General features: G+C 46.1%; 1 long non-coding RNA gene across 1 annotated transcript; it reads right to left on the bottom strand.

Moving 5' to 3' along the window:
* Positions 1-55,619: 55,619 nt before the first annotated feature.
* Positions 55,620-62,221, bottom strand: LOC308485507. Its single transcript, XR_013990581.1, has 2 exons — positions 62,178-62,221; positions 55,620-55,896 (listed from the first exon to the last, which is right to left on the bottom strand). It is a non-coding gene; the product is annotated as an uncharacterized lncRNA (long non-coding RNA).
* Between the last annotated feature and the right edge of the window lie 9,868 nt (positions 62,222-72,089).

The following is a 72,089-nucleotide window of genomic DNA, read 5'->3' as shown; positions in this document are numbered from 1 at the left end:
CGGCCGTGACTCAAGGCCCATTTCACTGGAGAGGAATGCCTGAATCAGGCCAGAAGGCTCTGTGACCTTCAAGAAACCATGGAGATGGCCTAACCTTTGGCGGAGAGTGGTCTTCTCCGGCCTTTTGAATCCCGGGCAACAGTTGCCTCCACCTCGCTCAATCCATTTGTAGGCAGACAATCGGGCTTTTGTCTTGGGGAAATGACAAATAGGATTTGTCAGGGTGTCTTGACCTAGCTATTGTGAGGACCCAGCAAGATGTTAAATAAATCCCCCTGATTCATCCAGAGGCTTGCCTTCCCTTTGCCACATTCTTTCATTTGCTACTTGCCTGACATGTGTTTGTGTGTGTGTATCTGTGTCCAACTCAGAGTAGGCTTCCTTTGGAGCCCACAAACACCACAAAATGGGGAGGGGGGTTATTGGAGGGTATGGAGTAGAACGCCCCCAGAGCTTTTTTTCAGTCAAAACTCACGGGAGCTCAGTTCTGGCACCTCTCAGGTAGGCACCATTGCCATTCTAAGAGAACAAGGGAGGCGTCCATGGTAAGTTCCAGCACCTCTTTTTCTAGAAAAATAGCACTGGATGTCCCTATTTTCATCAGAGAAATGATGGAGGACACAGAATAGGATGTCCCTATTTTCATTGGAGGAAAGATGGAGGGTATGAAACTTGATAAATAAAATAAATGTAGCCACCACAGAACCATGGAAAGACCAACATTGGCTCCCAGTACGTTTCCCAGCTTCTAATTTGATCTTGGAATGTTTCACTTCTCCCTAGGACGTCTCAATTTTCATCGGGAAAATGTTGAAGGGTGTGCGTTTGCTAATTGTGGCTTTTTACCCTATGTTTTTAGCTGTTCCTGTCTTAGCTGTAAGCCACCCCGAGTCCGCGTCAGGAAAAAAGCTGAGATATAAATAAATGCGATGATATTATTAGTATTAATAGGAGGCCCCTATTCCCCTCACAGAACTACAATTCTCACAGTTGTGAAGAGGGATTAGCTGTTAAGCACCTCTGAGAATTTCAGCTCTGTGAGGGAAATAAAGAGTCCTCCTAACAACTCTCAGCAGAATATCACATAGAATCAGAGTTGGAAGGCACCCTGAGGGTCATCTAGTCCAACCCCCTGCAAGGCAAACACCACGGCTGAAGAATCCCTAACAGATGCCCCCCCCAACTTCTGTTGAAAAAGTGCCAGCGGACCAAGATGGCTGCCGAGTGCTTGAAGCAATGGTTTTGAGCTCTAAGGCCAACTCTAAGGCTTCTGGGTTCTGGGGCATAACATTGATTTTGAGAGGTGGGAGGTAATGTGGAATAAAACAATCAAATTCACAGCGTGTGTGGCACTTAAAGAAAATCAATGAAGATGATGTATCGTTGGGACATCACACCATGTAAACTTGCCAAAATGTATAAAGGTCAGGATAAATCATGTTGGAAATGTAGGGAGAAGGAAAAAAACTTCCTACATATGTGGTGAACTTGCACTAAAGTTAAAACCTTCTGGGACCATATCTATAATGAATTAAAAAAGGTATTGAAATATAATTTCAGTAGAAAAAAAGAAATATTTTTATTAGGGTTAATTGATGAGGAAATCCACAAAAAAGATGTAAACCTATTCATGTACGCCACAACGGCAGCATTCCATCTCTGGCCCACAGATGGAGACAGCAAGAACTCCCCACACTAGATGACTGGCAGATAAAGATGGTAAAATTTGTGGAGTTGGCGAAGTTGCCGGAGAAAATTAAGAATCGACCTGATGAGAGATTTCAAAAGGATTGGAGCAAATTTATATATTATTTAAAAGAAAACTGTAAACACCTGAAGATGTTTGTAGCTTTAACATGAAACGTTTGGTAATGAGGAAAGAAAGAGCTAATTTTCAAATGAGAGTGTGATTTTTAAATGATTATATAAAGTAAAGAAGAGATTATGGAAATGTGATAAATATGTTAAAGGTATAGGAAAGTCAAACCTATCCATTCTGAAGGAAATCAGCCCAGAGTGCTCACTGGAAGGACAGATCCTGAAGCTGAGGCTCCAAGACTTTGGCTACCTCATGAGAAGAGAAGACTCCCTAGAAAAGACCCTGATGTTGGGAAAATGGAGGGCACAAGGAGAAGGGGACGACGGAGGATGAGATGGTTGGGCAGTGTTCTCGAAGCTACCAGCATGAGTTTGACCAAACTGCGGGAGGCAGTGGAAGACAGGAGTGCCTGGCGTGCTCTGATCCAGGGGGTCACGAAAAGTCAGAACATGACTAAACAACTAAACAACAACAACAACAACGGGGTTCATCCAAAAAGAGAAAAGCTCCAGTGAGCACTCAGGGAGTCCATTCTACAGGCCAGCGATCGTCCCCGAGACACAAGGGTCTTCAACAGATGCCCATCTGCTCTCTTTTGAAACGGCTGTGCAGACATTCCCGCAGAGATGCTGTTTGCTTGATGGAGCTGAGGCCAGCAAGAGTAGCTCTTGGTGTGTGTGTGTGTGTCTGTGTGTGTGTGTGTGTGTGTGTGTGTGTGTGTGTACACCATTTCTGTTATGTACAAGCCGATAACGTAATAGGGGTGGATGAGGGGAGAGAAAGAGAGAGCAGCCCGGCCTGCCTCGCCTGTGCATGTTGTGTGACCCAGCATTGTAAATTGTCCATAGATCAAAGATATTGCCTACATCCAGCATTTAATGCTATCGGTAAAAATATAAGAGGAGGCAAAGAGGTAATAGCTCACGGAGAAGAATGAATAATCTGTGTGAAATATTGAGCTTGTAAAAGCAGCATTTCTCCTCCTGACTGGAGTGCTGGTATTTCTTGCTGTTTAATTTACATAAATCAATTTTTGTCTCATTTTTTTTTGGTTTTGGTTTTTCAAAAGAAGTCATAATAACAAGAGCTGCCTCAGCAGGGCTACTCCCAGGTGGTAGAACAAAAGTTCCCCTAGTTGCAAAGCGGAGGTTGTTTTCTAGGCTGGAGGAATGCCATAAACATGACCTCAGAATCACTCCGAAGGGAAACCAAAGGTAAATAATAATAATAATAATAATAATAATAATAATAATAATAATTTATTATTTATACCCCACCCATCTGACTGGGTTTCCCCAGCCACTCTGGGCGGCTTCCAACAAAACACTAAAATACAATAACCTATTAAACATTAAAAGCTTCCCTAAATTGGGCTGCCTTCAGATGTCTTCTAAAAGTTTGGTAGTTATTTTTCTCTTTGACATCTGGTGGAAGGGCATTCCACAGGGCAGGTGCCACTACCGAGAAGGCCCTCTGCCTGGTTCCCTGTAACTTGGCTTCTCCCAGTGAGGGAAGAGCCAGAAGGCCCTCGGCGCTGGACCTCAGTGTTCCGGGCAGAACGATGGGGGTGGAGATGCTCCTTCAGGTATCCTGGGCCGAGGCCGTTTAGGGCTTTAAAGGTCAGCACCAACACTTTGAATTGTGCTCAGAAACTTACTGGGAGCCAGTGTAGGTCTTTCAAGAATGGTGTTACATGGTCTTGGCGGCTGCTCCCTGTCACCAGTCTAGCTCCTGCATTCTGGCTTAGTTGTAGTTTCTGGGTCACCTTCAAAGTTAGCCCCACATAGAGCGCATTGCAGTAGTCCAAGCGAGAGATAACTAGAGCATGCACAACTCTGGTAAGACAGTCTGCGAGCAGGGAGGGTCTCATCCTGTGTACCAGATGGAGCTGATAAACAGCTGCCCTGGACACAGAATTGACCTACGCCTCCATGGACAGCTGTGAGTCCAAAATGACTCCCAGGCTGTGCACCTGGTCCTTCAGGGGCACAGTTACCCCATTCAGGACCAGGGAGTCCTCCACACCCACCCGCCCCCTGTCCCCCCAAAACAGTACTTCTGTCTTGTGAGGATTCAACCTCAATCTGTTATCCGCCATCCATCCTCCAACCGGTTGAAGGCATTGCGTTAGCAGAGGAACCCTCCTTGTAGGATGAGTCAAGGATGTGTATCCAGGGGTACCCAATGTAGTTTTTAAAAGGAGGACTCAAACGTTGTTGAGCTTTTTTGTACAAAAACGCCCCCAAGCCCTTGATCTTTCGATTGACTTGACTAAGAACAAAGTGCCACCTTTCAGAAAGTCACCCAGACGTCAATTCCACCTTTGAAATCCTGGTAATATCCGGGAAAATCCAGACATATTCTGAAACATTTTATGATTCTCTGTGTTGTTGTTGTTTAGTAATTTAGTCATGTCCGACTCTTTGTGACCCCATGGACCAGAGCACGCCAGGCACTCCTGTCTTCCACTGCCTCCCTCAGTTTGGTCAAACTCATGCTGGTAGCTTCGAGAACACTGCCCAACCATCTCATCCTCCGTCCCCTTCTCCTTGTGCCCTCCATCTTTCCCAACATCAGGGTCTTTACTAGGGAGCCTTCTCTTCTCATGAGGTGGCCAAAGTGTTGGAGCCTCAGCTTCAGGATCTGTCCTTCCAGTGAGCACTCAGGGCTGATTTCCTTAAGAATGGATAGGTTTGATCTTCTTGCAGTCCATGGGGCTCTCACGAGTCTCCTCCAGCACCATAATTCAAAAGCATCAATTCTTTGGCGATCAGCCTTCTTTATGGTCCACCTCACACTTCCATACATCACTACTGGGAAGACCATAGCTTTAACTATACGGACCTTTGTTGGCAAGGTGATGTCTCTGCTTTTTAAGATGCTGTTTAGGTTTGTCATTGGTTTTCTCCCAAGAAGCAGGCATCTTTTAATATCGTGACTGCTGTCACCATCTGCAGTGATCGTGGAGCCCAAGAAAGTAAAGTTTCTGTGATTCTGTGTGGAGGCCACCAAATCTTGCTACTCCAGATCTAGCCTTGCCTTGTATTTCCTGCAGCAGTGTTCTTCAACTTTTGTTCTCCAATGCCGGACTACCAATCCCATCATACCTGTGTTGACATTTCCATTCCACCTTAAGGAACAGGCATGAGATTGTTGGATGTCACAGGTCTGTTTACACTCCAGCACAGCTTGCTGGGAACTTCCGTTTGTGTATAGCTTTTGCTTTTGCTGTTCTCTCCGAGACGACATGAGAGAGAGACGACATGTTTCTTTGTTCCGATTTATGTTTATTAAATCTGTGGCTGCAGCATGACTTCACACGTCTCACGCCTACTTCAGTGTGCGCAGTACACTCTGCTAATTGCGTGCCCAGGCTTTTGAAGTTCGGGTCACTGATTTACGTCGGAGCACGGGCCGATGGAAGGAGACGTCCGAGCTGGGGTTGCCAGCTGGCCTCCAGGCCCTTCTGCATGTCAACAACCTGACCACTGTCGAAGGCGACTTTGCATGATGGGAGCTGGAGTCCGACAACATCTGAGGCCCCAAAGTTGATGAACCCTGTCTCACAGCATGATCAGAAGTCCCCAGGAAGTTCCAAGCAGGGCATGAGAGTGATAGTGCCTCCCTTCTCAGTCTGTAACTAGAATCTGCTTCTCATAAGTATCCTTTGCATGTGGAAGGCCAGTTTAGCTGACATGCCCAATAGCCATCAACTTATATATATGTTATTTTCTTTACTGCCATCCAAAAAGCAAACTATGCAAAGTTTGAACATCAGCTAGACTGAAACAAACTTGCAAAAATGCTTGCAGTGTTTTATAATGGACTCTCCTTCATTGGAAAAATGTTAAACAGAGGTTGGGTGACTACCTGTCAGTGATTCATAAGCTGCCAGAGATTCATAAATTGGACTAGATGTTCCACCTATATTCAGCAAATGGTCTCCACCACATTAAATAATTTATTTTTGCTATTTGATGTCCCTCTTTTCTAACTAGGGAAGGATGAATTTGTCAATTTCGGTTTCTCTCCGTTTCTCATTTTTCCATTCTTAACTTCAGTTCTCTACATTGACACAAATCTTTGTTATTTTGTTTGTGTGTTTTTAAAAGCCATCATGAAGAGTCATCAGCATTCTAGTATGAATTTGTCCTAATATGTTTGGAAGCATTTTTTTTTCATGTATATATATATATATATATATATATATATATATATATATGCACAAAGCTGTTTGCCTGGTATAACACGTTGCATGTTATGCCCTCAAATGTGCGCATTTTAACGTGTACTTCACCCTAGTTTATGCATTCCTGTACGTATTATTTAGATGTGGAACTGCGTTGCAAAATTCAGGGCAGTGCAAATTTCAAAGAACGGTTGTGCAGTCATTCGTAAATCGTTTTCATAATGTGTGAATTCGGTAGGTGAATCTATAAATGCAAATGGAACAGAATTTCTCTACCTCTGGAACACAATTCAGACATAAATTCAAAGCCATATACTTTGTCCACCCAGTTCTCTGCCATAGTAGGAATTGGGCATAATAAATATTATCCACCCCAAACATCTGTCATGCATGAATTTCACACCCATATAAGCTTGCAGCCATCACCTGCAGTCAGCTATCAGATGACTGATTGATCTGACATTAAGTCAGCAATGGGGAACCTTTTTACAGCCTGAGGGACACATTCCATTCTGGGCAACCTTCCAGGGGCCACATACCAGTAGTGGGTGGGGCCAAATGAAAAAATGGGTGGAGCAATGCATGTAAATTTTTACCTTTGCACAGTAAACTATTTTATATATGCACTCGCAAATCACTCTCCACCCTGGCAAGCAAGATGAATAATCTGAATTCAAAGACACATTCCAACAAAAGTACTAAAGGAAGATGTGACTGGGGAAGGGATGTGTCCAGGGAATAGTTCTGAGGGCCAGATAGAGAGGCTTAGGGCCACATTATGTAGGAATGGATTTAGACACTAGGAGAGGATGTATTGTCTAGTCATTATCACATGAGTGAGACCAGCAGATTACCATCCTTTGCAGCTTAAATTTGGAAGCTAAAATAAGGACGGTTTAACCTTCTAGAAACAATAATCCAGGATGCTTTAAGGCAGACTGATTTCTTCCTGGTAGTACCCATTTTCTTCCCCTTCAAAACAAGAATCACACACACACACACACACACACACACGTTGCTTTGTGAAGAAATAAAAGTAGCATTTACTTACATAATCTAAGTCTTGAAGCAGCAGCTACAGTTGCCAAATTGAGCAGGTTTATCTAAGTTGCAAAACCTATCTAAGTTGCAAAAGTAAAAAATGTTAGTTCAAAAATGCTGTCTGAGCTGCAGAGCTCAGACTTGCACATCTGGCCAGATTTGAAGCTTGATGGAGAAAGTGGAGGCTGCCCTGGCAGGAAGGACGTGTGCAGTGTTAGAGCTTCCTGCCAAGGCAGACAAAGCAAGGGATCTCACAGAGTCCCTGCCAGCAAATTTTGCAGAAAAGCTCTGTGAGCCTCTGCCCTTTCATGTGCCCATCTGGCAAAGCATGAATTATTGGTTTGACTGCAATAACGCCCCACACATTTAACCCCTGAGCCAGAGTTTTCAAACTCCTGCATTAAGTATTTAACTGCTTCTGTATACAGAGGCTCTGTTATAATAGCTTTGGAATGAATTTGCTGGACGAACTCTCTCCTCCCTTCGCCAACCTTGGTATCACCGTTAGTTTGCATTGATTTTATCATTTTGACAAAAGTATATATATATATATATATATATATATATATGAATGAGAAAGTCAGCCCAAACTGCAATAACAACCACCACAAAAGCTAGATCAATTTTTATACAGAAAGAAAAATGAAACCTGTGCTTTAATTCTGCCTTCCTGCACTATCAATCGATTTGACAGCGTCTGGTGCTTTTGTATTACCAACTGCAGGAGTCCCAGTTAAAGGTTGCAGTTTAATTGTGCCGGGCTCTTAATTTAGACGGGGTTTGGAAAGCATGAACAACAAGTGCAATCTCTGTCTAAAAATAGGACTGGCGTTTTTGTGTTTTGCTAAGCACCTTTTATGATGCAGTTGATTTTAATTGACTTCCCATTTCCAGTTTTTAATTTTTTCCCCCCTCCACCGCCCGTCTGGTTATTTAAAGCCAGATGCTGAAAAGGGACAGGGATTTGGTTCTGGAAATGAATTGCTGAGAATCTGTACACTGGTTTGCAATCAGCCCGAAGCAGAGGATTGAATTAACCATTTTTAGTTTAAAGAAAAGGTGAGCAAAAGTCCACATGAGAAAGTTTGCAAACATTATGCATGTTTTTCTCCATCTCTTGTGGACATCCAAAGTAGCTGAATTTTGGGAGGTCCAATGCACATAAAAGAAAGTTCTTCATGCAACCTCAAGGACCATCTCTTTCCATATGAACCTACCCGGACTCACCTTCTGAGGCGCTTCTTCATGTGCCTCCTCCTTGAAAGGTCTGGAGAGTAGCAACACAAGAACAGGGCCTTTTCTGCAGTGGCTTCCCATCTGTGGGATGCTCTCTCCAGAGACACTCACCTGGTGCCTTCATTATACACCTTTAGGCACCAGTCAAAAACATTCTTTTTTAACCAGGCCTTTGATTAATCTGATTGACATCTTAAAGGTAAAAAAGGTAGAGGACCCCTGGATGGTTAATTCCAGTCAAAGGAGACTATGGGGTTGCGGCCCTTATCTCGCTTTCAGGCCGAGGGATCTGGTGTTTGTCCACCGACAGCTTTACGCATCATGTGTCGGCAGGACTAAACTGCTTCTGGCGCAACAGAACAATGTGACAGAAACCAGAGTGCACGGAAACGCCGTTTACCTTCCTGCCACATGGCTACCTATTTAACTACTTGCACTGGTGTGCTTTCGAAGTGCTAGGTTGGCAGGAGCTGGGACAGAGCAACGGGAGCTCACTTCATCGCGGGGATTCGAACCGCCAACCTTCTGATCTGCCAACCCAAGAGGCTCAGTGGTTCAGACCACAGCGCCACCTGCATCTCTAATGAAATATCCTTTTAAAATGTGGCTCTTTTGGGGGGATGTTATTGGGTTGTTGTTTTTATTTTGATTATATATATTGTGGTTTTTATGTTGATCTTTTCTGTGAACTGTCCTGAGACCCCGGGTATAGGGCAGTATATAAATTCAATTTACAACAACTGTTAGAATTCCTGCTCCATGACTGCAGTCATGGGATTTTTGTCTTTCACATGACGACGACAACAACAACACTTAAACTTGTTTCATAACTTAACTGTGTGCTTTGTAAATAAGAACTTTCTTTTCTCTGTCTTGAACCTTCCAACATTCAGCTTTATGTCCACAGCTTCAAGTGTCATGAGAAAGGAAGAAAATCCTTTCTCTATCAGCCTTTGCCATAATTTTTGCAAACCTCCATCATGTCGCCTTTCACTTGCTTTCCCTCTAAAGTAAAAGAGTCCCAAATGCTGTAATCCTTTCTCCATGGCAAGTTGCTCCATCCCCACGATTATTCTGGCGACCCTTTTCTGAACCTTTCCCAACTCTACAATATTCTTTCTTGAGATGAGACGACCAGAACTGTACACAATATTCCAAATGTGGCTGTGCCATAGACTTGTATAATTCCGGTTTCGTCCCCCATCCTTGTCTTTGCTGAGTTCTGCAAGGGGCAACACTGAGACGCAGGAGGAAGAAGCTGATAGGCAGTGCCCCCCCCCCCGGCCTTGTTGTAAGCAAGATGGCAGGCAGGTGGGTTTTTAAGTTCGGAATAGAGTAGTTGCTTTGGAAGACGATCATCAGGCATCCGCACAACATGACCAGTCCAACGAAGTTGATGTTGAAGAATCATTGCTTCAACGCTGGTGATCTTTGCTTCTTCCAGTACACTGATATGAGTTCACCTGTCTTCCCAAGTGATGTGCAAGATTTTTCGGAGACACCGTTGATGGAATCTTTCGAGAAGTTGGAGATGGCGTTTGTAAGTGGTCCATGTTTCACAAGCATACAGTAAGGTTGGTAGTACAATAGCTTTGTAAACAAGCATTATTTTTGTTTCCCTGGCACTAGGGCAGGTGGCTTCTGCTGGTGCGAGGAGACAGATGATAGGCGGCTCTTGTGACACGTACAAAAAAAGCTCAACAACTCTGTGCAACCCTCCTCCAAAAAAGCTCAACAACTCAGGGCAATCTCCCCCCATTTTCTTAATTTTGTGTCCTCAAAAATAGGGGGCGTCTTATACTCGGGGGGGGGTGTTATACACAGAAAAATACGGTACTCCTGACCTTAGGACTGGACTGGACCTTGTCTACGGACTCTGTCTCCAGGCAAGCACCCTCCTGAAACTTGGCTGGTTGGCTGCCTTCTCCCTCCACTGAGCTCTGCCATGGCTGGAAGAACAGGACTACGACAGCCATCTACCTCTGGCCCCTGCCCGTCTACGTGAGTCAAGGGGAAGAGAAGGGTCAGGGTAGTGAGGGACAGGAGAGGCCAAATGTGGGGAACTCAACTCTACAAAAGGTGGGGGGAAGATTTGGCGTCATGAGAGTATTTTTGTCCCCCATCTCCCTGACCTGTCCTTTATTTTGCCTGACCTGTCTCGTATTTTCCCCTGGCCAAAGGTGGCAACGCTAGCGGGCCGGTGCCCGATGCTTTCTAACATGCCAGTCTGGGTCCTTCTTGCAAGCTTTCCATTGGAATTGCCTCTCCCCCAGATGCCCGATTTCAAAGCAGAACAACAACAACAGAAAAGGCATCCTTTGTCCTCTAACTCAGCTTCTGAGCACCGTAAACACGGCTGCATTCAAATCGGCAAGTATTCTGTGCATTATTAACCGGGAAGACGAAATAATAATTTGTGTCATTTTATATGACAAAGCACAAACATTGAAAGCTCTGCTCCATCGCACCTCCATTTCAACATGCTCTGTAATTATAGGCAGTGTCTTCTTCAGGAAAGAGAAAACAAGGGATATTAAGGAGGGGGTGAGGTGTGGGAGGCAGGAGACGGCGAGAGAGAGATGGAGATGGAGTTTTCTTTGAACAGATGAAAGACGTGAGTCCACTCTCACGCTAGCCTTGGAAGCAAGGGGGAAACTGTAATGTGTGCTGTCTGGAACGGGCATTTTAGAAATCTGCCACTATTTCAAAATGTGAAACCTGCATTTGGATGTCAGCCATGATTCTGTAAAACAAGGATAGACAACAACAGGCCCAAATGCTTTATTAAGACTTCCAGATCTCTGTTTGGCCGACGGTGCTATTTTGGCTGAACCATGTTGTTGTTGTTTAGTTGTGTCCGACTCTTCGTGACCCCATGGACCAGAGTAGGCCAGGCACTCCTGTCTTCCACTGCCTCCCGCAGTTTGGTCAAACTCATGCTGGTAGCTTCGAGAACACTGTCCAACCATCTCTGTCGTCCCCTTCTCCTTGTGCCCTCCATCTTTCCCAACATCAGGGTCTTTTCCAGGGAGTCTTCTCTTCTCATGAGGTGGCCAAAGTCTTGGAGCCTCAGCTTCACGATCTGTCCTTCCAGTGAGCACTCAGGGCTGATTTCCTTCAGAATGGATCAATTTGATCTTCTTGCAGTCCATGGGACTCTCAAGAGTCTCCTCCAGCACCAGAATTCAAAAGCATCCATTCTCCGGCAATCAGCCTTCTTTATGGTCCAGCTCTCACTTCCATACATCACTACTGGGAAAACCATAGCTTTAACTATATGGACCTTTGTTGGCAAGGTGATGTCTCTGCTTTTTAAGATGCTGTCTAGGTTTGGCATTGCTTTTCTCCCAAGAAGCAGGCGTCTTTTAATTTCGTGACTGCTGTCACCATCTGCAGTGATCATGGAGCCCAAGAAAGTAAAATCTCTCACTGCCTCCATTTCTTCCCCTTCTATTTGCCAGGAGGTGATGGGCCCAGTGGCCATGATCTTTGTTTTTTCGTTTTTTGGCTGAACCATACCCACCTGTAAAACACCTGACATCGTATATGACATCAGTTGCAGTGCTTTTTGTCTGGGGGGTTGCAAGGGTATAGGGGTATAGTCCTAAACATTTTGTGGATTTAAGTTTGGCCTCATTGAGGGGCAGTATTCCAATATGAGTAGGAAAATGAGAGTACCCCAACATATTTCTTTTAGAAAGAAAAGCACTGATCAGTTGTATGGGAAGGTAATTGCAGGTGCAGCTGATTAGCCCTGAAAGCTTTGCACAGCCCTTCTCAAGCGCTATCTTAGTCTACCACAAGCTTCACGTGGGCAAATGGTGTGATGCAGCAGCAAAAGACGCTAATGCTATTCTAGGCTACATCAACAGAAATATAGTAGTTCCACTCTATTCTGCCTTGGTCAGAGTCCACCTGGAGTTCTGAGCACCACAATTCAAGAAAGATGTTGACAACTTGGAAGGTGTGCAGAAGATGGTGAAAAAGATGATCAAGGGTCTGGGAAGCAAAGCTTATGAGGAATGGTTGAGAGAGTTGGGTGCATTTAGCCTAGGGAAGAGAAGACTGAGAGGAGATACGACAGTCAACTTCAAATACCTGAAAGGCTGCCGTATGGAGGGTGGATCAAGCTTGTTTTCTGCTGCTCCAAACCCGTGAACTCAAATCAGGGCCGGATTTAGGTTTGATGAGGCCCTAAGCTACTGAAGGTAATGGGGCCCTTTATATGCCCAGCTGTCCTTTGTCAACAACAAATTGTCTCTGTTTTTTGTGTTGAATATTTTAGGGAGCAGGCGGGGCCCATGACTTACATCATAGGAGCCTACACAACACAAAACATTGTTGCTGTATGTAGGTTTTATTTTATTTGTTTTTTTATCTTATATTCTGGAAATGTACACCCAGGGTCTCTGGCAGAGACACACGCCCAACTGGCATATTCTCCCCCTCTTGGTTGATCATTCAGGAGCTTCATAAGCTTTCTTCAGCCTGAACATTACAGCGACCGATGCCAACCGACACCAGCACACTTAGGGTTCGGCAGAGTTTGCGCACCTTATGTTACAGACCTCAGCAACTCAGCATTTTGGCTAATCTACTTTATTTACATATAAACACACACGGAGTACTGCAACATGGCTCCCTCTCTTTCTAGCATCAGACAGCAAAGAGAAAAAGAACAAAGGACAATAGTCCCACTTCACGGAACACAGGAACACAAACATCCTGTCTCCGTCACTTCCCACTCTGTGGAGTCAAAACATATATCGTCGTGTGATAGACAACAATCCCATCACTGCAATCACGGAGTAGGAATTCTAACAGACCCCAGGGTCCCTTCCAGCTCCCCTGTTCTATGATTCTGTGAAATGTGGGTAACCGAATTTAAGATTGGAAAAACGAACTGCAAGAAACCAAAACTGATAGATTCACCCACCCTATACGGAACAAACCAACCAATGCCTCAATGTTTTAGGGTAATTTTTGTAAGCTAATTGTTTACCATTTGAACATTTTTGGGGGCACGCTCTTTTGCTTGGCGGTCTGCATTGCAAAAGTGAGAGGAATGTGAATTTTGAAAGATTGCTGTGTTTCAGTTTCCGTGTTGCATTAAAAGTACAATTTTTTGCCTATAAATGAGACCTGAATTGGATATCTCCTCGCTCTCTAGTCTCAACATATGGCAGGCCCTATGCCTTTTAACGAGGACACCTCTGTCATCCCAGAAATAGGCATGCATGCACACACCTTGTCCGATTTATTGCTGAGACAGACCAGAGCAGCCCTCTGGGGTTCTCCTTTTCCATGCACAAACTAGCTTTCCTTTTTGAGTTTCCAAAAAGTTGCCAGGCGCCCAATGCAAACTTTGGCTGAGGTCCTGCCAACCTGCAGATGAGCCTTGTATGTCTATCCATCGCGGTTTTGTCATCCGTGGGGAATTGTGACATTTGCAGGGCTGTCTATGCCTCCACATTTCATGGTGATCAGATGAGGCTGCCAAGCCGCTCTTGAAAAAATGCCCCAGGGAAGAATGGACTCAGATCACCCAGGTTTTCCCCAGGAATTTAAACCTGATTTCTTCATAGCAAGCACTCCTGGCATTGGCTTATCTTGGTCTTTCCATACGCTTTAACCCTCTCAAAACCTTCAAGAATACGAGGAGTGAATTCTTTGTTCATCAGCAAAGAGGTGCCCCTGCTAACAAGCACCGAAATTAGGGAATTGCGAATCAGTCAGTTTCAGTTTTTGTCATTTTCCCTGTCTTAAAGCTCAGCTCTCCATATTCCCACACCAGTTTGCAATTTTTTTGGGGGGGGGGAAATCATACTGAAGATTGCTCAACATTTTTGTGTGCATTTTTTCTACCGTACACATATTTGTAAACAATTTTGTCTAATATACTTCTTTTTAACAAAACGATTTCACCAAATATGGAGCAAGCTTGTTTTCTCCTCTTCTGGTGGGTAGGACTCGAACTCATGGCTTCAAGTTACAAGAAGGGGGATTTCGACTCAACCTCAGGAAGAACTTTCTGACAGTAAGAGCTGTTTGACTGTGGAACGCTCTCCCTCCGGAGGTTGTGAACTCTCCTTCCTTGGAGGCTTTTAAACAGAGTTTGGATGGCCATCTGTCTCGGATGCTTTAGCTGAGATTCCTGAATTCCATGGGGTTGGACTAGAGGACCCTTGGGGTTCCCTTCCAATTCTACAACTCTTTGATTTTTATGATTCTGTATGCATATTTCTTTTATATGCCTGTTGTCTTTGTCCATGGAGTTTTCTTGGCAGGGATACTGGAGTGGCTTGCCGGTTCCTGCTAGCCAGCACCTTAAAAAGCAGAGACATCACCTTGCCCACAAAAGTCCGTATAGTTAAAGCTATGGTTTTCTCAGTAGTGATGTACGGAAGTGAGAGCTGGACCATAAAGAAGGCTGATCACCGAAGAATCGATGCTTTTGAATTCTGGTGCTGGAGGAGACTCTTGAGAGTCCCATGGACTGCAAGAAGATCCAACCTATCCATTCTGAAGGAAATCAGCCCTGAGTGCTCACTGGAATGACAGATCCTGAAGCTGAGACTCCAAGACTTTGGCCACCTCATGAGAAGAGAAGACTCCCTGGAAAAGACCCTGATGTTGGGAAAGATGGAGGGCACAAGGAGAAGGGGACGACAGAGGACGAGATGGTTGGGCAGTGTTCTCGAAGCTACCAGCATGAGTTTGACCAAACTGCGGGAGGCAGTGGAAGACAGGAGTGCCTGGCGTGCTCTGGTCCAGGGGGTCATGAAGAGTCGGACACAACTAAACAACTAAACAACAACAACATGCATCTTTCTTAGTTATTTTCACCCATAATTATTTTCACTAATATTTTCCAGCAACTGGTTTTCAGAGGCTTAACAGTGGGAAAAGGGTTGCTCTTAGCTCTGCCTTTCTGCATATATTGAAAGCCCAAGTCTGAGCATCGTTCCAAAACTTTGTGGTTATGACAACACCTTAGCTGGCTGCTTATACGGAATATTGCTTGGTGAAATTGTTGCATCTGTAGGCTCCAGTTGAACACCATTTAGCAATCTTAAACTATGAGCGTAGATCTTACTTGCCCTGAGACAGGCCCACCCGCTGAGATTATCTGTCAATTATTGTTCAGGGCTGGTCTACCTGTTGGAAAAAGCCAAGCCTGGGGGGAGTGACTCAATTAGAGACACACCAGGCAACCTCCTTTGACACAGGACATTTCTGCTGCACCTCCAAGTTGGCCTGTAGGCTCCAATGATATCCAGTGCAGAGAGGGGCTGGCATTTAACTCCCTAGGTGAAGACCGACTAGGAGGAAGTGAGGCCAGAACAATGGATGATGCAGAGACATAGTGGGCACCCTCCTCAGTCCCTGGGTACCTTGGTGTCTGGGAGGGATTAGATTACTTGTTATGGGGTTGTGGCAGGCCTATCATGGCACACAGATCTGGGAGCCTTAACTCAGCCAGATACCCACAAATCATTTATGGAGGAATAAGATGCTTCCGTGGTTGCAACAAGTTGGTTTTAGTAATGTGTTTCATCTGCTCTCGTTTTATATTATTGTGCTGAGTTCTCATACCTCACCCTGGGAATGTTTGTGATGAAAAAAAATAGTTTCAATCAATCAATAAAAAGAGAGCAGGCAAAAGTGGGGAGTAGGTGTGTCTCTGGAGACCCAGCGCTGAAATTCGCAAGCTGTAGATTCTAAATCCTGCAAGAATTTGCTGCTTCCTGGCTTATCCAAACCTGAAAAGGCTTTTTTTGTTTTGTTTTTAAAAGGAAAGGCACAGAAACTCCCACCAGCGTTTTTGGCTGTCGCAGAGGTCCAGCGGTGGCAGAAGCCGATCCTATTTTCTGCTTCACTGAGATGTTTTTTCTCTCCCCTGGCCGTGGCGCACTCATGCTCCCAGCTGGTGCAGCAGATACCCACTGCCTTTGCATTAAGCCTCCTTGGCTTCCCGAGGAAAGGGAGGACTTGCTGGTCCTTTTTATTCCGGGAGATAAAGCCTTTGGGAATGCCTCCGGATCCAGATGTACACTGTCTGAGACAAAGATGGGCCGGCGGCAAGGCGAGCAAGGGGCACTTTCTGTTTTCCATGCGTGGCACGATTCTCCGCAGGAAAGCCAGAGCTGTCCAGCAACCTGGCTTTACTGCCAGCTGCATGCAAGTATAGGTATTCAAGGGTATCTTCACAGCACCACTCCCAGGCAGGCATCACCCTCTATCTCCCTCCCTTCCCTCCTTTCTTTCTCCTTCTGTCTGCTAGAAACATTGCACTGTCCCCAAAGCGAGCCGGAAAGATAGGCTGGTTAATCGAGTCCTATTGTTTGCATTATGCAGAAGTAGGGAGTCTTTGCGGCCCGGGGGCCACAGTTCCTCATACTCAGCCGCCTGAGGGCCACATAGCAGTGGTGGGAGGGTTCAAAAGTGGGCAGGGTAATGCCTGTGTCTGCAATAGGCATGCGAAAGTCATGGGTCTCTACCGAGACACACAAACTGTTAGAATTCCTGCTCCATGATTGCAGTCATGGGATTGTTGTCTTTCACATGACGGTATATGTTTTGACTCCACAGAGTGGGAAGTGACGGAGAGAGGATGTTTGTGTTACTATGTTCCGTGAAGTGGGACTATTGTCCTTTGTTTTTTCTCTTTGCTGTCTGATGCTAGAGAGAGAGGGAGACATGTTGCAGTGCTCCATGTGTGTTTATATGTATATTTACATATAAATCTACTTTATTAAGTAGATTAGCCAAAATGCTGAGTTGCTGAGGTCTGTTACACAAGCTGTGAAGACTCTGTGGATCCCTAACTGTGCCGGTGTCTGTTGGCATCAGTCGCTGTGATGTTTGGGCTGAAGAAAGTTTTTGAAGCTCCCGAACAATCGACCAGGAGGAGGAGAACATGCCAGTCGGGCATGTGTCTCTGCCAGGGTCCTACTCGAGTGCAGGCTGAACTCCTGACACAAACACCACAGATCTTTCCCTCCTCCTTCCAGGAAAGTGTGAGGCGTGAAGAGCATAAGAGCACTGCTGGATCAGACCTGTGGTCTATTCAGCCTAGCATCCTGTTCTCACTGTGGCCAACCAGATGTCTGTGGGAAATGCACAAGCAGGATTCGAACACAAAAGCAGCCCTCTTTCCTCCTGTGGCTTCCAGTAATGGGTATTCAGCAGCCTTGCTGCCTCTAGCTGAGCAATAGTCCTCTCCTCCCTGAATTGTCTAATCCTCTTTAAAGATATCTAGCTTGGTGGCCACCACTGCCTCCTGTGGAACGCCCTCCCAGCAGATGTCAAGGCAATAAACAACTACTTTGCTTTTAAAAGACAACTGAAGGTGGCCCTGTTTAGAGAAGTTATTAATATCTGATACTGTATTGTTTTTAATATTTGGTGGAAGCCACCCAGAGTGGCTGGGGAAACCCAGCCAGATGGGCGGGGTATAAATAAATTATTATTATTATTATTATTATTATTAACCTTGTACAAACACAAGTATATAAGGTCCATATAGTTAAAGCCATGGTTTTTCCAGTAGTGATGTATGGAAGTAAGAGCTGGACCATAAAGAAGGCTGATCGCCAAAGAATTGATTCTGTTGAATTATGGTGCTGGAGGAGACTCTTGAGAGTCCCATGGACTGCAAGAAGATCAAACCTCTCCATTCTGAAGGAAATCAGCCCTGAGTGCTCACTGGAAGGACAGATCCTGAAGCAGAGGCTCCAAGACTTTGGCCACCTCATGAGAAGAGAAGACTCCCTGGAAAAGACCCTGATGTTGGGAAAGATGGAGGGCACAAGGAGAAGGGGACGACAGAGGACGAGATGGTTGGACAGTGTTCTTGAAGCTACAAACATGAATCTGATCAAACTGCGGGAGGCAGTGGAAGACAGGGGTGCCTGGCGTGCTCTGGTCCAGGGGGTCACGAAGAGTCGGACACGACTAAGCAACTAAACAACAACACTTGCACTTGACCATGCTAGCTCCATACTATTCTGAACCATACAGCATGTAACCTCCAGCTTCTCCACTGATAGCTTGCACTGAGCAAAACACTTGTTCCAAGGCTGCTGAATACAGCTTTGGTATAATACCTCTACACATGCACACATGCCTTAAAGAAAGGGAAGGGAGTGAGTCCTGCTCCAGGCATTTAGCCTTGGACTGTGCAGCTGGTGTGCTAACTCAAAACAGAATCCAGATGTTGTGGAGGGCTGCTGAAGACATGGACCAAGCGCTTAGTGTAATTTCACCCATTTTCCCAAATTGCACCAACAGCCAATACTCCTAGCACATATTAACATGCAGCTCTAAGGTCAGGAAATGCAAATTCTTCCCTCCACCCATCCACATCAAGAAATTTGGTTGTTGCTTATTAAACCTCTGGGGCATCCCTCGAAACACCTTGACTGCTCTACCCGGGCAGGATCCTTCAAAGTTACCGGGACATTTTACTTTAAGCAAAACCCAAGGTGTGGAAGAATTGCTGGCATCCGTTCAAGCAGCCCATCTCATGTCCCCATTTCACGGGCTTTCAAATTGGGGGGCAAAGAACCCTCCGCCCATCATGGCTTTGCTTGGGATTCTAATATTGATGCCTCGCTAATCCCTCTCAGTTCAGTGAGTTTCTGAATTTGAATTTGAGATCAGAAACAGGTAGGAAATTAGCTATTCATGAGAGGTCTTTTCTTTTCTTTCTAAGAAGTAAAGAACATGTGAGCTTGCAGGTACCTCCTAGCCAAGCGGAATGGAAATGCGGCCTATTCTTAGCTACAGAAAGAGCAATGATGGTTGCAGAGAAAAAGAGTTTCAGCTACTTTCACAGAGTCACAAAACATTTAGCATATTTGGCAACAAGCGCTGATTAGCATGGAGCAACACACTGGGATACCTAACCGCTAACATGCAAGGTGGCCAACAATCCATCTGTTGTTGGTGAACAGCTCCTGCACTATTCTGATGTGATGGAATGTTCATAAACATTCATAAAAGGGTTTTGGGTTTTTTTAAGTGCAAGGTGTGTGTCAACAATGTGATTTACAGCAGTACCTCGGTTTAAGAACAGTCCGGCTTCAGAACGATTCGGTTTACAACTCTGCAAAACCGGAAGTAGTGTCCCGGTTTGAGAACTTTACCTCAGTCTAAGAACAGAATCTGAATAGTGGAAGGGCACCGGCAGTGGGAGACCTCATTAGGGAAAGTGCACCTCAGTTTAAGAACAGTTTTGGTTTAAGAACGGACTTCTGGAACAGATTAAGTTTGTAGACCGAGGTACCACTGTATTTACTTACTTGTTGAATTTCCATGCACCCTCCATTCAAGGCGCAGAGGGTGTTTTACAGTATGTTGTTGTTTAGTCATTTAGTCGTGTCCGACTCTTCGTGACCCCATGGACCAGAGCACGCCAGGCACTCCTGTCTTCCACTGCCTCCCACAGTTTGGTCAAACTCATGCTGGTAGCTTCGAGAACACTGTCCCACCATCTCGTCCTCTGTCGTCCCCTTCTCCTTGTGCCCTCCACCTTTCCCAACATGAGGGTCTTTTCCAGGGAGTCTTCTCTTTTACAGTATACAAATGCGAAAACACACAACGTAACAACAAATGAAACAATGGCCCCCAATTACATACACAGCTTAAAAGGCCAAAGCTTGTTCAATCAGCTGAAGGCCTAGGAGAAGATGAACACTGTCACCAGATGCCTAAAGTTATGTAATGAAGGCACCAGGTGAGCCTCTCTGGGGAGAGCACCCAAACAAATGGGGAGCCACCACAGAAAAAGGCCATTATTGTATTGCTGTCCTCTGGGTCTCATGGAGGAGACACATGAAGAAGGGCCTTTGAGGATGATCACATGGGGAGAGGCAGACCTTGAGATATTGCAATAGAATGTTGACATTGCAGGTTCCGTCAGGGAAGTGAAAGTCCACAACATCTTATTCACAACATCTTAGAGAGCCAGTGTGGTGCAGTGGTTAAGAGCGGTAGACTCGTAATCTGGTGAACCGGGTTCGCTTCCCCGCTCCTCCACATGCAGCTGCTGGGTGACCTTGGGCTAGTCACACTTCTTTGAAGTCTCTCAGCCCCACTCACCTCACAGAGTGTTTCTTGTGGGGGAGGAAGGGAAAGGAGAATGTTAGCTGCTTTGAGACTCCTTCAGGTAGTGATAAAGCAGGATACCAAATCCAAACTCCTCTTCTTCTTCTTCTTCTTCTTCTTCTTCTTCTTCTTCTTCTCCTTCTCCTTCTCCTCCTCCTCCTCCTCCTCCTCCTCCTCCTCCCTGGGGCAACCTGCATGCTATGGGAGTAGTTGGAGGCCACCAGAGTGCAAAGGTGGTTATAGATGTACATGGTTCTCCCCTCTCCTCGTTTCATCCCCCCAACAACTCGGAAAGGCAGGTTAGGCTGAGATGTAGCAACTGGTCCACGGTCACCCAGTGAAAGCTTCATGGCCAAGTGGGGATCTGAATCCTGAACTCTCCCAGGTTCCAGTCGGACATTGTCACCACGACACCACCCTGCCTCCATCACCCTGGCTTCTAGATGAAATGGATGTCGCCCAGGAAGCGCCAACCTTGTGAAGAATATTCAGCATGCCAGCAATGTCTGGAGGAGAATTAGACATTGACATTTGTAGAGGAGGGTTTTGGGTAGCCGTTCCTTTTGGCTCTCGGCATACATCTGCAGGCAGGCCAGGCTACAAGTCAGTCAAGGAGAAGAAGGCAAGATGGGGAGGGAGAGAGGTGGAAGAAGGTGTGAATCAAAACAGTGGGGAAGACACTCCACAAAGAGAGAGAGAGAGAGAGAATTAAACGAAATTTCTCACCACTCAGAATATATTATCCCTGCAGCACATCCTTGAAATTGCGCGATGAATTGCCCGGGTAATTTGCTCTCCACCTACAATGCCTTCCTTTCCCCCTCAGCCCATCCTATTCTCAACAGCGATCATTTGGGAGTACGTTTCCTGCGCATTTCAATCCCGAAAGAAATATTTGGCAGAGCGGGACAAAAGGCAGGCCTCCGCCATGCCGTCACGGGTCACCCGCTCGATGCGGCTAATGTTCCCACGTCTCAATTGCCTGCTCCACTTCTGCGCCCACCTCCCTTTCCAGCAGTACTAAGCGGCTGTCAACAGACAGACGGGGGGGGGGCAGGCAGGGAGAGATGGAGGTCTCTTCTTTATCTCCCATTTAACCCTTGCTTGGAGTGTGGTTGACGTGACCAGCTTCAAATACAGCTCCACTCTCCTTCAAGAGATGCAGCTGGGCTTGAGGACAGCTGCATTGGGTCCTAGACCAGGGAACCCGCCTGAAGTGTGAAGGCTCACCAATGCTAGTCCACTTCTGAACAATAAATGTCCTGTTGTGGTACAAATTAAGAGAATAAGAAGAGTCTTGCTGGATCAGGCCACAATATGATTCTAGACTGCATCAACAGAAGTACCACTCTATTCTGCCTTGGTCAGATCCTGGAATCCTGTGTCCAGTTCTGGACACCACAGTTTAAGGAGGATATTGACAAGCTGACAGGTGTGCAGAGGAGGGCAACCAAGATGATCAAGGGTCTAGAAGCCAAGCCTTATGAGGAACGGTTGAAGGAGCTGGGTATGTTTAGCCGGGAGAAGAGGAGACTTAAATATCTGGAGGGCTGTCACATGGGGAAATGCAGCAAGCTTATTTTCTTCTGCTCCAGGAGGGAAGACCTGAAGCAATGGATTCAAATTATTAAAAAGGAGATTCCGACTTAGGAAGACCTTTCTGATGGTAAGAGCTGTTCGATGGTGTAAGGGACTCTCGATGGTGTAAGATTGTGGACTCTCCTTCATTTGAGGTTTTTATGAAGAGTTTGGATGGCCATCTGTCTGTTGGGATGTGTCCAGGGAGACGGGGGCAATTAGCAGGCCCCCAGATGGCTTCAGCCCACCGGCCGGCGGCCGGGCAAATTCGGAACAGCATCAAAACTGTGACTCAGTCCTCAGAGACCTTTAGAGACTGAGCACGCAAGCCAGCAGAGATAAGAACTCTTTGCAACAGAAGTAGCGGACAGATGCATATGTAAGCATATTTACAAGCATTTAGTCAGCATTAGAACAAAGGAAAAACATGTCTGCTTCCCTTCGTGTCCAAGCAAAAAGCATAGGCAAAAGCTATATACAACGGAAGTTCCCAGCAGACTGTGCTGGAAGTAAACAGACATGTGACATACAACAACTCCACATGCCTCTTCTAAAGGTGGAACGGAACTATATCCTAACATCGTCATGGATTCTTTAGCTGAGATTCCTGCATTGCAGAGCCTTGGCCTAAGATGACTTTTGGGACCCCTTCCAAAGCCGCAGGTCTATGATTCTATGATAGTCTAGCATCCTGTCCTCATCGTGGCCAACCGGATGCCCACAGGAAACCTAGAAGCTGAACCTAGGTGCAATAATGCTCCTCTCCAACCGTGATTCCCAGAAACAGGTACTCAGAGGCTGATTATTCCATCAGACTTCTTTCCCCCCCAATTGTCACCAGCAGGCAGCTATTCCAACTTCATCAGTGGGAGAGAGATGAGAAGCAAAAGGATTGATTTCATAAGCTTTGCTGGAGGTTCAGCAACACCAGGCAACTCCTAGTCAATCTAGGAACAACGGTCAGTAGAGCATGAGACTTTGAATTTCAGGGCCATGGGTTCAAGCCCCATGTTGGGCAAAATATTCCTGCAGTACAAAAGGTTGGACTAGATGACTCTCGGGTCCCTTCCATTTCTACGGTTCTGTGATTCTCTAAGTGCTCAGAAATTGTCCAGTATGCGGGACCACCTCTCCTGGTCTGCCCCGCAGAGGACCTTAAGGTCCATGAATAACCATAGTTTAGAGGTCCCGGGCCCTAAGGAAGTCAGACTATCCTCCACCAGGGCCAGGGCCTTCTCAGTGATGGCTCCGACCTGGTGGAATGCTCTGTCCCAGGAGACCAGGGCCCTGCAGGATTTAACCTCCTTCCGCAGGGCCTGTAAGACAGAGCTATTCTGCCTGGCTTTCAATTTGAACTTAGCCTGATCTTTTATTCCCCTTCCTTCCCTCCCCCTCCCCTTTTTATGAAGATGACCCGCTCTGGGATCCCACAGCTAATTCTCCCCTGGTCTCCTCGCTGGCCCAAATGGGACTAATTTAGCCAGCTAGCCCTGGGGATCATCTAATGTTTATTAGATGGATTTTCCCCCTAAATTGATTTTTGATTTTATTGTTATTCACGTTTTATACCGTATTTTATGCTGTTTTTTGTAGCATCAATTAAGTGTTTTAAATTTGTTGCTAGCCGCCCTGAGCCTGGTTTTCTGAACTGGGAAAGGTGGGGTAAAAATTAATAATAATAATAATAATAATAATAATAATAATAATAATAATAATTCTATCAACAGCAAACCACAACTGTCACCCCAAATCTTATGTAGAAGCTCTATTTTTTTAATATACCCAAAAGGCAATAAGAGGCTACCCCATAAGGAACAGTGGCTTGGATATTGTGATAATTTTGGAGGCGCTGAGTTAATTGATCTGTCCCCCATTTCACTCGTTCACTGGTGGATTCTGTCCTTGTCGTTCCTTCTCAATGACATCCCCGCCTGCCCCCTCCTCTTCCTTTCAACTTGCCAATCGCATGAAAAAATTACTGGGTGTTCACTAAAAATAAAAGTGCCATCCAAAAATTGATGGAGTACAAGTTATTAAGATGTATGTGTCTGTAAATGGGGAAGAAGGGATGGAGGAGTGTCGGAGAATAAAGTAGACCGGTAATTCGGAAACTCTGGTTTACACTATGACATAAATTGTAGGACCCAAATTATCTTTTGTCGTTGATACCAGCCGTACCTTCGTGAAGCCCAGAGTTCCTTTATTTCCACTACGGTAGTGCTGCATCTGTGTCTTAGAGATGTTGTCAAAGTTTTGTTGAGAAACAGAAGCTCCCTTAGATATATGGGGCTACTATACGGGGCTCAGATTTGGACTGGTAACCACCTTGGCACTTTGGATGCTGTTCAATCAAAGTTTCTAAGGCAGATTTTTTCTGTACCACCATACATCCCAAACCCATCATTGAGACTGGAGGCAGGTCTCCCTTCAGTAGAAGTACGGACTTGGCAAAGAACTTTTTAACTTCTGGCTCTGCCTAAACTCAAACCCTCCCGGTTTACTATCCCTAGTACTTCAAGACTCCCATAAAAGTGCCTGGCTTAAAACTGTCTATCAAAAACTTCTCTCTAGTGGCCTATCCCCACAACACCTACTCACTATGGCCCCTACTAAAGCAAACAATTGGTCAATGTCTAAAAGATATTGAGCATCAGAACAACCTGGCCACTATAAGGAAATTCTGCCCTTGGTATGTTCATTTTCCACCTCTCCATTTTGATTCTCTGGCCCCATATCCGCACAAACATGATCCCAAAATACAGACGTGCTTTTACACTTGCAAGACTGGATGCTTTGCCATCTGCGGTACTTGAGGGTCGATTCCTGAAAAACGTCTTTGCCCCTGTGGAGATGGCAGCACCGAAACAGCGGCACACGTCCTCCTGTCTTGCACTCTCTACAAAGACCTGAGGAACGAGATCATCACCCCACTCGTACTAACCATCCCAGGGCACTCAACCACTGCCACAATGTCCATTTTTCTATCAGATCAAAATGAGCAGATAACAGCAAAGGTTGCTGGGTTCATAGAAGGGGCAATCAGAATAAGGGCCACTAACTGATGGCTGATTCAGGACTTTAAATTGTGCTCTTATATCAAATTTCCTTTTCTGTGTATACTGTAATGTTTTACTGTTGCTATGGCCATTGGCTAATGCGAATAAAGTTCTATCTCTATCTCTATCTATCTATCTATCTATCTATCTACCCCTTAGATATTCATTGAAACCCCGTCTTCACAAAATGCTTTTGTTTTTTCCAAAAATCAACTTCCATTTTTTTAAAAGAAGTATTTACGTGGTCAATCTCTGAATAGCAAGAGACTTCAGGGATTCTGGGCTTTTACTGAGGGTCCAGTCAGTGGAAACTGTGATTTATGGATTTATTGGGACATCCACTGTACGATTGTATCTTACGCACATTTAACTTGTTTGATTTCAGCCTTGCCTGGCTGAAGGCGGGCTGGTTGGAATTGCACAAATTAAATGCAGACAATTTTTCCCCAAGGCAAAACGAGCTTTTGAGCTCTCTGCCCTGATTACCAGGCAAAACCCTCTCTGTGAGCCAGCTCTGGAAGCAACTGGGGACAGCTCTGCGGGATCGCACAAGAATTCAGACAGCCCCGCAAGATCTTGTGAGAGCGTCCCAGAGCCAGCACACTGAATGAGCTGTCCCCAGTGAGCAAGGCAGAGAGCTTAAAAGCACGGCAGTTGCAAAGGAGTCTTTCAAGTATAGGTGTTTTTGTGGATATCTGCCTTTGGAAACGAACCCCTGCAATCGTGCTGCAGACCGTACGGTTGATGCAAACTGAGCACAGGTTGAAAGGGCTGCAGATACAAACTGAGCACAGAATGAAAGGACTCACAGCATGAACAATCCATCTGGCTTCCCCATCAGGCTTGCAGGGAATACCTCAAATCAAAGCTTCAGACACAACCAAGAGCATTAACCATCTTCCAGCGTCAGCTGACTCCCTGCTCTCTCCCTACCAGCCAGGTGAGGTTGGGAGGGGAAAGGCCCACCCATTGGTTTCTATGGCAACAGAGCTCACTTTTTAAAGTTGCAGGTGTGGTTTCCCCCAAAAATTTTGTTATTAATTTTCCAAAGATTTTTTAAACAAACACACAAATAGACAAACAAACATAAATCTCAACCGTATTTAAACCAAACTTGGAAACATTGTTGAGGAGGATTACCAGGTAGAAAGGACGAAATTTAAAGACTGTTTAGTAAAGTATGTTTAGTTAAATTAATTGGAGAAGCTTGCAAATAACAGATAGGCTTAGGACATAATCAGGTAATAGGATGAATTAATATGTTTAATACAGAATCGGAAAGGGGAAAAAAAGATGTTAAGTGACTACGTTAATTTTATAAGAATGGTGGTTTTGGAAAACCGTTAAAATGATATACAGTGGTCCCTCAGGTTACATACGCTTCAGGTTACATACGCTTCAGGCTACAGACTCTGCTAACCCAGAAATAGTGCTTCAGGTTAAGAACTTTGCTTCAGGATGAGAACAGAAATTGTGCTCCGGCGGCGCGGCAGCAGCAGGAGGCCCCATTAGCTAAAGTGGTGCTTCAGGTTAAGAACAGGTTCAGGTTAAGTACGGACCTCCGGAAAGAATTAAGTACTTAACCCAAGGTACCACTGTACACTGAAATTCAACCAGGGGGATATGAGGAAGTCACTAAAGTTGCAGGTGTTGGTACTTAGCTGAGCGGCTATGGGACTTGCCTGACCTGCTCAACAGGTTCCAGGTCATATATTTCAGCCTCGCAGGTCCCACATCACAGCTTTGCAAGGGGCCCAGGGTTTCGTACACACTGACACACACACACCATACTCATAACTGCATTATATCAGGGACTCAAAGAAAAAGCTCTAGGCTTTGGTGCATAAGGCTAAGCCTTGGGTTCACCACTGAAATTGTTTGGCAGATGTTTCAGGCAGACAGAAAAAGAATATGTGCATATTTGGGGGGGGTTTGGGGGGGAGATGGTTGTCTTTACTAATTTACAGCTCCACGTGGCTGCCTTGAAGACCAGGAAAGTGGGGGTGGGTGTTTAAATCTCTCTTTTAGTGACATTTCCTGGATTCCCCCACCTCGTTTCCCCAAAAGCTGCTATTAGCTCTGCAGGGGGAAACACGTCTCTACCCAAAAAAAGCAGTTTGGCCTTTAGAGATCTTGCAGAGATGCCGCAGTCAGGGTGAGTTGTAGCAAAAAAGAGCAAAGGGTTTTGTGACACCTTAAAAGATTAATGCAGTGGTTCCCCAAATTTCCAAGCCACTTGATTCCATAAACTCATCCCCAGCACACACACAGACACACCCTACGATAAAGAAAGCATTATTCAGAAGAGTGGTTTGCCTGACCTGCTAAGGAAGACAATCACACAATGAAATTCAATTAATTGTACCAATTAACTGCAAATTTATTCAAAATCCAGTTACAGCACCAATTAATTGCAACTTTATTCAAAATCCAGTTAAAGCACCAATTAATTGCAAATTTATTCAAAATCCAGTTAAAGCAGTTTAGTTAATTCAACAAAACTGATGAACTTGTTACAGTGATACCAGCTTTTCAAAGTCTGATGGTCATTTACACTTCTGGCACACACAGCCCCCTAAATAATCCCCTCTGTCAATGGCATTACCACCCAGTTTGGGAACCACTGACATAAAGTAGCCAAGAAAATCAAACCCAGCAAGAGAGACTTCTCAATTTCACCATGCATGTATAAAAAGGTTTACTCACACATCATTCGGTTCACAATAGGATCCCAGAAGGCAGACTTAGCTTAGAAAAGTAACATATACCTAGAAACTATCTCATTAGAAGACAGTCCCTTTGTCCTCTCTTGGCTGGAAGCCAAGAGGGCATTTCTGGCTAAGCAGATGTTGCTTCTTCAATGCATGTAGTCACAGAGAGCGAGATGGCTGCCCTGCCCTGTGCTTTTGTTGTTACCTGCACAGGTGAGGACACGCCCACCTCTAGTTACATGCTGAGGAAGTCTGTCCCAGCCCAGAAGGAAACAGGAAGTTGACCTGCTGGCTGGACAAACATTCCTCCCCATGTGTAAACATGTTCACTCTAGGAATGTTGTACTTGACTGCTCTTGTGTTTCACATCCCACATTTCCCAAAGGCCAGCACAAACACACACTCAGCCACCGCCTGCCCTGAGTCTGCCTTCAGCCACCTATTAGACATTCTCCGGTTACTGGGATGATCTTGCATTACGGACCAATTGAATTTGCTCTCAATTCCTTGGCTGTCAAGAGTGCAGCTTCCTCTGCCCCCCCCCCCCGTCACCGCCCAATTTACCAGTCTACAGAAACTGAGGCTGGCATCTCATGTGATGACAGAGAAAGGCAAGTCCCAGATATATTGACTCCACATAAATTGTGAATCACCTTGCCGACAAAGGTCCCTATAGTTAAAGCTATGGTTTTTCCCAGCAGTGATGTATGGAAGTGAGAGCTGGACCATAAAGAAGGCTGATCCCCAAAGAATTGATACTTTTGAATTATGGGGCTGGAGGAGACTCTTGAGAGCCCCATGGACTGCAAGAAGATCAAACCTCTCCATTCTGAAGGAAATCAGCCCTGAGTGCTCACTGGAAGGACAGATCCTGAAGCTGAGGCTCCAAGACTTTAGGCACCTCATGAGAAGAGAAGACTCCCTGGAAAAGACCCTGATGTTCGGAAAGATGGAGGGCACAAGGAGAAGGGGACGACAGAGGACAAGATGGTTGGACAGTGTTCTCGAAGCTACCAGCATGAGTTTGACCAAACTGCGGGAGGCAGTGGAAGACAGGAGTGCCTGGCGTGATCTGGTCCAGGGGGTCACGAAGAGTCGGACACGACTAAACGACTAAACAACAACAAAAATGCTGATGACAACGTAGTGTGTGCAGACTCAGAAGATGACCTCCAAACCATCCTAAATATCTATGCAGAAGCTTACAGAAAGCTTGGCTTATCTCTCAATATCTAAAAAACCAAAGCGCTGCACTAACAAGCACAAAACAACCCCTTTGGTCCATGGGGTCATGAAGAGTCAGACACGACTAAACAAATAAACAAACAAAAATTGTGAATGGAAAACGTATCTAAAACTCTCTGTGTTATCTCTGCCTCTTTATAATAAATGGGAGTAGTTTCTGGGAAAGGGCCACGGTCCTACATTTTTGCATCCTAAAGGGATAAGCAGGAAATAATAGCCAGCCAACTAGCTTTTTGAACCAGGGCCAGAGGCACTTAGGAAAGTGGAGATTCAAATGCTCTGGAGTACTGGGGGCTTCTCCAGACAGGTAGTTTCTTTTGCAGGTGTTCTCAGAAAGATGCTGCCTGAGTGAAAGACAATATCACTGCGTGGCAGCCTAGCGTGGTTAGCTATAAATAGCTTGCAGTCCATTTGGAAGTACTGCATGTGTGTGTTTAATTATACCCATGGGCCTGTTACAGAAATATACAAAGATTCACATAACCCTGACTCCAGTCTGCTTATATTGTTGTCATTAGCAGCACTAGTATTAGTATTTGGGAAATTAATATACGCCTTCTGTTTTAGCAAATCTCTAAGCAGTTTAAGGATCCTAAATACAAGACATATGCCAAATAAAAAATAAAAATTCCACATTTTGTGAAAATGCAAATAACAATTCAACAGATCATCCTCTTTAGCATCAAAATAAATGCTGCATGCAAAAATCGGCTGCAGAAATACAAAGGGAATCCCACGATGTAAAACACAGGGAGCAGCTAAGCAAAATATCCTCTTAACCTCGGTAGATCAAATATGACAAATTGAAGGCAACTCAAAAGGAGACATGTAGAAATCAGATGACTGACAACTGTCTGTAGCCTGTCAGCTTCGACTTCTGTGCCTCTGAGGCTCCTGTCCATCCTCGCTCTGAGCCCATGACAAATGATGGGATGGAGAGGCTCTGCAAAATCAGAACCTCCCTTGTCCCCCTGTCTTGGCCACATAATGCTGGGTCTTTCAAATGATGTGGCAGTGCCACGGGGCAAAGCCACGGTCAAACAGCTCCCACGCCGCTTCCCATAATGTATAAGAGTAAACAAAGATCTGCGGGACAAGTCCTTCAAAGCAGCTTCTCCAGACCCCACCCCCTTCCCTCCCCCCACACCAGTAAAATTTAGGGAAGGAATAATAGCAATAGGTCATTATGACATTTTAGTGTGTGTTTTATAGGACATCGTGAGTCACTGATTCAGGAAAGAGCTTTCAGCTCCAGCTGAAATTGCCTCTTTCGATCAAGCAAGCCAGGTGGACTCTACAGAGGAATTTTATGTCCTGTAACAGATAGGGGGACCCTCGTTACCTATGCCGTCTATCAAAGAAAAAGGGCAGTAGTCGAAGGAAAGATTTCCAAATGAAAATATGGAAGGTTCGCTTTCCTCAGTCATCCTCTGCAGCCATTTTAGGTTTCTAGTCCTCAACATTGTCTCTTTGACTATGTTCTACACCTCCCTTTCCCTGATAATGGGCAGGGGAGAGGGCTGAAGCAAATTTGCTCCCAAGAGATCTAAGTTCAGTTTTTGATTTCCATATTAGATGAATGGCGTTCTGTGGAATTTAGACAATAGTGGTATCTCTGCCTGCCTAGACAATCATGCTATTTCAACACGGTTAAAGCACTTGAAATTTAACTTTGGAGCTGATAATGTTAGGTGCATTATCAGTGAGGTCAGCATCACATTTGCAAGAATACATCCTGACCACAAAGGTAGTAGGAGCCAGTTAAGGAGGAGCCTCACAGCTGAATGTTAAAGTGAAAATCCAGGAGGGCTCTGTGCACACAGATAGAAAATTAGGTTGAGTGTTTCCAAGGACTTTGGTTGAATGAGAGATGGTGGGGCGATGGGATGAGAGAAGATGGTTGAGAGGATGGAACATCCAAGATGGCATGTATTTTGTCTATATAGTATATGTCCTAATGCAAAGCTCTTGCAGACTCTCTAGACTCTGTCCTGTAATGCATTACTGAATAAAGTCTGACTGTTTGAGAAGCACATGATAATTCATGGAGCTCCAATGAAGCTGAATGTTGGAAGATTCAGGACAGATAAAAGAAGGAACTTCTTAACACAGCACCCTCCCACAGGGGGCAGTGATACCCAACAACCTAGATAGCTTTAGAAGAGGAGCAGACAAATTCATGGAGTAGACCTGAAGGAGCGTCTCCATGACCATCGTTCAGCCCGGACACTGAGGTCCACCTCCGAGGGTCTTCTGGTGGTTCCTTCGCTACAAGAAGCCAAGTTACAGCGAACCAGGCAGAGGGCCTTCTCAGTCATGGTGCCCGCCCTGTGGAACGCCCTCCCGTCAGTTGTCAAGGAAATAAACAACTATCTGACTTTTAGAAGACATCTGAAGGCAGCCCTGTTTAGGGAAGTTTTTAATGTTTGATGCTGTGAGAAGTGAGATTGCAGGGAACCAGGCAGAGGGCCTTATCGGTGGTGGCTCCTGCCCTGTGGAACACCTTCCCATCAGATGTCAAGGAAATAAACACCTATCTGACTTTTAAGGTAAAGGGGACCCCTGACCATTAGGTCCAGTCATGACCGACTCTGGGGTTGTAGCGCTCATCTCGCTTTATTGGCCGAGGGAGCCAGCGTACAGGTTCCGGGTCATGTGGCCAGCATGACTAAGCCGCTTCTGGCAAACCAGAGCAGCGCATGGAAATGCCGTTTACCTTCCCGCCGGAGCGGTACCTATTTATCTCCTTGCACTCTGACGTGCTTTCGAACTGCTAGGCTGGCAGGAGCAGGGACCGAGAAACGGGAGCTCACCCCATTGCGGGGATTCGAACTGCCGACCTTACGATCGGCAAGCCCTAGTCTCAGTCGTTTAGACCACAGCGCCACCCGCGTCCTGCAGGGTGTCTTTTAGAAGACATCTAAAGGCAGCTCTGTTTAGGAAGGTTTTTAATGTTTGATGTGTTATCATGATTTTAATTCTGTTGGGAGCCACCCAGAGTGGCTGGGGAAACCCAGCCAGATGGACAGGGTATAAATAAATTGTTGTTGTTGTTATTTATGGAGACTATCAATGACTACTAGTCTTGATGGCTATAAAGAAGGCTGATCGCTGAAGAATTGATGCTTTTGAATTACGGTGCTGGAGGAGACTCTTGAGAGTCCCATGGACTGCAAGAAGATCAAACCTATCCATTCTTAGGGAAATCAGCCCTGAGTGCTCACTGGAAGGACAGATCCTGAAGCTGAGGCTCCAAGACTTTGGCCACCTCATGAGAAGAGAAGACTCCCTGGAAAAGACCCTGATGTTGGGAAAGATGGAGGGCACAAGGAGAAGGGGACGACAGAGGACAAGATGGTTGGACAGTGTCAAAGCTGCTAACATGAGTTTGACCAAATTGTGGGAGGCAGTAGAAGACAGGAGTGCCTGGCGTGCTCTGGTCCAGGGGGTCACAAAGAGTCAGACATGACTAAACAACAATATCTGCAGAGGCTGCTAGGAGGCCACCTGTCAAGGCTGCTGTAGTGGAAAGATTTCTGCACTGAGTGGGGAGGGGTGTCAAGCTAGGTGGCCTGGAAGATCCCTTCCAACTCTAAAACAACTAGTTTATTTTTTGAGATTTATAGGGGGTGCAGTGGTATAGCATGGGTTGCCAGTTCCCGGGGCCATGCAGATTGGGGATGGGAGGAAAACGGACAGAGTACGCCTGCACATTCAACTGCCTATCAGGATACGTGTCGCCTAGGAGATTGCAGCCACAGAGATAAGAAAAGAAGAGTCATTCCATTGTCTGGATAGGTCACTTCTTGCATGGAGAAGACCTTTTCAACGGACCACAGCAACAGAAGTGCACAGCTGTATTGAGGCAGCACCGAGTGTTGAAATTTTGCACCCCTGACGATTTTGAACCCAGAACAACTCCACCTGTGCCCCCCCCATGGTACGCCACTTGGGGGGAGCAGTCTGTAAGTGGTTTAATTAAATGTACTGAGTCTATAATCAAATGAGGGTGAGGCCCACCCTTGCACTCTGCTGCCCAGATGGGCAAAAACAGACCCTCAGGGGGCCTTATCTGTTTGCAGGATGATGCCTGGCTCATGCAGCAACAGGAGAGGGAGGTGGGGTGGGGGAATGAATCTCCATTACCCTTCCGCGGAAAGCATTTAACAAAACAAAATGAGAATAACAGAAACCAGCTTAGCAAGGCACCCTGTTCTGGAGAGAACGCCTTTGGTATGCTGCCTTTTGACATTTAAATGTTAATTCATAGCAATTTTGCTTGTGATTAGACTGCACTGTACGTTTAGGGAAACGAGATGATCTGCCAAATATTTGCCTGAAATGCACCTCACGTGGAGATCTCCTTCTCTCTGTGTGTGTCTCAATTTAACTCTCACACACCAAAGGCCCAGGTATCCCTGCAAATGTACCTGGGCTGAATACTTTCAGGATAAAATTGTAGCTCCGGGCTCTTAAAGAGACAAGCACTGGGCAATTCTGCCTTCTCACAGTCAGACAGAAAGGGCTGAACTCACCAAAGGGAGAGGGAGACATCCCAGGTTAAGCTCCACAAAGGAATATAGAAAGATGCCTTCTACTGAGTCAAAGCCTTAGTCCATCTAACTCAGGGGTGTTTTTTTAGCATGTTTATTATTTTACATTGATTTACATTCAGATCACACAACATACAATTTACATCAAAATCTATTTATCTTGGCGACTTCTCATCCTTACATCAATAATAATAATAATAATAATAATAATTTATTTATACCCTGCCCATCTGGCTGGCTTTCCCCAGCCACTCTGGGCAGCTCCCAACAAAATATTTTAAATACAATAAAACATCAGACATTAAAAACTTCCCTAAACAAGGCTGCCTTCAAATGTCTTCTAAAAGTTAGATAGTTATTTATTTCCTTGACATCTGATGGGAGGGCGTTCTACAGGGCAGGCACAACCACTGAGAAGGCCCTCTGCCTGGTTCCCTGTAACCTCACTTCTCGCAGGGAGGGAACTGCTAGAAGGCCCTCAGAGCTGGACCTCAGTGTCTGGGCTGAAGGTTGGGGGTGGAGATGCTCCTTCAGGTATTCTGGGCTGAGGCCATTTAGGGCTTTAAAGGCGCACCAACACTTTGAATTGTGCTTGGAAATGTACTGGGAGCCAATGCAGATCTTTCAAGACCAGTGTTATGTAATCTCAGTGGCCGCATCCAGTCACCCAGCCACATTCTGGATTAGTTGTAGTTTCCGGGTCAGCCTCAAAGGTAGCCCCACATAGAGCACATTGCAGTAGTCCAAGCGGGAGATAACCAGAGCATGCATCACTCTGTCCAGACAGTCTGCGGGCAGGGAGGGTCTCAGCCTGCGTACCAGATGGAGCTGGTAAACAGCTGCCCGTGATGGTCTCATTCTCTTCCCTGTTGCCCGTCCAATATTTTAACCTTATCTATTTTCCTAAATCCTATATTACACTCTTTCCTATTTTCTTTTTATTGCTCATAAGTCAAAACCTGTTGGAAATTTTATTTGACTGTGTTGTGTTCTTATATAGACCGAAAAGGGTCTCCATTCTGTCACACATATTTCAGCTTTCTGGTTCCTTATTTTAGAACAAAAATGAAAAACACCAGAAATCCCAATAAAGGTGGAACGGGTACTCAAGCTACTGGAGCACTCAGAAATGGCACAACTCACAGCTCAGTATTGTCTACACAGACTGTCAGCAGCTTTTACATGGCTTAGTCCCCAAACGTCTGGGAGACCAAGAGTCTCCTGCTTCCCCCTGCCCTCAGAAATTCAGAGTGGTGGCAACCAGGGAGAGGGCATGAAATATACTCGGAGTCGAGTGTGAATTTCATGCTCTTTATTCAGCTCATAGTAGGAATGAATGAAACTTTCCCCAAAACATCTAGCTATATATACATTATTTACACAATGGGCTCCGCATGATTGGCTAATTCTGGGCTGCTCCTGTAGGCCAATCAGGTTGTGGATTCGCTTCCTCCAGAAGCCTGATTGGCTGCTCCTGCAGGCCAATCAGGTTGCTGATTCACTTCCACCTGGAGCTGGATTGGGTGGCTCCTGTGGACCAATCAGACTGCTGCATTCTGGATCCTATTGTTCTAGGATTCACCTCTGTACATAACAGGGCATTTGCTGTGGCAGCTGCTCGGTTTTGGAATTCTCTCCAGAGGTGCTTCTGGAACCCTGCCTGGGAGCAGGATTTCAATTTTTGTTTCAGCACAGAGTGCGTAGCGCTGCTTACACTGACCTGCAAATGTGTAGCATAACTGCCTGGGAAAATATGAAACCGTTTTCCTGCCCTGCCTTGCCAGAGGTAAACATCTGGGCTCTTGGGGCGAGTGGGTGAGAGCAGGTGAAGGACAAGGTAGCCGCTTTCACTTCCCAAGCATCATCAAGCTCCCCCACCATGGCACCAATGTGTGTGTGTGTGTGTGTGTGTGTGTGTGTGTGTGTGTGTGTGTTCACAGTGAATGTAAAACAAAACAAAACAATTTGTGCTTTTTGCAAGGCGTCTATTTGACCCCTTGCAGAAGCTCAGCCTTTTGTTGAGTGAGTAGCAAGATGCGTGTGGACAGCTAGGCTTCACAGGAGCAAACACTGAGAGAAGAAGCACAAATATATATTTTTAATGTTGGGTGTGAGAACCGCCAATAAGCCCTAAGAACTGCAAACAAATCTGTGAATGAATCACCATCTTTCAGCATGTGTGTGATTGCACACACGCAGGGAACTGTTCCCGGAAGCAATGCAGTTTTAAGCATCGCAGCTCCTCCGTGTTCACAGAGGAGTAGCCAGAGACCCAGAAATGCTTTCTCCATCTTCGTAGGATTCCCAGAATATCCAGCATTGTGCATTCATCTCCTTGAACCATGCTGGTGCAGCCTGCAACATCTCCTTGCTGCGTTCCCTGAGAGCTCTTTCCCCGCCTTTCCAATTGAGGAAAACGTGTCCAAAGTGCTATATCGCTCCTCCTCCTCCTCCTCCATCCCCACTTCCAGCCAGACGGAAACCTCCTACCAGCCTTCTGTCAAAAAGCCTCTGCTGCATGCTGATGGGCTGAAAGGGGTCCGGCCGCATGGCAACCTTGGCTGTGACATTTTGCAAACAAAGACGATTGCGAGAGCCCCAAAGTAGACTTTGTTTGTGCTGCGATCCTGCTCTGAGTCACTCAAGGCTTCCTTCAGCTGCCTTGGCAGACAGCACAAGACTCGCCAGGGATTTTGCCCGCTCACTTGCCGGCTGCTCGTCGAGCAAATCTCTGCTCCGGGAAGATATTTACCAGCTCCCGTCTGCTGCCGATGTTACATCTGCTTATGCGGTCCCAGTTCTTGGATCAGTTTCTCGCATCAGTGTTCTGGAACATGGATACAACTACCTGAGGGCAAAATGGAACATTTGCCAGATCACTTGTGAAATGTGCATGCCTGGATTAAGGGCACATGCACAGCATTATTATTATTATTATTATTATTATTATTATTATTATTATTTACTAAATTTGTCTATCGCTCTTCATCCACGAATCTCAGGGCAGTTCGCCACACAAAACTACAATATACAAACCGCAAGATTCATAGTTCATATAAAAGGAGTAACAAACCAATAATCCCCCCTCCCTTAACAACAACAACAATTTATGATTTATACCCCACCCATCTGGCTGGGTTTCCCCAGTCACTCTGTGCGGCTCCCAACAGAATATTAAAAACATGAGACAACATCAAAAATTAAAAGCTTCCCTAAACAGGGCTGCCTTCAGATGTCATCTAGAAGTCAGATACTTGTTTATTTCTTTGACATCTGATGGGAAGGCATTCCACAGGGCGGGTGCCACCACCGAGAAGGCCCTCTGCCTGTTTCCCTGTAACCTCACTTCTTGCAGTGAGGGAACCACCAGAAGGCCCTCTGTGCTGGACCTCAGTGTCCGGGCTGGACGATGTACAGGCACCAGATGTCAGTCAGCCAATGTCAATCAGCCATGCATTTAATGCACATCGCTTCACCCAAAGAATCCTTGGAACTATGGTTTACCCCTCACATAGCTACAATTCCCAGTGCCCTTAACAAACTACAGGATTCTTCTTTTGTGGGGGCAGTTATGTGCTTTAAATGCATTGTTACATGCCACTCCTATCTTTTAACAGTGACAGACTTCTCCGGGGTTCAGTTTCCTTGGGATAAAGGTCAGCAGAGACTATGGTGTCTTTAGACTATCTGGTTTTATCTACACATATATGCAACCTGAGCATAGGTTGAAGGGGCTCACAGCATTAACACACCCAGACAGATCTTGCTTCTCCGTTCGTCACAGCTTTGGATCCAGCACAGAGCAAGCAGGTCTCTGTGTTGCCATCTTCCAGCTGGTTTCCAACTCTTTCTTTTTTATATATGCATTTTTATTAATTTTTTAACATATTATTTCCAGCATTCATACCGCATAACTTCTCATCCTATACAATATTTTTGGACTTCCGTCAACGCCTCTGATGATTTTTCCATTATTTATCACATATTATGCATTTCTTAATTTCATGTTACCTTTAATATCCTTAACTAATAATTCTCCTCATTGTCTTTTTTGCAATATTTCAGATAATTCACCTTACAAACTTCTTGCAAACCTACTAGCATGATCTGTTCATCACAATTACTTTTGAAATAGACTGTAAATTTACTCCAGTCTTCTGAGAATCTCTGGTCCCGCAGGTTTCGAATTCTTCCTGTTAGTTTATCTAATTCTGCATAGTCCATCAATTTCATCCTCCATTCTTCTTTCGTCGGGCTGGTTTCCAACTCTCAACTGCCTCTCTGACCATTGTTCTCTAACCTAGCAGCTAGGGAGCGGAGGAAAATCCCACACATTAACCTGGAGGGCACCGTTACTTAGAGAGCCAGTGTGCTATAGTGGTGTAAAGAGTATGGGTTGCTCGTGCGTAAGTTGCCGCCTCTCCTGGCTTTGTTGCCTTGTTAAACCTTTCAGTCTGGACAGCCCTTCACTCCGTGGCTGCCTCAGTCGCTAGCAGAATCCGTCAGTGGGCGTTTCTTAAACCTTTTCCAACATAAAAGTTGTTTGACGCCCAATCTCCTCCTACTCTCCCTGCGCGGAAGTCTTCTGCGCAGGGAGGGCGTGGGTAGCGGAGGACCCGTGCTCTCCCCGCTGGTGTCGGGTGAAGAGTCCTGGAGCCCTCTCGCCGATTCCCCCATCTGCCCCCCTTTATCCCTGGTGTTGCACTGATTTGCTTCCCCATCTGCTGAGCTGCCTCTCTCCCTGCTGGGCCCTTCTCCAGCATCATTAGAGAGCCTCCCCTCCGCCTCTAGCTCTGAAGTAAGTTCCCTGACAAGTGGTTAAGAGTGGTAGACTCCTAATCTGGTGAACTGGGTTTGCTTCCCCGCTCCTCCACATGCAGCTGCTGGGTGACCTTGGGCTAGTCACACTTCTCTGAAGTCTCTCAGCCCCACTCACCTCACAGAGTGTTTGTTGTGGGGGAGGAAGGGAAAGGAGAATGTTAGCCGTTTTTGAGACTCCTTAGGGTAGTGATAAATAATAATAATAATTTTTTTTATTTATACCCTGCCCTTCCCGGTTCAGAAAACCAGGCTCAGGGCGGCTAACAACAAATTTAAAACACTTAGTTGATGCAACAAAAAAAAGCATAAAATAAAGTATAAAACGTGAATAACAATAAATTGAGAATTCAAAAATCAATTTAGGGGGAAAATCCACCCAAAAAACATTAGATGATCACCAGGGCTAGCTGGCTAAATTAGTCCCATTTGGGCCAGCAAGGAGACCAGGGGAGAATTAGCTGTGGAATCCCAGAGCGGGTAATCTTCATAAAAAAAGGGGGAGGGGGAGGGAAGGAAGGGGAATAAAAGATCAGGCTAAGTTCAGATTGAAAGCCAGGCGGAATAGCTCTGTCTTACAGGTCCTGCGGAAGGAGGTTAAATCCTGCAGAGCCCTGGTCTCATGGGACAGAGCATCCCACCAGGTCGGAGCCATCACTGAGAAGCCCCTGGCCCTGGTGGAGGATAGTTTGACTTCCTTAGGGCCCGGGACCTCTAAACTATGGTTATTCATGGACCTTAAGGTCCTCTGCAGGGCATACCAGGAGAGGCGGTCCCGTAAATACAAGGACCTTAAACCACAAAGCAGGATATCAAATCCAAACTCTTCTTCTTCTTTGTAGCTCTTGCAGCCTAGCTGATTCTTTTGGGATGCTAATGAGGACGCAAATGGCCAGCTTAGGTCATACAAAGGAACTTCCCCCAAAGGTTGGGACTTTTGTGATAAGGAAAGTTGTGGGGAAGTTCGGGGTGGGGGGTGGTGATCCTCTTAGTAGGAAGAGGTGGAAAAATTGTTGCATGTAGCAAAACTACCTAATTTGCACCTTCTGAAACAATACATTAACTGAAACACAGACATCCTTTGAAATTTGCACATCTCTGAATTTTATAGTGTGGTTCTCCAGCCAAATAGTGTGTACAAAAATGGATATACAGTCGTACCTTGGTTCTTGAATGCCTTGTGGTTCGAATGGTTTGGCTCATGAACGCCACAAACCCAAAAGTGAGTGTTCTGGTTTGTAAATGTTTTTTGGAAGCCGAATGTCCGACGTGGCTTCCGTGGCTTCTGATTGGGCACGGGAAGCTCCTGCAGCCAATCGGAAGCCACGCCTTGGTTTCTGAACATTTTCAGAAGTCGAACAGACTTCTGTGACTGATTCTGTTCGAGAACCAAGGTACGACTGCATTGGGTTAAAGTGTGCATATATTCATAAAAATGACATATAAAAACGCATGGTAATTGAAGGGATTTGCTTTTCAAAAAGGGGCATTGTACGTTACACAAAATTGCATGCAAAATTTTGTATATTGGGAGAAATTTGCACTAAAATGCCAATGAATTTTCATGAGGACTTTCTTTTTAAAAAAAGAAATGGAAATTGATGTGGAAATGTGTGGAACTGAATTTAAGACCGGAATAATGAGAAAAGGAGAGAAACCAAAAGGGACCGATTCACCCACCCCTTCCTCTTTTTTCCACCAGCCAACCCTTTTTAGTTTGGGGGTAAAGATGCAAGGAATACTCAGCCTGAAGGAGAGAGCTTCCTGGTGTCCACATAACAGGCTTAAATGGATGACAGCAGTGGATGAGACCCGCTTTGCACAGGCCGCTTGGACCTTTTGCCGGAGCAAAGCGTCAGCCGGCGCGAGGCCTTGGCACCCGCGTTGGTGATAAGGGGGAAAACGCCATACCTGATAAGAGGCCGAAGGGATCGTCAGCAGGTGTCAGAACAGATGGTGGAATCATAACATTTCGAAGAAGGTGCTGATATGAAATGTGTCAAAGTAACGGTGTGTGGAGGGTGACGGCAGATAGCGTGGATGTCAGTCGCATTTTCCCCTGGAAAGATTCTCTGCACGTAGGAAAGGTGGAATTGTCCTCAATGGCCATCTTGATGCAAAGGAGGCAAAGATCTGGTCCTAGGACTGATCAATTTGGAAGGAGATGTCCAGATGTTCAAAGTCCCTTCCTCTCTGACACTTTAACTTTTCTCTGCTCTCCTTCCTTTTTTGATTTTCCTTTCTCCTCTTTCACTTTCCACCTCCCTTTCTGTTCTAAAGACGAAAGGATCTTTCAGCCAGATGCAACCCGCTGGCTAGCTACGCTCTTTATTTGAGAATGCTAGACTATTTTACAAGGATTCCAGGATGCTATGTGATGCTTTAAAGGAGAGGGGGTTTTTCTTCTTCTTTCCCAGGGAGATGAAGGCTTAGGATTCATATTCAAATTGCTTGTCATAATTGCTCCGTCAATGCCGTTATTATAGCATTCTTTAGCTATTATTTCCTCATCTCTGTACTATTCCCTCCTGGGCTGCTTGAGTGGATGTTTTTGCTGTCCATGTATTGTAGACCAACAATATTAATCCTCGTCTGTTCTTGAGTTGAGCATTGTGTGTCTATAAACTGTTTCATTCATTCCTGAGTCTGTGGTCCTTGGTTCAGTTTTACTTACTTATCAGGGCATATTCAAGCCCAGATCTGCAGAAGCTGCTGGTGCAACAACTCCGTGGGCCTGTCCCTTGCTCTAACAGCCTCCAGAACACCTCTGCTGCTAAGCACTTGCCCCTCTGGTTTTCTGCTAACATTGCTGAAAGTGCTGGACAGCTCCCCTATGCATAAGGACTTAACCTGTCTGGGCTTTACCTGGCATCTCAAGGTAGAGAAGGAAAAGACTCCTGCCTGAAACCTTGGAGAGCTACTGCCAGTCAGTGTAGAGTGCAATTAATCCAGAATGCGGCAGCTAGACTGGTGACTGGGAGTGGCTGCCGGGACCACATAACACTGGTCCTGAGAGATCTGCATTGGCTCCCAGTACGTTTCCGTGCACAATTCAAAGTGTTGGTGCTGACCTTTAAAGTCCTAAACGGCCTCAGTCCTGTATACCTGAAGGAGCGTCTCCACCCCCATCATTCTGCCCGGACGCTGAGGTCCAGCACTGAGGGCCTTCTGGTGGTTCCCTCACTGTGAGAAGCAAAGCCACAGGGAACCAGGCAGAGGGCCTTCTCAGAGGTGGTGCCCGCCCTGTGGAATGCCCTCCCTTTAGATGTTAAGGAAATAAGCAGCTATCTTATCTTTAAAAGACATCTGAAGGCAGCCCTGCTTAGGGAAGTTTTTAATATTTAATGCTGTATTGTTTTTTAACACTCGATTGGGAGCTGCCCAGAGTGGCTGGGGAAACTCAGCCAGATGGGCGGGGTATAAATAATATATTGTTGTTGTTGTTGTTGTTGTTGTTGTTATTCGGCTACGAGTGATGACCAAAAAAGAAGAAGACCATCAGTAAGTTATTCCTAATGTTTAGTCAGAATCTGCTTTCTTGCAACTTGAAGCTATTGGTTTGGGGCTTCACCACTGGAACTAAACATGCCCAGCTCTCTTAACTATTCCTCATAACGCTTGGTCATTTTGGTCACCATCCACTGCACACCTTCCAGCTTGTCAGCATCCTTCTTAAACTATGGTACCCAAAACTGGACTTGGGGTGGGGTGCTCCCAAGGCAGAATCAAGCACCACTATTCCTTCCCTTGATCTGGACACTATACCCCTGTTTTTGAAGCCTAGAATTGCATTAGCGTTTTTTGCTTAGCAAGGAAGCTCTTTATACTGAATAAGCTTGGAGTTGAAGATGCTGATTTGCTTAACCTCTTATCATTACTAGGAGATGTCTCATAACCCCAAGAAAGAAGAAGGTCTTGCAATCACACACACACACACACACACACACACATATGCAAAGAAAGAAAAAATGGAGTCAAGTAAAAAAAAGAAAAAAGGATGCCAAAAAATATCCATTTCATTTTATAACCTCTCCTAGTCTGGTAGATTGCCCCAGTGTGGCTATAAGTTACTGGTGCCTGAGGAAAGCTACATGACACGCCATCTAACAAATTAAATGTTTCCATGCAATTAAAATGAAGCATTCAGGCTTGGCGTAATAAACTTTAGGCGATTAGTATTCCCGGCACTGCCGCCTTCATTGTGCTTTACAGTGCCATAAATATGGTCTCTCAGTGTGATGGCTCAGCAGGCAACGGGCATGAGGAAAGATATCTTGTAATATTTGTTATTAAAACATTAAAAAGTCCTTTACACCAGCACACATGCACTCAAGCTATAGACTCAGTCTCCACCATCTCAATGGCATAGGTGATGGTGATGGTGGGGTGGCTGGGACAGGCCCAAGTTTGCCCGATGGCTTTCCTATTATTATTTTCAGTAAATAAACAAAGGCTTATTACGCACTTGTTGCAAGGGATTCAGACAGGTTCTCTCTCAAGGCAGATTTTCCATAGCAGGAGCACCATGCTCTGTTACTAGGAATTGGGGAGCGATTCAGCACAGTTCATATTTAAATTCAAGCTCGTTTGTGCCTTCCGAACGATGCACAGACCAAAATCCTTTACGAATGTGCGCTACTCCGAATTTTGCAGTGCCAGGCGAGGAGCGAGTACTTAAATGCATGGGCCGAAGTGTCCATAAAAATACATGTATTAGTGACTGTAATGTACAATAACGTATTTCATTAGAGGAAATTGCTTGGCAAAAGTGTGTGTGTTGGTGGAAACAGCATGCAAACACGAGTTCGTTAGGAGAAGCTCACATTAAAACACTGGTGAATTTTCATTTTTGAAAAAAATCACAAACTGACGTGAAAATGTTGCAAACTGGATTTAAGACCGGATGAATTGAGTCATAAACTGAGAGCCAGTGTGGTGTGGTGATTAGAGCGGGAGAAAGGGCCTAGGAGACCAGGGTTCAAATCATCACTGAGCCACGGGGGACCTTGGGTCAGTCACTCGCAGCCTAACCTACCTCAAAGGGTTGTTAAGGGGATTAAATGAGGAAGGGTCAAACCATGGATGACCCTTTGAACTTCTTGGAGGAATTTTGCATGCACACATCCAGCTTCTTTTTGTCCTATAGAGAGGGGAAATTATTGTTGTTGGTATTGTTATTATTTATTTATACTCCACCTTTTTCCCTGGTGGAATTCAAGGCAGCTTACAGATAAAAATAAGAATCGCTAAAACCATAGAAAAAACAATAGTTTAAAAACAATTAAACATTGGTAGGATCAAAACTATATACATATATAAAATCTAATCTAAAATGATGGTAACAGTCTATTTTCTCCTGGGCGATGTGGACAGTGGGAGATTTTGAGTGGGAAAATGGCCAGGGATAAAAGGGTTAAGAGATCCTTGCTTCAGATCCTTCCTTCCAATGCGTGTGGTTCCAGCTGACTATTGAAGATCACAGCCTCTACTGCTGGCTTTTTAATTGTAATATGAGAAGCTAAGGTCGTGTCAGCAATGGCAAATGGGAAGTCATTTAATTAAAATTGTATTACAGTCATACCTTGGGTTACAGACGCTTCAGGTTGCGTTTTTTCAGGTTGCGGACCAACAAAACCCGGAAGAACCTGAACGGGTTACTTCCGGGTTTCAGCATTGTGCAGGCGCAGAAGCGCTAAATCGCGCTTTGCGCATGTGCAGAAGCGCCAAATCGCAACACGTGTGTGCGCAGACGCGCCACTGTAGGTTGCGGACGCTGCGGGTTGCGAATGTGCATCCCGCACAGATCACGTTCGCAACCCGAGCGTCCACTGTAATTTGGTACTTATTTGTAATAATTTGTGGAGAATTGCATTGTAATTTGGAAAATCAATGAAAATAATTGGTAAAATCTACTGCTGGCTTTTATAAACAAACAAGTATGTAAGTAAATCAGCGTGTGGGGGGGGGAATGCATAAGGTTGAGCATGGTGTGTTGCTTTGGGTTTATTCTCAGCATTCGACTAGACCAGAGCTGGCAAACTTTGGGAATTTTGCGTGGTGTAAACACAGGAAGATACAAGCATATGATTCAGCGACACACACAGACACGGACTCACAACCTAATGAACAAAGCACTTTCCCTTAACATGGCACATAAATCTAAAGAGGATCTTTTCTTTCTTTCTTTCTTTCGTGCTGGCTGCCATAAAACAAAGAAGTAATAGAGGTCACGGCGCTTCTGTGGAAGCCGTAAAACATAACAACAGTTTGCCTCACAAATCCTCTCACTGCCTGGACTAATGTCCTCCATCATTAACAAATAAAAGGGATGACACGCCGTACCTAGATGGGCAGAAGAGGAAAAGCAAACAGCCGCTCGCATTAGGCGGAGGTGGCAGCCATTAAATGGAGGGAACGTCCGGAGGACGGGCCGGCCGATTGGTTGGCTGGCTTTGTCCTGGACCTGACAAGCGATATCCCTCATCATGGGGTGCTTGTATAACTGCCCCACCATCAAGGCTGGCCTTAGAAAACAGGGACGTCCTAAGGAAAAACAGGACAGAATCGGAAACCGGGACGGCTTCTGTAAATCTGGGGCTGTCCCTGGAAAATAGAGACACTGGGAGGGTCTGCTCAGCTCTTGCTTGCGGGCTTCCCACTGGCATACAGAACAAGATCCTGGATGAGCTTTGGGCCTGCTCCTGCTCCAGGGCTCTGCATGTGTTTTTACGTTATGTTGTCAGGCTTCAGGGAATCCGATCTCCCTCCCTCACGGCTGGCAGCCAGAAATGGGAAAACAAGAAGTTCTTACCAAGGTATTTTACTCAATATTCACAGAGAGTGATGGATGATGCTGATTGCGTGGCAGGTTCCCGCCCCCGCCCCCCGTGGAAATAAAGACACATGACACAATTATTAAGGTTAATGGGCTAAATAAGGCCACAACTTTATGGTTACAGGTGATGAGCGGAATTGGCTTAGGCATTGGTCCTAACCGACCATATCCGTCTTCAGTCCGTCTGCTTGAAGTCCAGGAAGGGTTAACCACCATTGGGTGAGTCCTGCTGATGCACATCAACGAGGAACTCCCCCAGGGTCACCGATAGGGGGCGTGCCTTAGGCCCTCACCTTCCCAGGCTTCAGACAGGGCCATGCCCCCCAGAATCCTTTATCAGACCACCCTTCAATATGTGGGGCAGATGATGGCGCTACCTCCCCTCTTCCATCTACAGAGCAATACCAATGCCTAACCGCCAATACCCAGAAAGCTGTGACGATTTGCTACGAGGTAGGCGAAAACCAAGTGGCTGGTGCCAATTTGCCAAGTGGAAAAATTCCTACCAGGCCCCTCAACGGCGACCAACCGAGGTGCATAGCAAGGTCAAGGAACGAAAACCTTATAGGGCGGGAGGGTGGGAAACTCGAACAGCTGGAGGCAGCAAAAGAGGGAGATCCCTGGCCGCGCCTGCCTTAAATAGAGCAGACCACGCCCCAGAGCCAGTTGATTGGCTGGCCAGGGGGTGACGCGGCTGGGAATTCCTCCAATCACGCAGGGGCTGGGCTCCATCCGCCGTGTGCATGGTGGGGGCTTGAAGCCCGCAACCCCACCTCCTCTGTAGGGCGGAAGTGGCTCTGTCAGATAATGGTGTTGCTCTGAGTAAAGTCCCACTCCCTCTGTCTCTTCTATTGTATGTCATCCCTGTGCTGGCTGGTCTGTGCTTTCTGCCTCTGAGCTTTCTGATCTACTACCCTCAATGCACGCCTGGTCCTGGGAGGGGGGGGCGATCAGCAGCGGCAGAGCAAACCAATCAGGCATTTGGGGCGCATTCCCTGCACCCAGGGGTGGGGCCAGCTGCCTGTGGGGCGGAATGAGCCAGGGCAGGACGCTCCATGGGGCCTCCGAGGAGTCTGCCTGCCTCCTTCCACTCAGCCGCCCTACAGGCTAAGGGGGAGGCGGCGGGAGGACCATTTGGGGCAGCGCGGAGCCTGTGGGCGCCCAAGCCACCATGTCACTCCCAGGAGAGACGTGTGGCTCTGGTGGCTTGCAGGCCCCGCAGTGAGTGCCGCCTGGTATTTTGTCACCTTCCTCAGTGGTGACACCCAGGGCAGACCACAGCCCCTTCCTCCACCTCTGGCGGTCACTAAATCTGTCAGCTGTCTCTCCCCTGGTGCATCTTCCTTCTGCTCCTCTCCCAATATTTCCCAGCTTCTCCCTTCTGCAGCCTCTGAACTAGAAGAAGAAGAAGAAGAAGAAGAAGAAGAAGAAGAAGAAGAAGAAGAAGAAGAAGAATTTATTGTTTATACCCCACCCATCTGGCTGAGTTTCCCCAGCCACTCTGGGCAGCACCCAATCGAGTGTTAAAAACAATACAGCATTAAATATTAAAAACTTCCCTTGCAGGATTGCCTTCAGATGTCTTTTAAAGATAAGATAGCTGCTTATTTCCTTGACATCTGATGGGAGGGCATTCCACAGGGTGGGCACCGCCACCAAGAAGGCCCTCTGTCTGGTTCCCTGTAACCTCACTTCTCACAATGAGGGAACCGCCAGAAGGCCCTCGGCACTGGACCTCAGTGTCCGGGCAGAACGATGGAGGTGGAGATGCTCCTTCAGGTATACAGGACCGAGGCCGTTTAGGGCTTTCAAGGTCAGCACCAACACTTTGAATTGTGCTCGGAAACATACTGGGAGCCAGTGTAGGTCTTTCAAGACTGGGGTTATATGGTCCCAGCGGCCACTCCCAGTCAGCAGTCTAGCTGCTGCGTTCTAGATTAATTGCAGTTTCCGGGTCACCTTCAAAGGTGGCCCCACGTAGAGCACATTGCAGTAGTCCAAGCCAGAGATAACTAGAGCATGCACCACTCTGGAGAAACAGTCTGCAGGCAGATAGGGTCTCAGCCTGTGTACCAGATGGAGCTGGTAGACAGCTGCCCGGGACACAGAATTGACCTGCGCCTCCATGGATAGCTGTGAGTCCCAAATGACTCCCAGGCTGCACACCTGGTCCTTCAGGGGCACAGTTACCCCATTTAGTACCAGGGAGTCCCCCACACCTGCCCTATGACCTTCTGCAAACCATTGTTCTAAATCTATACTCTCCTCTTCTTGGGAGGTTCAGAAAGACTCCTCAGTCCAGTCCCTGACATACGTTGAGTTTGTCTGATGTGGCACAAGGGAGGTTCTCGTGTTCCTCGCTGGAGATTATCCTGGGCCCTTCTGCATGCCAAGCATGCGCTTTGCCCCTGAGCTGCCACACCTCCCTAAAGGCAGGCCAATAAGGAGACAGCTCTGGCTTCAAGCAATCTCCCTTCGACTTTCTAAAGCGTCAGTCCACCGAGTATCCAGCCCAATGCTGTCTGCTCTTGATTAACAGCTATTCGTTCTCCAGCACTGGGACTCAAGGTCCTTTCACTGGCATTGAACCTGGCGCCTTCTGCAATCCAAGCACGTGCTCTGCTGCTGTGCTGTGGTCCCCTCTGTGGATATGAAAGCCGCCGAACCGACTACAATGCTGGAATCTATTCAGCACTTAATTATCGTTAATTAAGAGTTATTCTTTCCTCGTCTCTCAGTGCTTGTAGATAACTATCACAAGAGTTGAGATGGAGGCTGTCACTCATTGGAAGAGATAAGTCAGGGGTGGAAGACCTCTTGCAGCTCGAGGGCCAGTTTCCCATTTAGGCAACCTTCCAGGGGCCACATTCCAGGGGTCGGTGGAGCCAAAGGCAAAAAAGGATGCAGCAACTAATAAGAATTTTCTCCTTGTACAATAGGCTGGTTTCTACAGACTCTCACACACCATTCTCTATCTTCAATCCAGGCAAGCAAGAAGCGCTGTAAGGCTTCAAGGACATGTTCCAGACAGATGGAAACTCAGGATCATAGAATCATAGAATCATAGAGTTGGAAGAGACCACAAGGGCCATCGAGTCCAACCCCCTGCCAAGCAGGAAACACCATCAGAGCACTCCTGACATATGGTTGTCAAGCCTCTGCTTAAAGACCTCCAAAGAAGGAGACTCCACCACACTCCTTGGCAGCAAATTCCACTGTCAAACAGCTCTTACTGTCAGGAAGTTCTTCCTAATGTTTAGGTGGAATCTTCTTTCTTGTAGTTTGGATCCATTGCTCCGTGTCCGCTTCTCCGGAGCAGCAGAAAACAACCTTTCTCCCTCCTCTATGTGACATCCTTTTATATATTTGAACATGGCTATCATATCACCCCTTAACCTCCTCTTCTCCAGGCTAAACATGCCCAGCTCTCTTAGCCGTTCCTCATAAGGCATCGTTTCCAGGCCTTTGACCATTTTGGTTGCCCTCCTCTGGCAACCAAACAAGGTCAGCAAGGGAAGGGGTGTCTGGGGAGAGTCCGAGGGGCCAGACTGAAAGGACTGGAGGGCCAGAAGTTCCCCATCCCCCAAGCTAGTTCTTCAGCTGACTGCCAGGTAGGGTGGTTTTTCTGATTGATTTTTTAAAAAATAATTTTTATTAGTTTTTATTAAATATTACAAGAAAATAATAAAAAAAGAAATAGAAACAAAAATCAATACAAAGCACTGTAAACACATTTGTCTAACTATTTTCCAACATGCAGACTAGAAAAGAAAAGAGACGAAAGATAAAAGAAAAGGAAAAAGGGGGGGATACTTTACATAATCAATAATACCAAATTTATACTTCAAACATTACAATATATAAATCCTACTTAAAATATTCTAAAAGACTTCCACTGCATTCACCACATGTCTCTTAGTTTCTGGTTCACCTTTAGATCTGTTCTTCAGTCACTTCCTTTCCTTGAGTTCTTTCATAGTCCATCAAATCTTTTCATTCTCTGTAGTCTTCACAAGGTTAGTCTAAGCACAACCAAACTTTCATGTTTGATCCCTGTTTGTGTAAATATTCATTTAAGCATTCCCATTGTTTCTGTACCATAGTTTTGGATTTGTGTCTCATTAAATCCATCAATTTGGCTAACTCCAGATACTCACATAATTTACTTAACCATTCCCTTTTTGTTGGGATATTATTTCCTTTCCAATAACTGGCTACCAATATTGTTGCGTATAGAAATATGTTAATTTTGTCTTTGGGGATATCCATACTCAAAATTCCTAATAAATATGCTTCTGCCCTTTTGTTATATGAAACCTCTATCAATTTTTTAATCTCTTCATGAATCATTTCCCAAAAAATTTTGATCTCTGAACATTCCATCACATGATTGATTGATTGATTGATTGATTGATTGATTGCATTTACACCCACCTTTTTCCTCCTGGGACATGATGTACATGACTCTCCCCCTCCTCATTCCATCCTCGTTACAACCCTGTGAGGTAGGCCAGGTTGAGAGGCAATGACTAGCCCCAAATCACCCAGTGAGCTTCATAGTGAGTAGGGATTCGAAACCTGGGCTGGATCTACACTGACCTGTTTTAACGTTATTTCCCCCTATACAAACGATATGTTGTTTGAAAATGTCACGGGGCACGCTTGTTTATTAAAATGTTTTTGTTGTTTTTGTTGTTGTTGTTGTTGTTTAGTCATTTAGTCGTGTCCGACTCTTCGTGACCCCATGGACCAGAGCACGCCAGGCACTCCTTCCTTCCACTGCCTCCCGCAGTTTCGTCAAACTCATGCTGGTAGCTTCGAGAACACTGTCCAACCATCTCGTCCTCTGTCGTCCCCTTCTCCTTGTGCCCTCCATCTTTCCCAACATCAGGGACTTTTCCAGGGAGTCTTCTCTTCTCATGAGGTGGCCAAAGTCTTGGAGCCTCAGCTTCAGGATCTGTCCTTCCTGTGAGCACTCAGGGCTGATTCCCTTCAGAATGGAGAGGTTTGATCTTCTTGCAGTCCATGGGACTCTCAAGAGTCTCCTCCAGCACCAGAATTCAAAAACATCCATTCTTCGGCGACCAGCCTTCTTTATGGTCCAGCTCTCACTTCCATACATCACTACTGGGAAAACCATGGCTTGAATTATACAGAACTTTGTCGGCAAGGTGATGCCTCTGCTTTTTAAGATGCTGTCTAGGTTTGTCATTGCTAAAATTATTATAATATTATTATTATTAGAGGTGAGCTCTTGCCTCAGATTAGCACAATCTTGCCAGAAATCGGCACCAATGGTGGCAGTGTTTCTCTGCCGCTCGTGAGCATGCCATCTAGTGGGGTCTTCTTTTGCCTGAGGCTGTGTCTCCAGCCTGCCTAATGGCTGTGCTGGCTCTGCTTCTGAATACCAGTTTTTGGGAACTGTAGGAGGAGAGATTTGCTTTTGTGCTTGGACTCTGTTTGCCGGTTTCCCACAGGCAACTGTTCAGCCACTGTGAGAACAGGCTGCTGGACTAGATAGGCCACTGGCCTGATCCTGCAGGCTCTGCTTATGTTTTTAAAGGCAGGCGCAGCCCTGGTGCTCTCTCCCATTTCCCATTCCCTGGAAGGATCTCAGGATCCTGGAAAAACTCATGCCTGAAAAGGCACCAGAAGAGCTGGCCCAAGCTGCTTCCTTTTTCTACAGCCCCACATGACACTTTTGCATTTCCAAGATATCAGTATCAAAGGCAACACTTTCCCCTTGAAGGTAGGCGATAAGAGAGTTTCCGTCCTACCTTGCCAGCCCCTTTAAGAGGCAAGGCTTGAAGTTGTTACTGTAAGGCAAAAGAAAAGGAGAGGGGAAAGCGCAAGGCTTTGATACCGTCTCAACTTTATTCTTTCTAGAACTTCGGTAAGGAAACGCAGGGAGGAACAAAAGAAAGCACTTCTGCGCACAACGGCTGGTGGATTTAAAAAGGGATCCCTTTGCAGAGGGATAGGTCTAGCATTGGAGGCTAGGCGTGGCAGGTAAGTAGAGCCCCCAAGGTCTGAAGAAGCCTACCTCAGAATACCAGCTGCTAGCAGCAGTTTGGTGTCAGTTTCATGCGCCAGGCACTCCAGAATACAGATAATACTTAATGCTGTATTGTTTTTAACACTCGTTTGGGAGCCACTCAGAGTGGCTGGGGAAATTCTGCCAGATTTGCGGGGTATAAATAATAAATTATTATTATTATTATTATTATTATTATTATTAATGGGCTAGGTTAATGGGAGCACAGACAGCGACCTACAAGTTTTTAATCCTGCCCCCTCAAACAAGTCACACACCTCATATCTCAGCCGAGAGAGAGGCAGTGTGGTGTAGTGGTTAGAGTGTTGGACTAGGCCTTGGGAGCAGCGGCAAAGCAAGACCATTGGGCGCCTGGGGTGGTGGCGTGCATGCCTTGTGCCCGGGGATGGGGCCAGCCACCTGTGGGGGCAGGGTGAGCTGGGGCAGGACTCTCCGTGGGGCTGCCCTACAGCTGAGGGGGAGGCGGTGGGCAGACCGTTTGGGGCAGCGCAGAGCTGCGGGCACCCAAGCCACCGCGTCACTCCCAGGAGAGACGTGTGGCTCTGGCGCGCTGAAGGCCCTGTGATAAGTGCCGCCTGGCATTTTGTCACCCCCCTCAGTGGGGGGTGTTGGAATTCTGCGTGGGTCAGAGGAATGTGCCACAAGCGTAGGCACCGGCAGATATTCCTGTCGACCTCCCCGCGTCTCCCAACCTCTGCTGATAAGCAGGCGAGGTCCGGCGATTCTTCTCAGATGTATGAGAGGAACACACCGTTCTTCCTCTCTCCCCTTTGGTGTCCCCAGGGAGGGGAAAGAATCAGACAGAAAACTATTTACATCATTTATTTCTGCCTCTTACATCAGTACAGAGAATCATGTCTGCACTCAACAACAGCAAGAAGAAAACTCCTCCCAAGTACATCCAGTACGGGTCATATGACACACACACACTGAGCTAACATCCGGTGCTCAGTACAGAATGGACTGCCCCTTTGTTCCCATGGCAACAGTCACAAACATCCTGTCTGGCTTTCCAGCCACAAGCAGCTGGCTGAGCTGCTAAAGCCTTTGCTTGCTGCAGCATTGGTGCTTTATGGTAACATACTCCCCCTAAAGTATCAATGTGTGCTGCGAGCAAAGCGTCATCCAGAGAAGAAAACAAACAGTTGTTATATTTATAACATTCCCCTGTTGTTTCAGTTCCACCCTTGGAACTACCCGCCACTGGTTTAACCAATGTACCTCTCTGGTTGTGTGACTTCGCATTACCTTGGTTAACACCTCTCTGTTGTGCCTTTGTCTCTGACTCAGACACAGCTTCAATCTGTCCTTGGTCGTTTACAATAGCAACATATGCAAGGTTAGCAAACTCCTTTGAATACCTCTTTGGTGGTACACCCTTTGTTGCTCTCTCAGACCTACGTAAGAGGTTCTGATCCTCTGTGCTCACTGGTTCAACCTTTGGACTCTGTCGAGAACCAGTAGCAATCAGTGGTTCTTCCTTCACCTGTGAAGGTCTATCCATTGTGTGAGATTTTCTCTCAATGACTGTTACAACTGAACTCTCTGAGCTATCAGTGTCATCATCAGTACTACTGAACTCAATAAGATCAAACTCATCATCATCATCATCATCGTTTCCTGTGGGAAATGTCTGTACTACCCGCTCTTGCTTTGGAGCACTCTCTAGGAACTTTGTGAGAATCACCTGACCAGATTCAGACAAAATTACTCTGTAGAGACCTTTTTCATAACCCACAAAAATGCCTCTGGCATTCTTTACACCACCTGGAGCTTCTGTTCTCACATGAGACCCGAAAACCTTAAAGTAGGCAACAGAAGGTTTTCTATTGAACAGCTTCTCAAAAGGAGAACATCCCAACTCTGTTGAGACTTTTCTCAACCACACATGAAGATAGGACGCTAGCGATTCGGCCCAATATTCATGTGGCAAATGTGAACTCAGCAATTGCGCATTCATCCCCTTTTGCAATTCTTTGTTCACTCTAACAGAGATCCCCCTGTTCCACGCTTCTTGCGAAACTGCCACTTTGTGGTCTATCCCTTTTCCATCCAGGAACTTCTGAAACTTCTGTAACAGAAAAACTTGCTTCTCATCTGTGAAAAGACAATCAATGTTAGCATCATGCATATTTTTAACCTTGTCACAAAACTCCTGAAACTTTTCTAAAGTTTCTTGCGGTTTCTCCATCATATAAACCCAAGAATAATTAGTGAAACAATCCACACACACAAGGTAAAACTTTGCACCGCCTCTAGATGGTTCTAGAGGACCAATCACATCAGCATACACCCGCTGAAATGCTCTGTCGACCTTCTTCGTCACCTTCCTGGTGCTCAGACTGGTCACACCTGCAAGAGAGATTTCGTTAGAAACATCAGAATTACATTTCATGTAATCACTTTGATCAAAAGTCAACAAATACAGTCCATCTTTCTCTTTGGCAGTAAGAAACAGTTTTCCATCTTTGTAGATCTTGCAGCTTTTAGCATCATAGGACAGTTTCAGTCCTTTCTTTGCAATCTGCGACACGCTCAGCAGATTAAATCTCAGTTCTGGAACCAGGTAAACATCATTTATAGTCAAGTTCAGACTCTCAAGATACACAGTCCCAATTCCAGTCGCTTCCAACTCTTGACCGTTGGCCTGTTTCACAGTGAAGCTTTGCTTCTTCAACGTCGAAAATAGTCCTCTGTGCGGGCACAAATGTTTTGTACAGCCCGTGTCGATTATGAATGAGTTCCCAACATCTGGCGTGGTTCCTTTCGCCATCATAGCCTTTGCAGGTTTCACCTGGCACTTGGTACGGCTTTTGCCTGACGCCTGAGGCTTCGTAGAGCTGCTCTTTGCTCCTCTTGACTGGCGCGGCTTCTTACAGTTTCGCTGTAGATGCCCAGTCTGTCCACAATTGTAGCATCGGACAGCACTCAATGCTACACCATGCTCTCCAGTAGCATCAGCAGTGGGGAAATTAGAACTCTGTTCTTCCCTCCCCCTGTCTTTTTCTTCCAGTGCAGCAAGTCTGTCGTGTTCATTCAGGACCACAGCACAAACTCTCTCCGCGGTCAGCTGCGCGGCTGGTAGGGAACCAAGCTGACTGGCAACAACCTTGTAGGTGCGGCTAAGGCTGTTTATCATCATGAAGCAAAACACTTCCTCCTGAAGACGGAAATTGCGTTCCACCATCTGTTGACGCAGAAACTTCATTTCTGTCAGGTGCGCTTGAACATCTCCATCAGGCGCAAGTCTCAGATTGGTCAATTTCTCAAAATACAGCAACGCTGAAGAACCAGCATCTCTCTGATGCGTTGTACGCAGCGTGTCCCAAACCTCTTTCGCATTTTCTAAATGCTGAACATGCACCAACTGATCATCTGAGACACACAGAATTATAGCAGTCCTGGCCCTTACATTCCGTGACTCCCAACCTCTGGTTGGTGCTGCAGGGATGGGGTTTTCAATTACATCAAAAAGCCTCTGATTCTGCAGCAGGGCCTTCATCTTTACAGACCAAGATGAATAATTGTCATTGGTCAAGCAAGGAGGGCAAGGCAAACCTCCCCCTTTCTTGGCATCCATCTTGAAGCCAAGCCTCCAGCCCACAATGTCAAACAAACTGTAAAATCCAACAGTCGTTTTTTCCTTTCTCACGCAGCAAACTGCAAATTGTTTACGCTCTTTGCACCTGGCAGCTAAACTCTGGCTGCTATTGAAAAGTCCCTTCCAAGAGCTCGTAAACTTTGTAGCCAAAACATTCTGTGGCTTTGTTTCGCTTTCCCAGGCTCACAGTCCAGCCCCTCTGCCAGTAACTTTCCGTTACCTAGCAACAATGCATTTCAATAAGACATCTTATCTACCACAAAAATTTGTGGAATGCAGGCTGAGCTTCCAAGCTGCAGGCCTCTTCTCCCGGAGCTTTTGTTTTCTTTGAAACGCAGCTCCGTGAACCAGGGAATTAATCTTCCTGCGTTCACACTTTTAGCCCGAAATGCAGCATACCTTGAACTTTGTTGCTCTGGAAAAACACCTCTTCTTTCCACCAGCCGTCTGTTGAGCCTCTGGCTGTTCTCAGACGCTTTCCTTTTCCTCCTTGGAGCAGAGGAGGAGGACAATCCACCAGCCTCTCATGCAGATGTCCGATGAAACGCAACCATCCGAAGGCTGCCACTTTGTTGGAATTCTGCCTGGGTCAGAGGAATGTGCCACAAGCGTAGGCACCGGCAGATATTCCTGTCGACCTCCCCGCGTCTCCCAACCTCTGCTGATAAGCAGGCGAGGTCCGGCGATTCTTCTCAGATGTATGAGAGGAACACACCGTTCTTCCTCTCTCCCCTTTGGTGTCCCCAGGGAGGGGAAAGAATCAGACAGAAAACTATTTACATCATTTATTTCTGCCTCTTACATCAGTACAGAGAATCATGTCTGCACTCAACAACAGCAAGAAGAAAACTCCTCCCAAGTACATCCAGTACGGGTCATATGACACACACACACTGAGCTAACATCCGGTGCTCAGTACAGAATGGACTGCCCCTTTGTTCCCATGGCAACAGTCACAAACATCCTGTCTGGCTTTCCAGCCACAAGCAGCTGGCTGAGCTGCTAAAGCCTTTGCTTGCTGCAGCATTGGTGCTTTATGGTAACACACCTGGGGCAGCCCGCCCCCACCGACCCCCTTCCTCCACCCCTGCTTGGGAGATGTTGGGGCCGATCTACACTCACGGTTTATAACGTTAAGGAAGGGTTTTGAAAGCACATGACGTCCTACTTTTTACATTCATAATGCGTTATTACCTTGTCTTTTTATCACTTAATTTTAAATCGTTTTATGCTGCTGTATTGGTGAAACACTGCTCATATGTCCCTACGTACTTTTACTGCATTCAAACTCTGACACACACATACACACACCCCGCCAATGGTATTCGAGGGGCAGATCACAAAGGACACAGAGGGAGGGAGAATTAAGAAGAAGAAGAAGAGTTTGGATTTGATATCACACTTTATCACTACCCGAAGGAGTCTCAAAGCAGCTAACATTCTCCTTTCCCTTCCTCCCCCACAACAAACACTCTGTGAGGTGAGTGGGGCTGAGAGACTTCAGAGAAGTGTGACTAGCCCAAGGTCACCCAGCAGCTGCATGTGGAGGAGCGGAGACGCGAACCCGGTTCACCAGATTACGAGTCTACCGCTCTTAACCACTACACCACACAAATGTGACAAGAGCTGAGGGTGGGGCAGAGCGACCAGCGACAAGAGAAAGAAACAGCATTTTGGAAACTGGTGTGGCAGTGGATTACTTACATTTGACGGGGGGGGGGGTACACCAAGGTAAAAAGCAGAGACATCACCTTACCAACAAAGGTCCGTATAGTGAATGCAGAGGCTGAGAGAACCATGCACATCATCTTGCGTTGCTTGGAGGCAAAGGTGGAATATAAATTCAATAAATAAATAAGACTCCTGCATTGCAGGTGTTGGACTGCGCAATAGAGTTGGAAGGAACCCAATTATTATTGAAGATTTATTAAATGTGTATACCATCCATTATCCATAGATCCCGGGGCTGATTCTGCGATTCTTAGATTCGGGACAGACAAATGGACGTGCTTTGTCACATAGCAGCAAAGAGTGAAAACAGTAGGGTTTGCAACCACAATGTGTCATGACCAACTTGGGTGGCGTTCAGAGAGGATTAGACAAATTCATGGGGGACCAGGCCACTAGCCACGACTGAATGTGCAAATTTGGTAAGCTTCATGTGCACACTGAATCAAATCTCTCCTCCGTCCCAAGTTGCGCCTGCGATTGAAGCAGCGTACAGTTCCCAGGGCCATGCAGGGGAGTTCATGCGCACGGCAACATCCGCAGGCAACATGATGAGACAGAAGCTTTGGAGAAAACTTGCCAAGACAGCCAGTGCGGAATCAAACTCAGGAGATCTCTGCCCATCACTAGCAGAAACCAACATTTCCCACTGAAATTCTTACATGCCTCTATTGATCTCAAAACATCGATGCCTTCTTGTCTAAAATAAGCAAGGTGGTTTGCAGCAGTTAAAGCTCAGGCTTGAAGCAGAGTGACTGTAAAGAAGAGCCCCATGGGTCAATAAGAAGACCATTTTTACAACTGAAAGGGTTTAGCTGAATCTGAAAAGATGATTGCCCTGAACAAGAAGCCCATAGAATCAGAGAATTGTATGGTTGGGACCCAAGGGTCATCTAGTCCAACCCCCCTGCAATGCAGGAATCTGAACTAGATCATACATCACAGATGGCCATCCAGGCCCTGCTTTTAAAAACCTCCAAGAAATGAGAGTCCTGCACCTTCTGAGGGAGTCTGTTCCATTGCCAAAGAGCTCTTCTCATCAGAAAGTTCTTCCTGATGTTTAGTCAGAATCTCCTTCCTTGTAACTTGAAGCCATGGGTTCGAGTCCTACCCTCCAGGGCAGCCGAAAACAAGCTTGCTCCCTCTCCCATGTGACAGCCTTTGAGACATTTGAAAATGGTTCTCATATCTCCTCTCAGTCTCCTCTTTTTCAGACTAAACATACCCAGCTCCTTCAACCATTCCTCATAAGGCTTGGTTTCCAGACCCCTGCTCATCTCAGTCACCCTTCTCTGCAGTGGCATAGCGTAGGGGGTGCAGGGGGGGGCCGGCCGCACCTGGCGCAACATCTGGGGGGGCGCGCTCGCACTCGCAGCTCTCTGCCCCTACCTGGCTCACTCACTCTCTCTCACTGCAGTGCTGGCTGTGTGAATCCGATCCGAGCCGCTGGGTCGCCGCCCACTGTGGAGGGGGTGGGTGCCAGGCGTGCGGTGCGGAGAGAGAGCGAGGGACTATCTGGGGGAGGGACAGTGCAGCGGCCGCCCAGCGCAGCGCTGAGCGCGGGAGAGAACCACACCAGACCAGACCAGGCAGCAGCAAGAAGAAGCTGGCAGCGGCGGCAGGTTAGGGGTTAGGGGGCGCAAATTACTTGCCTTGCCCCGGGTGCTGACAACCCACACTACACCGCTGCTTCTCCGCACACATTCCAGATTGTCAATATCCTTCTTAAATTGTGGGACCCAGAACTGGGCACACTACTCCAGGTGAGGTCTGACAAAAGCAGAATAGAGACAAGCTATTTCTTCCTTCTTCTTGGGAGAAAAGCAATGACAAACCTAGACAGCATCTTAAAAAGCAGAGACATCACCTTGCCGACCAAGGTCCATATAGTTAAAGCTATGGTTTTCCCAGTAGTGATGTATGGAAGTGAGAGCTGGACCATAAAGGAGGCTGATCGCCGAACAAGTTATACTTTTGAGTACTTTTTCTCACAGCACAGTTAAACTGTGGAAGTCTCCCAGGCAATGTTGGCCACCAACGTGGATGGCTTTAAAAAAGGATTAGCAAATTCAGGGAGGGGGAGAGGACTACAAATGGCTAGAGGTGCCATTTGGGGAACTAATATCATAACTGGAGAGAGACCTGTTGGAATGTAAAATGTAAAAGTGCTGTCTAAAACGTCTAAAATATTATTGGAATGGGAGACAAAGGATGAGCAAGTAAAATAATCAACTATAAACTGGGCAATAGATATCGGTCATAATATAGACATGGAAGCATGGGACCGATTGTGGAATATGGATATAAAATTTACAGCATGTCATGGACTAAGAGAAAATTATATGAAAATGATTTATCGGTGGCCTCTAACACCGAGTAAACTGGCAAAAATGTATAAATCTAAATCAAATTAGTGTTGGAAATGTAAAGAGAAAGAAGGTTCTTTTTATAATACGTGGTGGTCTTGGAGTAAGGTTAAGGCTTACTGGGAAATGATACATAATGAAATGGAAAGTATGTTTTAAAAAACCCAGAAGCTTTTCTCTTGGGAATTATAGGGACAGAACTACCTAAACTGTACAGAATTCTATTTACGTACGCTACTCACCCAAAAATGGAAAGAAGCAGAAGTCCCAGTAAAGGAAGAATGGATACAAAAACTTATGGAATATGCAGAAATGGCAAAACTTACTGGAAGAAAGAGAAATCAAGATAACAAAGTTTTTTATAAATGAATGGAAATGGTTTATTGAATATTTACAGATAAATTGCAAACAGGTAAAAACACTGGCAGGATTATTGTAATAACCTTCAGCCTCAGAAGAGTATATATTTAAAGAAGATGAATAAATGGACAAATTAAGTTAATTTGAATATGCAGAAGATATTAAAAATAAATTTAAGGAGCTGCAGAAAGAGGGGAAAGGAAGCCAAGTTTTGAAATGTCAAAATGATTGTAAAATCGGTGAAATGTATAAATCTGAAAAGTAGAAATACTTTTTCTTTTTTAATGGCTAGCAGTGAGGATCCCTCTGCTCTGCTTTTGCAGCTGGACGTAGCAGCAAATCCGCTCCACTTCCCAGTGGGGAGGAGTTGCGGTGGACCGTGTGGCCACCCACTCCCCTCCGGGGGCGGGGGACTTTGTCCCCCGTTGCATGGGGGATCCCGGCCATGTCAGAGCCCGGCCAGCCAATCCGCTGGCTGGGGGGCGTGGCCAGGGCCGTTTAAACGGAGGAGCGAGCCAGAGGACTTCCTCTTTGGCTCTCTTCCTCAATCACCCGCCTTCCCTCCCTATTTTGCAGGTTAGGCAATGGCCTTGCTATGGACTTCGCTTCATCACCTTGGTTGTCCGAGGGGCCTGGTAGGAATTTTTCCACTTGGCAAATTGGCACTGGACACTTGGTTTTCGCCTACCTCGTAGCAATCGTCACAACTTTGTTAGGGTTGCGGTTAGGCATTGTTTGACCTTGTGTTGGGGAGGGGAGCTGTGGCCATCACCTGCCCCTCCAAGCTTAAGGGTATTCCATTAAAGGAATCCAGGGGTGTTGATCTAGTCTGAAGCCCGGCTGGGGGCTAGGGCCTTGACACGACCCTGACGGGAACACCAGGGGGAGCTTGAGTTGGTTCGCATTGACAGGGCTCCCCCTACCAGTGGCTTACTCTTGCAGGAGGGGGTGGCTGCGGGGTCTCGACACGCAATTCTTCTAAACACCAATTGCTGGAAGCTACAGGAGAGGGGTCTTGAGTTCGAATCCTGATTGCGAGTTTCCCACATGCATCTGGTTGGCTCCCGAATCTCCCTGTCTCCCCATTCCTCCTTTTTTCATTCTTCATCTAATTGCCTATTTATTAATCATTTTCTATTGTCTCCCTCAAGGACCAGGCTTCCGCCAGGCTCAGGATGGAAGGCGACAACAAAAACGGGGAGAGATCAGAGCCGGAGCTGGCAGGAAACGTGCCAGGATTTTGCAGCCGTCCTTTCGCTCCCTGCGCAAACCACTTTGCCTCTGCCCCAAATGCGATGTGATTTCTCTCTCCTTAACCTCCTGCCCTTTCCTCTAATGATTTCCCCCAGCACTCGGGGACTAGCGGGGCGGAGGGAGGCCTGGGGAAGGACAGAAAAGCCAGCACAATTAGCCGACAGCCAAGCAAAAGAACAGCGTGTTTCCTGGGCTTATTTTGCCAATCTTTTCCGCGGCGTATCTTAGCGGGCATCTGTAGGGGACGGAGAGACTTGAGGCAGGACATTACGCTCCGGTTCGGGGCTGCTTTTGTTTGGACCGATAAAGGTTTTAATTGGAGTGTTTAGGCCTCCATTCTCCTAAAGAGGCAGATTTGCTCTGATAAAAGTGAAATAAAAAAATAAAAAAAGCCTTTCTTGGGCTGAGAGGAAATATTCAAGGAGATAGATCTAGCCTGTCAGCAGCCCTCTGGGACCGATGGACACAGCGGACTGCTAATGCGCGGCAGATTTCCATAGTAAATGCAGGGACTCTGCTGTGCCAGACCTGTATTTTCACAGGATGGTAGAACGGCAGAGATGGGGGGACCCCAAGGGTCATCTAGATCAACCCTCTGCAATACAGGAATCTCAACTACAGTATCAATGACAGGTGACCATCCAACCTCTGCTTAAAAACCTTCAAGGAATAATAATAATAATAATAATAATAATAATAATAATATGTTATTTAAACCCCGCCCATCTGGCTGGGCTTCCCCAGCCACTCTGGGCAGCTTCCAACAAAATGTTGTTGTTGTTTAATCGTTTAGTCATGTCCGACTCTTTGTGACCCCATGGACCAGAGCACACCAGGCACCCCTGTCTTCCACTGCCTTCCGCAGTTTGGTCAAACTCATGCTGGTAGCTTCGATAACACTGTCCCACCATCTCATCCTCTGTCGTCCCCTTCTCCTTGCGCCCTCCATCTTTCCCAACATCAGGGTCTTTTCCAGGGAGTCTTCTCTTCTCATGAGGTGGCCAAAGTCTTGGAGCCTCAGCTTCAGGATCTGTCCTTCCAGTGAGCACTCAGGGCTGATTTCCTTCAGAATGGATCGGTTTGATCTTCTTGCAGTCCATGGGACTCTCAAGAGTCTCCTCCAGCACCAGAATTCAAAAGCATCAATTCTTCGGCTATCAGCCTTCTCTATGGTCCAACTCTCACTTCCATACATCACTACTGGGAAAACCAGAGCTTTAACTATACAGACCTTTGTTGGCAAGGTGATGTCTCTGCTTTTTAAGATGCTGTCTTAACTTTAAGATGCTGTCTTAACAAAATATTAAAATACAGTAATCCATCAAACATTAAAAGCTTCCCTAAACAGGGCTGCCTTCAGATGTCTTTTAAAAGTCTGGTAGTTGTTCTTCTCTTTGACATCTGGTGGGAGGGTGTTCCACAGGGCAGATGCCACCACTGAGAAGGCTCTCTGCCTGGTTCACTGTAACTTGGCTTCTCATAGTGAGGGAACCACCAGAAGGCCCTCGGAGCTGGACCTCAGTGTCTGGGTAGAACGATGGAGGTGGAGACGCTCCTTCAGAAAGGAAGGAAGGAAAGTCCACCACATGTCATGGGAGACGGTTCCACTGTCAAATGGCACTTCCTGTCAGGAAGTTCTTCCTGATGTTCAGTCGGAATCTCCTTCCTTGTAACCTGAAGCCGTGGGTTCGAGTCCTACCCTCCAGAGCAGGAGAAAACAAGCATGTTATCTCCTCCATGTGACAGCCCTTAAGATATTGGAAGATGGTTCTCCTACCTCCTCTCAGTCTCCTCTTTTCCAGGCTAAACATACCCAGATCCTTCAATTGTTCCTCATACGGCTTGCTTTCCAGACCCTCGGTCATCTTGGTCGCCCTCCTCTGCACATGTTCCAGCTTGTCAACAACCTTCTTAAATCGTGGCACCCAGAACTGGACACAATATTCCAGGTGTGCTCTGACCAAGGCAGAAGAGAGCCAGACTATGGTTTGCTACGATCTGGACACTAGACTTCTGTTGATGCAGCCTAGAACAGCATTAGCCTTTTTTGCTGCTGCCTCAAACCGTTGACGTTCCCACAACGCAACTTCAGAATATGGAGCAATCTTTGCCAGGCATGGAACTGGCATATTTCATTTCTTTTGCATTCAAAACAATGGGAGGAAAACTGTTTCTGAACAACAACAACCAAACCAAGCTGATAACCTGCGTTAGGGAATTTAAAATAAATAAATAAATGCACACACACACACACACACACACACACACACACACACACCTTCTGGTCTCCCAGCAGATGCATGCTAAGCTCCTTCATCTTGCCTTCCTTTCTCCCTCCCGTCACCTTAAATGTTTGCAATATATTTCCTCGCAAAATATGCATGCCTAACAGAGCAATTGAAAAATTGCTCCGTTCAGCATGCATATTTTGTAAGAAAATACATTCCCCAAAATATGTATTCAAGTGCTTAGTTAAATATGAATTGTTTTATGTGCAGACCTTTTTTATATTAAAAAAAAACCCCACAATAATAATTGCAGATTAATGCAGAAATGGGACAGACTTGTGTATGGATGCATGCAAAGCTGAAACAGCCTAGGCATAGACTGATCTGTGCATCCCGAGTTCCGAGCAACATCCTGTGTCGGTGAGTCCCGCAGGTGAAATGCAGAGCCATCTCTTTTTGCCAGCCTGAACCCTCTCATCTCCCCCTTAGATCGGGGAAGCTCTTTTCAACTATATTGTTTTTCTCAAAATGCTCTCTGCTGAACACTTAAACTTCTTTTAAAAAAAAATTCAAATAAATTGCTACAGCTGCCTTCTATTTCCCCCCTTCACTAAAGTGTCCCAGCTGGCTTTTAAGCCTTCATAGGAGAAGATCTCCTTCCACCGTCCTGATCAATTTAGCTGCACATTTCGGTACCTTTTCCAACTCCCGACTGTAATCTTTAGTTAATTTAAAATAAAGCATCCAGATAGAAGTTAATAACACATGTAAAATATATTTAGAAGGCAGGGCAGGGGAACCCACAACAGGAATGTATATCCTGTCTGAACACAGAGCTTAAACAGATTGCAAGGGGAGAGATGAGATACACCAGGCTGTTTCTCATATATGGGTGTATTATCAGATACGATACTTCAACTGGATTTGACCCCTCGGCACATGCTGATTTTAATTTCCTTATTGTGTATATGCATTGTCTTAATCTACTTTTTGCTAGAGGTCTCCAAAAGAGCAGCCATGTTTGAGAGTCAGCATAGACTTCTTTTGTTGTCTTTGTCCATGGGGTTTCTTGGCAGGGATACTGGAGTGGCTTGCCGGTTCCTGCTCGTTTTCCCAGTAGTGATAGATGGAAAGAGAACTGGACCATAAAAAAGGCTGATCGCCGAAGAATGGATGCTTTTGAATTATGGTGCTGGAGGAGACTCTTGAGAGTCCCATGCACTGCAAGAAGATCAAACCTATCCATTCTGAAGGAAATCAGCCCTGAGTACTCACTGGAAGGACGGATCCTGAAGCTGAGGCTCCAAGACTTTGGCCACCTCATGAGAAGAGAAGACTCCCTGGAAAAGACCCTGATGTTGGGAAAGATGGAGGGCACAAGGAGAAGGGGACGACAGAGGACGGGATGGTGGGACAGTGTTCTCGAAGCTACCAGCAGGAGTTTGACCAAACTGCGGGAGGCAGTGGAAGACAGGGGTGCCTGGCGTGCTCTGGTCCAGGGGGTCACGAAGAGTCGGACACGACTAAACGACTAAACAACAACAACAACATAGACTTCTTTTTTGGCGATCACTTGTAGCCAAGTAAGATTGTCTTCCATGAACACAGTTTTAACAGTGAGTCCGTAAGTGACTGTGGAGGCCAGTTCTGGAGCCACACGTCCTTCCACAGTGGGGACATAGGTTTCCAGGTGGGAGTTGTTCATGGTGAGAGTTTGCCAAGCGTGCCTTCCTCTTAGCACGTTTCTCCCTTGCGTCCTGAGTTCGAATGTCTTCAAAGCCCATGACACCTTTGGTAAAGGCTGTTCTCCAATTGGAGCGCTCACAGGCCAGTGTTTCCCAGCTATCAGTGCTTATACTACATTTTTTTAGATTTGCCTCGAGACAGTCTTTAAACCTATTTTGTTGTCCACTGCTATTTCACTTTCCATTAAAGTTGGGGGTAGAGTAGTTGCTTTGGAAGACGATCATCAGGCATCTGCACAACATGACCCGTCCAACAAAGTTGATGTTGAAGAATCATTGCTTTGACACTGGTGATCTTTGCTTCTTCCAGTACACTGGCATTAGTTCGCCTGTCTTCCCAAGTTATGTGTAAAAAAATTTGGAGACACCTTTGATAAAATCTTTCGAGGAGTTGGAGATGGCATTTATAAGTGGTCCATGTTTCACAAGCATACGGTAAGGTTGGTAGTACAATAGCTTTGTAAACAAGCATTCTGGTTTCCCTGCAAATGTTCAGGTCCTCAAACACTCTGTACTTCATTCGGGAGAAAGCTACACTCAGAGCTCAGGAGATGCTGAATTTCGGCATCAGTGTCAGCCCTTGTGGAAAGATAACTGTCCAGGTAGGAGAAGTGACCCACATTTTCCTGAACTGTTAGAACCTAAGACTAAAGTACTTTCAAAGATGTATAATTTGTTGCTGAAATGGAACACACAAGACGAAATGGTCAAATCGGTTATGATAAAATGGGCACAGGATATTGGGCACAATATTATGTTTGAAGACTGGGAAAGGTTATGGACCTCTGGGCTGAACTTCACTGCATGTAATGCTTTGAAGGAAAATGTAATGAAAATGATATATAGATGGTACATGACCCCAGTCAAATTGGCTAAAATATACCATTCGTCTGACAATAAATGTTGGAAATGTAAGGAAAATGAAGGAACCTTTTTCCACCTCTGGTGGACTTGCCCGAGAGTGAAGGCCTTCTGGGAGATGATATATAATGAGTTAAAAAAGGTGTTTAGGTACACCTTTACTAAGAAACCGGAGGCCTTCCTCTTGGGCATTGTCGGCCAGAGTGTGTTAAAGAAGGACAGAACATTTTTCATGTATGCAACAACAGCAGCAAGGATACTGATTGCTAAGAACTGGAAAACTCAAAATCTACCTACGCTGGAAGAATGGCAGATGCAGCTGATGGACTATATGCAATTAGCTGAGATGACCGGCAGAATTCGAGACTTGGGAGAAGAGAGGATGGAAGAAGACTGGAAGAAATTCAAGACTTATCTGCAAAAGTATTGTAATTTGGCCGAATGTTGATTGGGATGTCAGAGTAGAAGTAACTGTCTACCACTAAATAAGATTTAAGTTTAAACTATATGCTAATGATCAAATCCAAGATTATGAACAAAATGATAATTTGTTTGGAAACAATTCTTTAACGATGCAAGTGTGTGCGGGAGGCGTGGGGGAGTCCAAAGTAATGATGAAAAGATGTCAAATAATTAATGTTATTTGTTTAAATATGTTTATGTATTGAAAAACTTGAATAAATATATATTAAAAAAAAAAAAAGGAGAAGTGACCCACATTTTCCAATGTTACACCATTAAGTTGGATTTGTGGTTCTGCAAAGGGGTTGTTTTGTGCTTGTTAGTGCAGCACTTTGGTTTTTTGAATATTGAGCGATAAGCCAAGCTTTCCGTAAGCTTCTGCAAAGATATATAGGATGGTTTGGAGGTCATCTTCTGAGTGTGCGCACACTACGTTCAGCATACTGAAGCTCTATGACAAAAGTTATGGGAACCTTACTCTTTGCTTTCAGCCTACTCAAGTTAAAGAGCTTTCCATCTGTTCAATATATGATTTCTACCCCAGTGGGGAGTTTCCCTTTGACCAAGTGTAGGATCATGGCAATGAAAATAATAAATAGAGTTGGGGCAATAACACAACCCTGTTTAACGCCTGATCCCTCTGTGAATGGTTCACTTTGAAAGCCATTGTTTTCTGTGATTGTTGTCATCATATTATCGTGGAGGAGCCAAAGGATGTTCAAAAATTTATCTGGGGAGACGATTTTCAGAAGGACAGTCCACAGGGCATTACGATTTACAGTGTCGAAGGCCTTAGTCGAGTGAATAAATGCCATATACAGGGGTTGGTTTTGCTCTCTGCATTTTTCTTGAAGCTTTAGAGAGGTATATTGAGGGGCAGTGTGGGGTAGTGGCTGGAGCACTGCACTTTAGACTGGGGAGCCTGGGGCTCAGAGATGAATCTGGGGTGGGGGGTTGTAGCTTCTCTTAAGTTCTTACGTTCTGCATGCAGAGCTGATTCTCTACCATGGGAATCACAGGACTCAGAGCAGCTCCCACAAATCAAAATGATGCAGATAAAATACAAAATAATCCAATTCTATTAGAGTTTAATTCCTTATTAATGATTATCTTTGATATGTTTTTAAACTTTAATAGAATTAAAATATAAAAAACCCATTAACATACAGATAATAAAAACTGCACAGCACTGTTAAAGCCCTTTCATTAAAGAAAATGAAAAGGGGAGGAGGCAGGGACAACAACAACAAGTTTCCCAAGTCCTGTCGGAATAAAACTGTCTTCATCTGCCAGTGGAAGTACAGCAGTCTATGATGGTGTTATTAATGGTATAATAATAATTCTCCACATCTGTCCCGATACAATGTACAAAATATAATTTTGAAAAAGCTAACAGTTACAAAACAGCACACACAAAAACCAACAGAAGACAAGTTTTTAAAGCATACAAAATTGACACCCACTGCAAAGACCTTTTCATCCAGCTGGCAAAGTTGAGACAGAACAAAAAATGTCCCCTATTGTATCTCGACAGGAAAGCTGTTCCACAGAACAGGAGCAGACACTGTTAAAAGCCCTGCCCTAAATAACTGTGGGGTGTGGACTCCCACTGTCTTGGGCACGGGTCGGCAGCCTAAGGCCCATGGGCCAGAAGCAGCCCACAGAGGCCGTTTAACCGGCCCACGAGCCGCCCCCGAACCAAGTCCCCGGCACAGCGCGGCACACGGACTCTCTTCTGCGGCTCTGGAAATCGCTTCTGCGCCTGCCCAGACACTGAAAATCATGGGATTGATCCAACCCATGCCCGGTCAGCCTTGCCAACCCCTGGTCTTGGGTCTATCAATGGTCTACAGGAGATAAAGTGGTATTTCAAGTATCACAGAATAGTAGGGTTTGCTGGGAGTCCTATACTCATCTAGTCTAGCCTCCTGCAATGCGGAAGTCATTCCTGCATCGCAGGGGGTTGGACTAGATGTCCCTCGGGGTCCCTTCCAAATCTATAGTTCTCTGATTCTCTACCTACATCTGGAACTTGGCCTTTCAGTAGATTGGCAGCCAGTGCAAATCTCTCCAGCAAGGACTTGCATGCTGGCAGTAGTTTGATGCCACGAGCAACCTTACCACTGAGTTCTGCACCAGCTGCAGCCCCCAGACAACTTCAAGGGCAGCCCCACATAGAGGGCATGGTAGTAATCCAACCATGGTTGGACAACTTGGGCCAAGCTACCCCAATCTAGGAACATCTGTAGCTGTCTTACCATTCAGATTTGGTCAAAGATGCTGTCAGTTTGCATTTCTTAGCACAGAAAGTATTGATCTGATGTGTAGAGATCTTTCGTATTCTACTTGATTCAAGAGGGTTCTGGGAGCTTCTCCGTGTGAAAGAAGCAAGCCGAAGGTTCGTGATATTTGGGTTATTCCTTCAGAGAAGCTGACTAAAGCTGGGTTAAACTGGTCCTGTTATCTTTTCTGTCAAGGTCATTCTGACAATAATAGGCCAGAAGGAGCCGGGGTTTCCCTTTCTCTTTCTATCTCTTTTCCTCCTGGTGTGGTGTTCTGTACATAGTGTTAGGGTTTAATCTTATTATAAGTTATTGTAAGTTTAAGTTAAGTCTACTGCAACTGGATTTCTTATGGACAGTGCCAATCTTGAATGGACAGTCATACCTTGGGTTGAAGTAGCTTCAGGTTAAGTATTTTTGGGTTGCGCTCCGCGGCAACCCAGAAGTAATAGAGCACATTACTTCCGGGTTTTGCCACTCGTGCATGTACATACGCTCAAAATGACATCACGTGCATGTGCGGAAGCGGCGAAACGCGACACGCACCTGCACAGTCGCACAGTCGCGTGTTACGTTTACTTCAGGATGCCAACAGAGCTCTGGAACGGATCCCGTTCGTATCCAGAGGTACCACTGTATTGGATTTGTGACCATTATGCCCATTTGCCTTCAGTAGCAATACAGCTCTGCTGGATAAAATACAATTGCCTCTGGCCTATTTTTGGGAATCCTGCAATGTGTTTAAGTTTTTACTCTGCTAACTATACATTGGAATCTACTCTGGATCAATACTGAGTAGAATTGCAGGACAGGCACTCCTATCCATCTAGGAAACCTGGACCTGTGGTGATCAAGACGTAAGAAACCTCAAGCTTGTGGACCAAATGTGGCCTCCCAGCCTTTCTCTCGGATCATTGGGCCTCTTCCCCTGAAGCACGTGCAGAGCACCCAAGGCAGAATTGTGTGAATCAGACGCATCCCTTTGTATCCTGCAATCTCCAGTGCTTTTATTTATGGGTACAGCTGAGTAATGTACCATCTCCTCCTTACACACACAAACACACACCTCCTCCTCATCCCTCCCTTCTCCTCATCCCTCCTCTAGAATTACAGCAGCACTTATGGGGAGAAAGTACAGAAACCTTAAAGAATAATGGCTAGTTTGCAACGGTGGGATTTATTTGAGTCCAGATGGTTATCCTGTATAAAATACAGCATCTGCTCGCAATTGCTTAAGAGAGATTTAAAGCTGTGGAGTCTTGCAGGCAGGGCCCTGGAACTGGAGAATCTGTAATGCTTTCCTGGCCGAAGTCCCAGGCAGCGCATAAGAACATGGGAAGGCAGGCTGCAGGATCCAGCCAGTAGCCCATAGAGTCCAGCAGCCTGTTCTCACAGTGGTGCTCCAGGCACCTTTTGCAAGGGCACCTTATGGCAGAGATGGGCTCATAGAATGATGGAGAGCTGGAAGGGACCCCGGGGTCATCTAGTCCAACCCCCTGCAATGCAGGAATCTCTTGACCAAAAATGGGGCTCAAACCTGCAACCCTGAGAAGGGCACCAACTAGAATAAAATGTGGGGCCCAGGTAAGCCCCGCCCCACATGGTCGATCACATGACACAGTGCACACACACACACACACCATTTGAAAAGGAATGCCCATCAACTTCGTGGGGGCTCGGTCCCTTTAAATATTTTATTGTGGGGACTGAAGCCCCCACAGCCTCTAGGACAGAGGTTCTCAACCTGTGGGTCCCCAGATGTTGTTGGACTATAACTCCCATCATCCCTGAGCTCTGGCCTTGCTAGCTAGGGGTGATGGGAGTTGTAGTTCAACAACATCTGGAGACCCACAGGTTGAGAAAGGCTGCTCTAGGACTTGGCTTACATGACCCTGAGATTAAGAGTCTCATGCTCAAGATGGGAAGAAGACAAAGTCCCTACCAGAGAAGAATGGCAAATCAAACCGTTAGACTATGCCAGTGTGGTGTAGTGGTTAAGAGCGGTGGACTCGTAATCTGGTGAACCGGGTTCGCGTCTCCGCTCCTCCACATGCAGCTGCTGGGTGACCTTGGGCTAGTCACACTTCTCTGAAGTCTCTCAGCCCAACTCACCTCACAGAGTGTTTGTTGTGGGGGAGGAAGGGAAAGGAGAATGTTATCCGCTTTGAGACTCCTTAGGGTAGTGATAAAGCAGGATATCAAATCCAAACTCTTCTTCTTCTTCTTCTTCTTCTATGCCAAAATGGCAAAACTGACCAGAAAAGCTTACGAACCAAGAAGACCAAAATTTCAACAAAGAATGGGGGAAATTTATAAATTATCTTCAAGACCATTGTAAGCAGATGAAAACATTAGCTGGATTCCAATAACACTTGTAATGTAGCAAGTAAGATAAAGGTAAAAGGACCCCTGACCATTAGGTCCAGTAGTGACCGACTCTGGGGTTGCAACGCTCATCTCGCTCTGTAGGCCGAGGGAGCCGGCGTACAGCTTCCGGGTCATGTGGCCAGCATGCCTAAGCCGCTTCTGGCGAACCAGAGCAGCGCACGGAAACGCTGTTTACCTTCCCGCTGGAGTGGTACCTATTTATCTGCTTACACTTTGACGTGCTTTCAAACTGCTAGGTTGGCAGGAGCAGGGACTGAGCAACGGGAGCTCACCCCGTCATGGGGATTGGAACCAGCAAGCCCTAGGCTCTGTGATTTAACCCACAGCGCCACCCGCGTCCCATAATGTAGCAAGTACTATGGAGTTAATGGAGTTATATAAAACATGGACTATTGAAAACAATGCAGTAGAAAAAGTGTAATAACAAGGATCCACGGAGGGTAAGGTGGGAAGTCAAGAGATTGGGAAGAATTTTTAAACTGTTGGTGTGTATGGTTGTATTGTTATGGTTTTATATTTGTAAAATAAAATTCAAAAAAAGAGAGATTCTCATGCTCTACTGACTGAGCTATCCCAGAAATCAGGGACAGGGAACTGCGTCTGACTGGAGGGTTGTACCCACTGATGTCCAATCCCGTGGGCAAGAAAAATCTACAGGGAGAAAGCAACCCACAGAACTGGAGAAGGGTATTTTTCGCCTTCGGAGTGGGCGGGGGATATATTCCCATCTTTGGCAGGTATTGGAGTGTGCATTACACAGCCTGAGAACCAGCAGATGTCGGGTCCCAATTTCAAATGTCGCCTCGCATCCCATTTCCTGCTCCTGATGTATGAATAATGGAGTGTGCGGAGCTCTGGAGGTGAGGGAGCCTCCTTCCCTCGCGAACTCTCTCGACAGACGCAATCTTTGCTAATTGCGACGCTGAGCTCGGCCAATTCTGTGGAGCAAGATGGTGCTGCCAAGCAAGCTTGAGCCATCTGTGCGTCCTCAGCCATCGCGGGGCAGGTGGACGTGTCTTTCGGGGCATTGGGAAGGCCCCTGGCTTGGCAGCAGAACATCTGCTCTGCACGCCGAAGGTCGCTGGTTCAATCCCCGAGACCTCCCGTTAAAACCAGGGCCATGGCCAATTTTTGCGAGGCTCTCTTTTTTCACAGCAAGAAGTGCTGATTTGGGTACAGTTTTCTCTCAAAGAGCAGCGCTTCCTTAGGAAAAGCCACCTTTCCCTGCAAAATCACCCCTTTCTCTCTTTGCAGGCGGTTTGTCAAGAGAGCGAGAAGGTCTGGTGTGTGGAACGGCTGCTTTGCAGGCAGGGGTGGGAAAGAAACTGGGTTCGCTTTGCATTTTAGAGCAACCCCCCCTCATGTGTGCTTTCTGAAGCAGTATGCCAACCTGAAACACAGGCATTGCTTCCAACTCTGGCATTTCTCTGGATTTTTCGATGGAGTTTCCCAACACAGAAATGTCTATTTTGGGCAGAGCCATAGCTTCGGGGGGCGGGGGGGCTAGTCAGGTGTTTTGCCCCAGGAGAGGGGCACCATTGAATCTCCCATTCTGTGTGTGTATATG

This window comes from Podarcis pityusensis (assembly GCF_964106645.2).
Source record: "Podarcis pityusensis genome assembly, chromosome: 9".
Classification (NCBI taxonomy): Eukaryota; Metazoa; Chordata; class Lepidosauria; order Squamata; family Lacertidae; genus Podarcis; species Podarcis pityusensis.
Note: the sequence above shows the minus strand (reverse complement) of the source record. Positions and strands in the feature narration are given on the sequence as shown.